Source organism: Tinamus guttatus, unplaced genomic scaffold (genome assembly GCF_059628265.1).
Source record: "Tinamus guttatus ecotype Peru unplaced genomic scaffold, ASM5962826v1 Tinamus_guttatus_pri_ptg000143l, whole genome shotgun sequence".
Taxonomy (NCBI): domain Eukaryota; kingdom Metazoa; phylum Chordata; class Aves; order Tinamiformes; family Tinamidae; genus Tinamus; species Tinamus guttatus.
Genome location: NW_028288677.1, coordinates 1,050,082 through 1,102,579, shown reverse-complemented (window position 1 = coordinate 1,102,579; position 52,498 = coordinate 1,050,082). Strand labels below are relative to the sequence as shown.

Sequence of the window (52,498 nt, the reverse complement as noted above, 5' to 3'; positions counted from 1 at the left end):
TGGTTCTTCTGGCCAACGAGGCCCTAAATATTGAGGACGCTGAAGAAGCCATTGCCAGGATCTCCTGAAAACGCTCCATCCGTCGCCGGGCTGCCCCCTTGCCGGGTATCCCTTGCAATTCCAAGGATGGAGGTCCCCTGTGGGTGGGGATAGCTCAGTTCCAAGCACGGAGGTCCCCCTAGTCTTGAGAATGGAGATCCCCCAAAAGCCAAGGATGGAGATCCTCTGAGGATGGGGATTGCTCGATCCCAAGGATGGAGATCTGCCCCCAATCCTGAGGATGGAGATCATCCAAGCTCTGAGGATGGAGATCCCCAAAACCCAAGGGGATTTTTTGTTTAGGGGGTGCCCCTAAACACAGGGGGGAAGATCTCCAGAGGATGGAGATCCCTCCAGGATGCAGCCATCCTAATCCTGAAGAAGGACCTCTCCCCCATCCCAACGATGGAGATCCTTCAACCCCAAGGCAGCAGATTCCCCCAAAGAGGTAGATGCCCCATCTTGAGGATGGACATTCCCTAAACTTAAGGACAGAGATCCCAAATCCAAGGTCGGGGTACCACAAAACCCAACACCAAGACCCCTAAAACACCAAGGATGGAGCTCCACAGGCCTTGTGTAGGGCAAAACAAGGAGGAATCCAAAGTCGGAGACACCTCCCGCAAAACCCCAAGGACAAAGACGCCCCCAACCCTCAGCATGGAGACCCCCAAGCCCCCATCCTACACGAGGACATCCGCAAAGCTCCGTGGAAGCAGCACGAGCGGGCGCCGAGAAACCTCAGCGGCCTTCAGGTGGAACGGCTGGAAACGGAGGGGAGCGCGCGGGGCCATCTGGAACAAATTCATTTTACGGCATGTTTCATATCACCGGCAGGTACTTTGAAGCAGTAAGTAGCAGCGGGGCGGCACGTCCCCCTGGGTGGCCCTTGCGGTTCGGCGCTTTCAGCCGGGGCCGCCCCGACGTGACGAAGGGGCTGGCGACCCGGAGCTGACGTTTTCCAAACACGGCTCCGGCCCTCGGGGGAAAAATCCCCAAATAAATCACAAACCGAGAAGGCCCGGGAGAAAAAAAGCAAGAAAACCCCCAAATCCCAAGGCTTTAAGCGCTGTCAAGCCCCGTTAACAGCCCCCTCACAAATCGGGAACGACTCCGATAAATTATCCGGCTTAACAGCCGCGAGGAAAAGCCTTTCGGAGGAGCCGTTTGTTGTGCGGAGAAGGAATTAGTGGGGAATTTCCAATCTTTCCGGCAGCTCAACGGAGACACCCTGCCCAAGGCCACGTGTTGCCTCCGTGCAGGGAGTTGTAGCCATCGTCTCCTGGTCTCTCTTTGGTGGAAAATCCTTTTATTTGGTATTTTGAAAGGGATCACCCCGATCCAGGCGGGACTGAGAGCGACGCACCGCAAGGAGCAGCCTCTTTTCCTGCCGCAATGAGAAGCAACGAGCCAGGCTGCAAAAACACAGCCCGAAATTTAACCCAACCATCGGGTTGATTTACGGGTTGTTTTGCTTCCAGCAGAAGAGTTAAAAGCTTCAAAATGTTTAAAAAAAAACCCCATTGTGCCCAAAACCGGCCGCTTTCTGACAAGGCCGAGGCCCTGCCCCGGGTCGCTGGCGGGGAGCGCGGAGCATCCGTCCCAAATCCCAGGCCTCGGCCGCCGCTCGGGGCGAAACGGCGAGAAAAGAGACACGAAAGTAGGACGCCGAGCGCCGCTAAAACCCAAAACTCAGCTTGATGCTCGCTAATTACCCGGTAATCGTCTTTCTGTGCTGCCGGCGCGCTCGGAAACGCGGCTCCCACTAAGCGAGGCGGCATCAATATTAATGTCCCGGTTGCCGCACCAGAGCAGGGCCCAGCGAGAGGCAAACGGCAGCCGAGCAAAGAGAAGGGCTGCAAAAATACCTATTTCCAAGCCTGGGAGATGGGGAAATCATTCCGCTAAAATCCTGGGGTCCGGCAAGATGATATTTCTCACAGAAAAGGGGGTGTATTTAAAGGATTTATTTTAAAAAAACTAAAAATCTCTTGATGTTCTGGTAAGTTTTTGAAGAATATTTGCCCCAGGTGGTGCTGGAGGCCTTGGCCATGGATGGGTTTGTTGGCGCCGACTTGTGCCCCGTTGAGTTTGATATTGAGGAAAAAATGGTGGAAGGCACCAAGTTCAGATTTAACAGCGTAACACAACGGAAACTAAATGTTTGGATGGTCCTGGCTCATTCTGAACCTCAGAAACCCTTGTGAGACCATGACATTGTGGTCAGAAAGGACATGGACATGGGTCTATTTGGCCATCTATATAATAATGTCCATCAGTAACATGCTGACCCCTCAGAGGAGACCAAGTCTATCTGGACTCACATCGATGAGTCAACTGGAATGACCAAACCCCACTATAAAACAGGTTCATATATTAAAAGAAATCCCCAAAAGTGCCTATTTTAACTTAGTTGGACCATTTCAGCTGCAAACACCGCCTTGCAATCCTAGCATTGGCCATCGATTCTCTTCAAACAGGAGAAGGTCTTTCCAAGAAGATGTTGAAGACCCAGTGGAAAGGGTAATTTTTCAAAACTTTACTTCTCCTCTTGCTTAAATAGAAGCTGTGAAGAGCAGCGCAAGGGCTACGACCTCAAGGTCTAACCATCTACAAGAAGAACTGGAGGCCAAGAATGAGCCTTTCTTAGAAGACACCGAGGAGGCCGCTCGAGAGATATTGATTTGTACCACTGGAGGACCAAAAACATCTGAAAAACAGGTGTTTTTTCTGCATTTCTTTGGTGGGATGATGGCAGGAGAGCCATGAGGACCTTGAGAAGAAACAAAACCATCTTCCACGGGGTGACCGGCAACCACCTTCACCTTCTCAACGCTGATTTGGGGCATTCAGAAAGGCTGTTTCTGCAACCCAACACCAGACGGATCCTGGAGGAGGCCCTTCCAGGACATTTCGCCATCAAATGGGCCAACAAGGGACAACCTGGAGGCAACTGGGGCTTCATGCGACCCAAATGGCTGGAGACAGCTTGTCCGTCCATGGCCGGTGCTCATCTCAGGTTTATTTACCTCAAAACGGAGGTGAAGGCAGGGAGTTTCTCAACCCAAAACTGCTCCTCATGTGGGAAAAGAGGGAGGTAGATGCCTCCATTGCAGGCAAAACCAGTTCTTTGAGGGAAACCCAAGCGAATTTGAGGAGCAATCCCCAAGGATCCCGCCAAATCCCGGTGCTCACCTGTCACATTTGCTATTTTTGAGGGGGCAAAAAGGCAAAAGGGGGAGATAAAGCCATCGAATAACGATTTTTAGGGGAGAAAGGAGGATGTAATTGAATTTTAGAGGGGGAAATCCGGCCACCTCTGAGCACCTCCACAGCGTTGCCAGCACTGAAACGCTCTTCCCTGCAAAGCAAGAGCTTAGAGCGGAAAAAAAACGCCAAGTTTTGCAATGACTCCGCGAAATTTAATTTCTGCTCCATCCAGCCGCTTAGCTTCGTGCCATCCAAACGCTATTTTAAGTTGAAATGTCAATTTGGAGCTAACATTTAAAAAATGTCAAAACATTTCACTTGTGCAGACGGAGCGAATTTCTTTTTTCGTGGCTTTTTTTTGGGGGGGCCTCCGTGTGGCCAAACGGAAATTGCTTTGGATTTTACTTTTTTTTTTTTTACGCCGCGGGGGAAAGAAAAAAAAAAAAGAAAGAAAAATCAATATTTTGACATCTCGCAAGGAAAACAAAAGTTAAAATATAGTGTTTTCCTTGAGGATGCAAAGCAGATTTTGTGACAAGCTGCAAGAGCTGAACCAAATGCTTGAGACCGCGTTGGAGAGGAGGGAAGAAGAAAACGGGTGATCACAGTATCACATTCCGGATAAATCCTTTCCCGGTTATTTCCTGCAGAAATGGGAAGCGGGATGTGCAGCCCGGCAGCACTGGTGGGATATTTGGGCATCCCCAGGGCACGGGAAAATGCCCCTCCGGAGCTGATGTGCTGTGGGGTGATTTGTTTTTATTTTTTTTTTCTTTAATGGGAAGACTCGGAGCTGGAAAATCCAATAAAAACCTTGGAAAAAACAACCTCGCGTCTCCTACGGCGAAGGCGGTTTGGCTTGACGCCGCATCCCGGCGCCTCTCCAAGGCTCCCAATGGGTTTCCAAAGGGAGATTTGCAGCTCAGCTTTCGGGAACCCCAAATTCCCCTCTTTTTTTGGGAAGGAAATTTTACATTTCTTTTTCCCGCTCCGTCTCGAGGTGCGTCTCTGGCGTTTCCGCAAGCACATTGGGAATAACGCAATTATCTCGGCTCGCCACATTTTCCCCGCCTTGGCTGAGGTTTAATTAAAGCCAAGGCGGAAAAAAAAAATAATAAAAAACCCCCAAACCCACAGAGGAGAAGCCAGATTTCACGTAGCGCCCCGACGCCGATAAAACAAAATATAAGGGAGGAAAATAAAACCTTTATCGGCCGCTTTTTAATCCGCCGCAAGAACCAGCTCGGTTGAATATTGCTCCTTTAGCGCCCTGCCTTTAAAGAAATGCATATAAATATATATATATATAGGGGTGTTTGAGCATGTGTGCACACGTAGGTGAGCATATATATATATATAAATGCGTATATATATGGGGCACATGTGCACTGTAGGTACCTACGCAGCACGTATATATAATTTTTATAAGTGCGGGCGCCTAATCCCCTGTAATCTCTTTGAATTACACCTAAAATACAGTCGCTCGCGGGTGACCTTTCGTGCCGGTTTCTATGCCAACGGCGTCAGGAAAAAAACATCCCGGGAAAAGGGTATTTAACGGCGTTTCGGTCAACGTTGGGAATCGCGCCGGATCGGCGCGAGTTGGATCCCGGGAAAAATGAAGGTGTTTTCCAGAGCTGGATTAAGCAGGGTGGGTGTTAGCACAGTCGGCACGGGTGTCACGCTGTCCTTGGTGTCCCACAGGCGGATTCTGCTCCCGAATTCCCACCGCGATGGGAAAATCCCACTGGAAAAGCTGCCGACTTGGCGAGCGTCGGGGAAAAGCAAGGCTGGCCCAGAGCCAAATCCCGAAAATTCCCGATTTCCTACCCGTGAGGGTTTGCACCGCCGGGCTGCGCTGGGATTTAGGGAATGCCAAGTTGCAACAGCTCTTCCGCAGGCAGATGGCGAGCACGGAAAACTAATCGGAAAAAGTATTTTATAGCAAAAAATAATAATGATAAAACATTTGCAGAATTTTAAAAATTGGTGTTAAATAGCCAAGCTCGGAAAGATTGGGGAAAAAATGGATAAAAAACAACACGTTTGCAAAGCAAACTTGTAAGCAGAGCCCGACGCAGCCGCTTTGCTCCGATGAAGGAAGCGGGAAACGCATCCCGTTTTCCCCAGCTGGAGGTTTGCGAGACGGATTTCCCCCTTGCAAAAAAAATGTACCCCCAAAATCTCAGTATTTTGGGGTTTTTTCCTTGATTTTTCTTTTTTTTTAAGGAATCTCTAACTGGAGAAGTTGGAAAATTTCCCTCTGAGCGACCCCGACCCCTTCCCATGTGCCGGGAGCGGAGCCGGTTGGTATTTTCCAACGGCTCAATCTTGTCCCGCGCGCAGGCCCAGGAGGATAAAAATACCCGTTTCCATGGGAACGCAAACTCCGGAGTTTTCCAAGATTGGAATTAACCTTGCGCTAATTCCCGTCCTCAAATCTCAGGGTTTTGGGCTCATTTGGGAGGTTTTGGGGGGGATTCCCAGGAAAGGAGGCACCTCGGAGGGCCGGTCGTCCTATTGCAAATGTGGACTTGGGAACCGGTCCAGGTTGCATTTTATTTGTCCTGATACCACTTAAGAAATTAAATTAAATTAAATTGTATTAAATTAAAATTAATTTAGTTTTTTTTAAAAAATGGAAGTTTAAGTGCTTTGTTTTTACAAAAACAGGCCAAGTCCAACGGTGACGATGGGTTGCGGTGGCTCCCCGCTGCGCTCTCTTGATCCCCCCGACTCCAAATACCCCCAAATCACCTTTTTTTCCCCCAAAATCAGCAGGGAGGGCTAGCACAGAGGCAAAAAAACATCATGTCCAGCTAAAAACACAATCCAGAGCCATCGGAAAGCAGCTAATTCCGCTTTTCTATGGGGGAAAGGGAAAAAAAGAGAGGTAATTTCTCTTTAATGGTGATTAGCAAGAAGAAATTGAACTTTCAGAGTAGGTGGGTTAAAAATAACGGGAAAAAAGCGAGTTCTGGAGGAAACTGTGGAGGTTTTGGGGTCGTTTGGGGAAATTTCGGGTCCCCTCCGGGCAGGAAAGTGCCAAGGGATGATCCCAAATCCAAGGGGATGTTGGAGAGGGGCAGTGCGGGTGGGACGCAGACGAGGACACCCGTTGGCATCAAAGCAGGGGTGTCAATTTGGGGAGAGTCATGGGTAGGGGTCAACGTGGAAACGTGGCACGAGTCAATGGCAAATGATGGGGAGCAGGTGACACCAAAGCATGGACACCGGGTGACATCAAAGCCATGGACACCAGGTGACACCAAAGCATGGCCACAAGTCAACGTCAAGCCATGGACACCAGGTAACACCAAGCCATGGACACCAGGTGACACCAAAGCATGGACACCAGGTGACACCAAAGCATGGCCAAACCAAGGAGACCAGGTGACACCAAAGCATGGCCACAAGTCAATGCCAAGCCATGGACACCAGGTAACACCAAAACATGGACACCAGATGACACCAAAGCATGGCCAAACCAAGGAGACCAGGTGACACCAAAGCATGGTCACAAGCCCAGGTCAAGCCATGGACACCAGGTGACACCAAAGCATGGCCACAAGTCAACGCCAAGGCATGGACGCCAGGAGACACAAAACCATGGACACCAGGTGACACCAAAGCATGGACACCAGGTGACACCAAAGCCAAGGCCAAACCAAGGAGACCAGGTAACACCAAACCATGGCCAAAACAAGGAGAGCAGGTAGCACCAAAGCATGGGCATAAGTCAATGTCAAGCCATGGACACCAGGTGACACCAAGCCATGGACACCAGGTGGCACGAAACCATGGACACAAGTCAACACCAAGCCATGGACAGCCAGTGACACCAAACCAAGGCCAAACTGAGGAGATCAGGTAACACCACAGCATGGACACAAGCCCAGGTCAAGCCATGGACACCAGGTAACATCAAAGCCAAGGCCAAACTATGGACACCAAGTGACACCACAGCACGGACACAAGCCCAGGCCAAGCCATGGACACCAGGTCACACCAAAGCATGGACACAACCTACCAGCAAACCTCGGACACCAGACGATGGACATTGGCTGAAACCAAACCATGGACACTAGCGAAGACAACCCAAAGATTTGGGCCGCGGCAGGGAATGTGTCCCAGAGGAAGAGCCAACCGGCACTCCCGCTTTCCGGCACACCGAGAATCCTTATTCCTGCATCCCATGCTTATTTAAGGATAAGAAGATCTCAAACAGGGTTGGGAAGCGCTCAGGGCTTTTGGCCACCATCCAACTCTTCCTGTTCCACCCGAACGCGGCTCCGTCTGGCCTTTTCCCGGATCGATCCGATGCGATGTTGCAAGAAGGGTTGGATTTTAAGAGTGTTTCGGAGAAAACCTTTGTGCTCCGAGCACCTCCACGTGCCTCGCAATGGGAAAATCCTACTTTTTTTCCTCGCAAAATCTCCTTACGGTGCATCACATTCCCATTTTTTTGCTGTTGCAATCCAACCCGCGGCTCCAGGCAAGGAGACCAGGGACCTCTTTTCCTCCCTAACAGCCTCCCAGTGCTCCCGCGTTTCCCGGCGTTCCCGACGGCGCCCGGCTGGAGCCCACAGGGATCATCAAGCCTGACCTTGTGGAAATCCCGTTAAATCCCACTGCGGATTCAACCGTTTCTCCTCTCCCGGCCTCCCGCTTTCGGCCTCCGCTCCGGCCCTTCGGCACAACAGGATGGATTTTCCCAGCGGAAATTCAGCCCTCCTCAATATTCCCCCCAAACAGCACACGGAAAACGCACACTTCGCAAGACGCCACTGAAAGCAACTGCCCTAAAAAACATACTTTTTCACCCAAAAGCACCACGGCTTTACGGAAAAGCACCCAAAACCGCAGCGGCGAGACCCAAAACCGCCCCGCGATCCACACCGGGCCGCGTGTTGCAAATCCCCGGAAAAGTTACTCCCTGCAAAATAAAAGAAGCCGCTTAAATGCCTTTTTTGGCTTTTTTTTTTCCTTCTTTTGGCTTTTTTTTGCCTTTTTTCCCTTTTCCAAGCCGGCCCCGCGGAGCCGCCGCGGCGAATACATTAGCCTTTAATGAAGTGAAACCCTCATCTCGCCGGAGCCACCTCATTTAGCGCGATTGTTTCGGAGCCATTACGGCGAGACAATTACAAGGAAGCGGCGAGAGTAATTGGAAATGCTGGCGGGAGCCGGGCGAAATGATAATAAATAAAAATATTCGCCCTAATAAGCTTTGCAGGGGGGGTTGAGGGGCAGGGGGAAAATCAACATAATTAGAAGCGAACGGCGGCGAGGAAAAACAGGCAGCGGGGTGGCGAGCGCGCGGGAGGGAGGGAAAAAGGGGGTGGAAAAACGGGAAGGCGACTCGGAGAGCCGCTCCGGATCCTTCGCTCCGGGAAGGGCGATGGAAGTGCAGGGAGGGTTTGCGGTTTTGGTGGGTTTTTTGGCCCAAAATGAGGACGCGGAGCCGGGTTTTTGCGGGAAGAGGCTCCGAGGACGCGCTCCGCTCCCCCCGGCTGCGCTCCGGCTCCGCTGCGCCGAGTTATTGAATATCCTGCGAGGCGGCGGGCACCGAACGGGGATTTGGGGAATTTTTTTTTAAGGAAAAACCACGTCGGATCGGGCTCATTGATTTTGTTCCCCCCTCCTTGCTACGAAATGAGCAGCGCAAAATGCCAAATGCAGCAAGCGGAGAGGCAGGTATAGGAATATAAGGCACCTATAGGCACCTGGATGCATGCAGATGTACGTATAGACACACAGGTATATGCACAAATGCTGCAAGCAGAGAGGCAGGTATAGCTGTATAGGGCACCTATAGGCGCCCGGATCCATGCAGATGTACATATAGACACACTGGTGCATGCACATATGTACAAATGCAGCAAGCACAGAGGCAGGTATAGCTGTATAGGGCACCTATAGGCATCCAGGTGCATGTAGATGTACATATAGACACACCGGTGCATGCACATATGTACAAATGCAGCAAGCAGAGAGGCAGGTATAGGTGTATAGGGCACCTATAGGCGCCCAGAGGCCTGCAGATGTACGTATAGACGCACAGGTGCAGGCACATATGCACAAATGCTGCAAGCAGACAAGCAGGTATAGGTGTATAGGGCGCCTATAGGCGCCCAGGGGCCTGCAGATGTACATATAGATGCACCTATTGGCACCCAGGGGCCTGCAGATGTACATATAGATGCACAGGTGCATGCACATATGTACAAATGCTGCAAGGAGAGAGGCAGCTATAGGTGTATAGGGCACCTATAGGCGCCCAGGTGCATGTAGATGTACATATAGACACACCGGTGCATGCACATATGTACAAATGCAGCAAGCAGAGAGGCAGGTATAGGTGTATAGGGCACCTATAGGCACCCAGAGGCCTGCAGATGTACGTATAGACACACAGGTGCAGGCACATATGCACAAATGCTGCAAGCAGACAAGCAGGTATAGGTGTATAGGGTGCCTATAGGCGCCCAGGGGCCTGCAGATGTACATATAGATGCACCTATTGGCACCCAGGGGCCTGCAGATGTACATATAGATGCACAGGTGCATGCACATATGTACAAATGCTGCAAGGAGAGAGGCAGCTATAGGTGTATAGGGCACCTATAGGCGCCCAGGTGCATGTAGATGTACATATAGACACACCGGCGCATGCACATATGTACAAATGCAGCAAGCAGAGAGGCAGGTATAGGTGTATAGGGCACCTATAGGCGCCCAGAGGCCTGCAGATGTACGTATAGATGCACAGGTGCATGCACATATGCACAAATGCTGCAAGCAGACAAGCAGGTATAGGTGTATAGGGCACCTATAGGCACCCGGATGCATGCAGATGTACATATAGACACACAGGTGCAGGCACATATGCACAAATGCAGCAAGCAGAGAGGCAGGTATAGGTGTATAGGGCACCTATAGGCGCCCAGGGGCCTGCAGATGTACGTATAGATGCACATATAGGTGCACGGAGCACATATGCACAGCCCCATGCACAGGGGGCCGTATGGGTGCACAAGGGCATGCCCAGCTGCACATATAGCTGCACATACACACGGCCATATAGGTGCCAAAAACGCTGCCAAAAAGCCCCGGGGAGCCTGGACTGCCCCCGGGCCACTCGCAGAGAGCAAATTGCAAACCCGACACCGCGGTAATTTCATTTAATTTCTTTATTTTTCTTAATATAAAGAAAATAAAGCCTGGCATCTCCCGGCATTTTATTATGCCAGGCCCCTGGCTCGTGTCTTTTTTTCCACGATGGCTTTTTTTTCCATTTCCATTTTTTTCCATTTTGGCTTTTTTTTCCCCCCGGTTTCTCTTCTTCTGTTACTTTCACTTTTTTGCCTTTACTTTTTCCTTCCCTTTTGCTTTTTTCCCAATTTTCCTTTCCTTTTCCTTTTCCATCTGCATCTGCTTTTCCTCCTGTTTTGCTTTTTTTTTCCTCCTTCGATTTTTTTCTTTTGCTTCTTTTCCAACCTTTTTCTTTTTCTTTTTTTTTTTAACTTCTCTCCCGCTTTTACTTTTTTTTTTTTTTACTTCTTTTTTCTTTTTTTTTTTTTTGCATTTTTGCATTTTCGCTTTCTTTCACTTTTGCTTTTTTGGCTTTTTTCCACTTTCTTTTTTTCTGCTTTTCCTTTCACTTTTTTTCGCTTTCACTTCTTTCCCCTTCCACTTCTTTTTGCTTCCACTTTTCCTTTTCTTTTGCTTTTCTTTTATTTTTGCTTTTTTTTTCCCTTTTGCTTTTCTTCCACTTTCATGTCTGTTTATTTTGCTTTTTTTTTTGCCTTCCCTTTTCCTCCTTTCGCTTTTTCCCCCATTTTTGCTTTTCTTTTTCTTTTCCTTTTTTCTCACTTTTGCTTTTCTCTGTTTTTCCTTTTTTTGCCTTTTTTATCATTTTCACTTTTTTCCCGCTTTTGCCTTTTCTTCATTTTCGCTTTTTTTCTGCACTTTTGCTTTGCCAGAGGGATCCCTGCCTGCCACAGGAGAAGGGAAGAAACACAGGGAAAAAAAGGAAGCGGAAGGAGGAAGGAGCCGCCGTTCCCATCGGAAGGTGCCGTAGACGTATCCGGACTTTCCGGATCGACGCGAGAGGTTGCATGGAGATTTCTTTCCGGATCTTCCCATCGGAACCATGTCCTACCAAGGAGAAGGGCAACGCGTGAGAAAGTAAATGCACGAGAAGCGAATAAAAGTTGCAAAACTGAAATTAACTTATTTCCTTCTTACTTACATGGTTTTGGAAGTTGTCAGTATGGAGCGGCCGCTTTGGAAAATCCCACGCTGTTGTTCTGGCCGACGTTTAGTTGGGAAAAGCCGGAAACGGGATGCGGCAAAGGAGCCAGAGGGGCAGCTCCGATCGGAGCCGACGCCGAGCGGCCGCTTCCCTTTGCTCTCCGGGTTGGAAGCGAACAGCTTCCCGCGAGCTCGGAGGCAGCAGGAATCCCATGGGATGCACTTTGGAAGTGGCTGTGCCGAGGAAAGGCTAAATCCGCTGCCAGGAGGGAAGACGCGACCATCCTACCCGCGGGCTCATCCGAATCCCTCCGGCAGTGCCGCGACGGCAGCCGATTTCCCGGGAACGGCGGCTCCGAAAGGGGGAATTTCCGACGCCCTCCGGCCAGGGCCAGATCCAGGAGGAATAACAAATTCCCAGCTTGACTTTAAAACCCAAAACACGGGTGAGAAAGAGGAGAGAAAAGACCCTCCGGGGTTACTTACGGTTCGGATCCGTCCGGCAGCTCCGCGTGGATGTGAAGGAAGTCTCAGGATGCGACACCAGGAGGTACCTGCCAGCACAAAAGAAATCACTTAAATAAAGGAGCAAATATATATATAAAATATATAAAGATTTATATTAAGATTTTAATATTTCTTAAGATATTAAGATTTATATTACTATTTTTATTAAGATTTATATCCTTCTATAAAAGATAAGCGGCAGCTCGCGTCGAAGGAGGGCTCGGAAAGAGCGATATCCGGAGGGCATGAAAGCTGCCAGGTTTTGCTCCTTGCACCCGGTTTTAAGGAGCTTTTAGCGGAATTAGAAATTCCTGGAAAACTCCCACTTTATTTTTCTAATTGAGATTTAAAGAGCCGGGGACGGAATGCCGGGGAGAGGGGGGAAATCCTGATGGAATTCGGCATCCTGGCCGGGTCGTTCCTCCGTATCCCGAAGGGAAAACTGGGATTGTTTGTCCTTCCTCCGTGGGGAATGCGGGAGGCGCCGGAGCCAGAGAAAAACATCTAACCCGGAGTTTCTCTTTTAGGGAATTAAGCGGATCGGGAAGGGGGAGATCAGCTGTCGAGGCGGGATGTGAACCAGCTGTCGGGATGGAGTTTCCCGGGAAAGGCGGAGGGACGTCCCGGCTCCGCTCGGCTTCTCCCCCATCGCCACCTGGACCCGCCAACGACCTCCGCTGGGGACCTTGGGCACCTCCTTTGGGGACCTTGGGGACCTCCTAAAGGATTTGGGGGCCTCCTGGAGGATTTTGAGGTCTCCTAGGAGCGTTGGGGACCTTCTAAGGCCTTCAGGGACCTCCTCGAAGCTTCGAGACCCTCCTAGGAACTCTGAGGGCCTCCCAGGAGTTTCGGGGGCCTCCTAGAGGATTTCAAGGGCTCCAAAGAGCTTTGAGGGCCTCCTAGGAACTTGGGGGGTCTCCTAGAGGTTTGGGGCACCTCCTAGGGCCTTCAATGGCCTCCCAGGAGCTCCTTCTGAAGCCCCACAAGGAGCTTTCCTCATTTTGGAGGCTCGGCTTGGCGCTAATTTTGGGGGTCCTGCGAGGCTCTCGGCTCCTTTTTGACACCCTCTTAAGGTCCTTGCCCACTTCTGGGACCCTCTTAAGGTCTCTGCTCACCCTGGGAGCCTTCCTAGGATCTCTGAGCACTTTTGGTGACCCTTTAGGTCACTTTTGTGCTCTGCTAATGCTGATTTTTGGGCCCGTGCTAGGATCTCGGCTCATTTTTGGTGCTCCTCTAAGGTCTTCGCTCATCTTGGGTGCCCAAGTAACACAGATTTGGGGGTTCCCGCTAGGATCTTCATTCATTTTGGGTGACCTCCTTGGGTCTTAGCTCATTTTTGGTGCTCCTCTAGGGTCTTCGCTCATCTTGGGTGCCCAAGTAACACAGATTTGGGGGTTCCCGCTAGGATCTTCATTCATTTTGGGTGACCTCCTTGGGTCTTAGCTCATTTTTGGTGCTCCTCTAGGGTCTTCGCTCATCTCGGGTGTCCAACTAACGCAGATTTGGGGGTTCCCGCTAAGATCTTCATTCATTTTTGGTGACCTCCTTGGGTTTTAGCTCATTTTTGGTGCTCCTCTAGGTTCTTCGCTCATTTTGGGTGTCCAACTAATGCAGATTTGGGGGTTCTCACTAGAATCTTTCCCCATTTTGGGTGACCCCCTTGGGTTTTAGCTCATTTTCGGTGCTCCTCTAGGGTCTTTGCTCCTTTTGGATGCCCTCCTGAGATCTTTGCTCAGTTTTGGAGGCCCTTCCAGCGGGAATTCGGGGATCCCTGCAAGGATCCGTGTTCCTTGGGCAGCCCGGAACGCAAGCGGCGCCGAATCCGCCTCGTACTTGGTTAATTGGACAAACCTAATGGGGGAAGGCACCGGCAAAAAAGGGTAATGGCCATCAGGCCGGCAATAAAGCAAAATTAACGGGCCGTGGGCAGAAATCATGTCCGCTTAATCCCAGCTTGGAAACCCTTAATAGAATAAGGCAATACGGACGGGGCTTCGCGCTTCCGACGCCGTTAATCACCCGCAAAACGGGCAGAATGGGAGAAATAACGGCGGGTTCGGGGCGGGTTTTTGACCCCCTTCCTCCATTCCCACCTTGGGAATGCGAAGGCAAAGCCAAGGGGATTTGGGATGCGACGGGAGCTGTAGGAAGCGCTCGGCCTCTGGATAGCGCCGGGAATACGTGGGTTTTCACCCCAAACACCAGCTCGCGGCCATTCCCAAAGAGGAAGGGGCCGGATTCCCGCCCGGGCGAGGAGAAGCCGGCATCCGTCGGGCCCAGGGACACAGGGATTTGTCCCGTTCCTCCGGCTCGCGCCGTTGGGACCATCCAGGGCTATTTTGAGCGCAGGCCGCGCCGGGGTAGCGTTTCACGACCCGCTCCGCGGTTTCGGGTGGCATCGGCCCGCGCTGCCCCCTAAAATAAAACGCCGGGAGAATAAGGATATTTTCCACGGGTTCCAGAAGGGAGTTTTCGCTTGGGAAATGCAGGCGCGCTGCCGATTTCGGAGCGTTTTCCCGATTTCGGAGCGTTTTCTTCGGGGATTTTGGCCAGCAACTGGGTTTTCCCGAGGTTTTTTCGCGGTGCGTCGCCGAGCGGAGCGGGATGGAGCCCAAAACTTGGAAATCGACGGATCCGAGCCCCAAATTTGGGAAAATCCTCGTTCAAAGGCAGCTTTCGCAGCTCCGACGTCCAGCGAGCAGCCTCACGGGCCGGGAAAAGCCCTTGGGAAAAGGATTCCTGACCTGACATCCCTGTTAATCGGCCTCGTCGTCTCGAAGCGCTCCGGCACACGGAGGCGATCCCGCAGGTCGGATTATTCCAGCGCGGCGTTCCTAAATCCTTAAGCTCGCGGGCCGGCTAAGACCCCTTTTATCTTTAAAATAAAATAAAACCATTAAAAAAGGAGCCACTGGAGAGTGGGACCACGCGGAAAACTCCCCCGTGCGAGGATTTTGCGTCGCCGCGGATGCGAACGGGCTGGAAATTCCCATTCCGAGTAAAAATTGGGAACGCTGGAGCGCCGGACGGGCAGCAGGAGCGGATCCGAAGGCTCCTTTTCCCGAAGGACGCGGGCGTTTCGCCAGGGGGTTTTCCATAGCATCCCGGCGCGAGGAAGACGGTCGGGAGGGGGATTTTCCGGAATGTTTTTCCCGCGGGAGGAGCGACCGGCCGGAGAGGCCCCAAAAAAGCAGGGATTTATAACCGGCGCTCGCATCCCCGGCCCCGGCGCTTAATTAAATTAGCACAAAGCCGGGTCTGTTGAGCCGGGCCGGCAAACAGGAAACAAAGGGTCGGATTCGGGCCGGCTCCATGAAGGGTGCTGTGTGCGCCGGGCTGGAGCGCGGCCAGGAGCCGGGAAAAGCCCCTTTGGAATGGGCATGGGATCCGGGGCTCCCGTTCGGAGCGTTTTGTGGGTTCTCCTCCCCGGGACTCGGCCGAGGGGTGTTTTTCTTCCCAGAGTATCCAGCGGGATTTTTGCAGCCGTTTGGAGAAACTGGGGCTTAAATGGGCCTCCTTGGGAAGAAACCCTAACGCTTTATAAATATATATATAAATATATATATAAATATATATACGCAGCTTGTAATTTTTGCTCAAGGAACCGCTCCGCAAAGCGCCCGGCGCGGTTCGGAAGCCGTTTTTCCTGCGGAGATGATGGGGAGGGATGAAAAGATCCCCCTTAAATCCCACTGGAAAAGGGGAAGGAGGGAGATGCCTACCTTGAGATAACCTTGGCCCTTCTCCCGGGCTCCATCCGAGCGGATTCGCAGCGGGAAAAGGGAGAGGAGAGGGGGAAAAGCTTCGCCCCGCGGAGCCGGGTTTGCAAGCGCCGCTAGAAGTTTTAATTATTAGCTCATTAAGCGAGCGGCAATTATCAGATTAACCTTTCCGCGGAATCGCTCCTCGGAGCCGCGGGATCACCCGGAGCCACGAGACGGGCGCCGCGGCCTCCCCGTCCCAGCGTTTCCCGCTCGGATCGGAGGTCGGAGCCGGCCTTTCCCTCGCCGATTTATTGCTCGGGAGGGCTAAAAACATCTAATCCACTCGGGAATAAATCAGCTTGGAATTGCTTCCCTAAACCTGGCCTTAGGAGAGCAAAGTAGTACCTAAAAGCAACATTTTAAAGGATTTTTCCCAAGCCCTGAAGTGCCTCCTCCAAGGAGGGCGAGGGATAACGCGCGGGATAAGACGGAGATAAAACCCCCGGAATGGGATGGGGCTTTCCGAAGGGATTAAAGGGAAGGTTTGGCCAAGTCGCACCCGACGCACGGGGCCGGAGCCGGGTTCGGAGCCGTCGGCATCGCGCAGGTGAAGCCCCAAATCCATCCATTCCGTTATCGTTTTCCGCTTCGTTTTAGGCGGCTTTTCCGGCCGGCTGCAAAACGCGGTTCAATTCGGAGCCGGGAACAACTTGGGAAAGCTGGAAGCGCCGCTGCTTCCATCGGAACGGGATCCCGTTGCCCAAAACGGAGGCGATTCGACCGGTTTCCTTCATCCACTGCAAAAAGCCTCTCCTTTTTCCAGAGCATCTCGGGCCCGCGGCGCCTACCTGGAGCGCGGGGAGAAGTCGGGATATTCCTCAACACGGAGCAAATCCCGCCGGAGCGACGCTGCCGAAGGGGGGATTTGAGGAGGAGGGATCCGGAGCGGCTCCCGATCCCGCCGGCACCGGCAGCCGCTCTCCTCCTCCCCGGCAGAAGCGGCAAAGCGGGAACAGGCACTAAAAAAACATGGATATAATCAGCGAGCCGGAGCCAAGGCCAAATTCTCCTCTTATTTACACAGCTGCAAAGCGCCGCCCGAGCCGGACTCGCTCCAGATTTACAGCCGCGGGGTCGGTCCCCAAGGAGGGCGAGGGGGGGGTTATCCAGCTTCGCCGCCGGTTTTCCGAGCTGGGATCGCCCGGAGCCGGCGCCGGATCGGAGCGCGGGCTCCCCTTCCCGCCGTCCCCTTCGTTGTGGTGGTTGGAGATGGATTTTTAAGGACGCCGTGAGAGGGTTTTGTTTTTGTTCCTAATTTGTTGTATCCTAACGGGATTCCCATCCCGATCCTCCGTAGGGGGGAAACCTGCTCCGTGCGTGAAGCTCCCTCAGGAATGGGAGCGGAGAGAGGCGCAAAACGGCGCAAATTCCTCGGAACATCACGGGCAACCAAAGAGTTGGGGCTGCTCCGGTTTTCCAAGGAGGATAAGACGGCATAAATCCTAAAATCCAGCTGTTCTATCCCAAAAACCTCCCAGCGGTCCTTTCTCCTCTCCTCCTGAGGGACCTGATCCAAAGGGGATCAGGATTTTGCAGGGACAAAACGTCACGCCGCAACCTTCCTATCCAAGACGGCATCCGTTGGGCTTCCCGGAGACTTCCCAGTTCAGGGATTAATCCAAAGGGCGGTTTTCCCAAGGCGTCTCTCAGGAGCAGCCTTTTTACCAGCAAATCCTCGGCAGCGGCGATGGAAATAGAGGAAAATTGGCAGCGGGGCCATTAGCTTCCCGGGGTGGCCGACGGAGAGGCGAGGATTAACCGGAGCGTCGGGATCATCCGCAGAGCGGCTCCGGAAGCGGGAAGAGCCGGTTGGCTTTGCCGCAGGATTTGTCCAGGGAAAAGGAGCTCGGGCGTCCGAGCGGCGTCTCCCATCCCATTCCCGGATTGCGGAGCCGCATGGAGAGCGGGAGAGAAAAGCGGGATCGCGGCGAGGATTCCGCACGGAGCCGCTGCGTGTCCCTCCGAGGGAAAAGGAGCGGATCCGGCGTCTCCGCGGAGCGGAAAAGGAGCGGATCCGGCGTCTTACCTCCCTGCAACACGGGCCGGGTCCGGATCCGCGTTCGGAATTAGCCTCGCCGGGAATCGGCCTCCGTCTCAATTAACTTTTGCCCCCTAATGAAGGAATCTCAGCACGGGGAGTTAAACACACGGCGAGAAGAGGAGAAACCCCGGAGCAAACGGAGCCAAAAAAACGGCCCCGCAACGGCCAGGCCGGGCCCTTCCGCCTCTTCCCACCGCAATTTTTCAAGGAAAGACCCAAAAAGCCCCGTTCCGCCCTCATTCCTACCTTCCCCCCCGTATCCCTTCTCGCTCCGGCCCGGCAGACAGCTGCCCCCGCGTTCCAGCCAAAAATAATACGGGCCCGGAGCCGCTCGCAGGAGCCTTAATCTAATCTCCGCGGCTTCGGTTTGCAAATAGCCGGCTCCGCGCGGAGGGTTTCCCGTTACACGGAGGGTTTTTTTGGCCGGCGCCAAAAATAAAGGTCCTTCGGAGGAGCTCGGCGGGAAAAGGGGGGGAAAAAGCGGCTCCCGAAAACAAAGAGGCACCGGGAAAGGGGCCGAGCGGGTCCTGGGTTAAGGAATGGCGGGTTTCTGCGGATCGGCGCCCTGAAAAAGAGCGTTTTCGGCGCCGGTTTTGGCAGCCCCGAGGGCAAAGGTGAAGGCGGCAACGCGGTGCCGGGAAGACGCATCCCGATGGAGGGAGCTCGGCGCGGGGCGGACGGCTCCGGATGATGGTTGGAGCGGGCAGAGGGCATCGGAGGGGCCGGAGGGCGTTGCAACGGGCAGGAGGGCGTTGCAACGGGCAGGAGAGGGTTGCAACGGGCAGGAGAGGGTTGCAAGATGCCAGAGAGGATGCAATGGGCAGCAGGGCATTGCAACGTGTGATAGAAGGTTGCGAGGAGCAGGAAAGGGTTGCCATGGGCAGGAGGGCATTGCAAGATGCCAGAGAGGATTGCAACGGGCAGCAGGGCATTGCAACGGGCAGCAGGGCATTGCAAGATGCCAGAGAGGATTGCAACGGGCAGGAGAGGGTTGCAACGGGCAGGAGAGGATGCAATGGGCAGGAGGGCATTGCAAGATGCCAGAGAGGATTGCAACGGGCAGCAGGGCATTGCAACGGGCAGGAGAGGGTTGCAATGGGCAGCCGGGCATTGCAATGGGCAGGAGGGCATTGCAAGATGCCAGAGAAGATTGCAATGGGTAGCAAGGCATTTCAACGGGCAGGAGAAGGTTGCAACGGGCAGGAGAGGGTTGCAAGATGCCAGAGAAGATTGCAACGGGCAGCAGGGCGTTGCAACGGGCAGGAGAGGGTTGCAATGGGCAGGAGGGCATTGCAAGATGCCAGAGAGGATTGCAACGGGCAGCAGGGCATTGCAACGGGCAGGAGAGGGTTGCAACAAGCAGCAGGGCATTGCAACGGGCAGCAGGGCATTGCAAGATGCCAGAGAGGATTGCAACGGGCAGCAGGGCATTGCAACGGGCAGGAGAAGGTTGCAACGGGCAGGAGAGGGTTGCAAGATGCCAGAGGGCATTGCAACGGGCAGCAGGGCACTGCAAGATGCCAGAGAGGATTGCAACGGGCAGCAGGGCATTGCAACGGGCAGGAGAGGGTTGCAATGGGCAGGAGAGGGTTGCAACGGGCAGTTGAGGGTTGCAACGGGCAGGAGGGCCACGAGGTGCTGGGAAGGGCTGCGAGGGCTCCGCGGGCACCACGAGGGCTCGCGGGCGGCCGGGGGGTGTCGCGACGGGCTGCAAAGGGTCGCGACGGGCCCGGAAGGCACCGCGACCTGCGAGGAGGGGCCCCACGGGCAGGAGGGCACTGAGAACGGCAAGAGGGCGTTGAGAACGAGAGCAGGGCACTGCAAACGGCAGGAGGGCACTGCAAACGGCAGGAGGGCACTGCAAACGGCAGGAGGGCATTGCAAACGGCGCAGAGCTCCGCTAACGGCGGCAGGGCGCCGCAGACGGCAAGAGGGCACCGCAAACGGCGGCGGGGCACTGCAAACGGCCGCCGGGCATTGCAAACGGCAGGAGGGCACCGCAAACGGCGGCCGGGCATTGCAAACGGCAGGAGGGCACCGCAAAAGGCAGGAGGGCACCGCAAACGGCAGGAGGGCACCGCAAACGGCAGGAGGGCACCGCAAACGGCAGGAGGGCACCGCAAACGCCGGCCGGGCACCGCACCGGGCTGCACCCGCGGCCCCCGGTGGACACCGGCACGCGGGCACCGCAAGCGGCTGCAGGGGGGCGCCGCGGCGGGACACGGCGCCCGTTAACGGCAAGTTACTTCCCGCCGCGGCGACACGGAGGGGACGGAACCGGGTCGGGGTTGGGGGGGGGGGGGACCCGCCGCCGCCGCCGCACGTGCCCCGGCGGCCCCGGCCGCTTTGTCCGCGCCGCGGCTCCGCCCGCGCCCGCGCCGCCGCCCCGAGCGCCGGCCCCTACCTGCCGCCAGCGCCGGCCGCCGCCGCCGGGAACGCCGCGAACGCCGGGAACGCCGGGAACGTCGCCAACGCCGCCAACGCCGCCGCCAACGCCGCGCGCGCCCCGGCCCCGCCGCCGCCGCCGCCAACGGTGACGCCGCCCCCGCCCCCCGCCCCGCGCCCCCGCCCCCCGCCGCGCGCCCCGCCCCCCCCCCCCGCGCCGCCGCCGCTGCCGCCGCGCGCCCCCTGCCGGCCCCAACGGCCCCAACGGCCGCAACGGCCGCAACGGCCCCGAGCGCCGCCGGGGCCTCCAGTGCCCCCAACTGTCCCCGGGTTCCCCCAGTGCCCCCAACTGTCCCCAGGTCCCCTCAGTGCCCCCAAATGTCCCTCACTCCCCTCAGTGTCCTCAAGTGCCACCGGGTCCCCGCAGTGTCCCCAACTGTCCCCGGGTCCCTTCAGTGCCCCCGAGCGCCACCGGGGCCCCACAGTGCCCCCAACTGTCCCCGGGTCCCCACAGTGCCCCCAGCTGTCCCGGGTCCCCTCAGTGTCCCCAAATGTCCCTCACTCCCCTCAGTGTCCCCAAGTGCCACCGGCTCCCCGCAGTGTCCCCAACTGTTCCCCGGTCCCCTCAGTGCCGCCAAGTGACACCGGGTCCCCTCAGTGTCCCCAGGTGCCACCAGGGCCCCACAGTGCCCGCAACTGTCCCCAGGTGCCGTCAGGGCCCTCAACTGTCCCCGAGTCCCCTCAGTGTCCCCAAATGTCCCTCACTTCCCTCAGTGTCCCCAAGTGCCATGGGGTCCCCTCTGTGCCCCCAACTGTCCCCGGGTCCCCACAGTGTCCCCAAGTGACACTGGGTCCGCTCAGTGTCCCCAAGCACCACTCACTCCCCTCAGTGCCCCCAAGTGACACTGGGTTGCCCCAGTGTCCCCAAGCGCCACTCTATCCCCTCAGTGTCCCCAGGTGCCATTATGTCCCCTCAGGGTCCCCAGGAGCCCCTGGGTCCCCTCAGTGCTCCCAAGTGCCACCAGGTCCCCTCAGTGCCTGCAAGTGACACTGGGTCCCCTCACCGTCCCCAAGTGCCACCAGGTCCCCTCATTGTCCCCAAGTGCCACCGGGTCCCCTCAGTGCCTGCAAGCGACACTGGGTTCCCTCAGCGTCCCCAGATGACACCGGGTCCCCTCAGTGTCCCCAAGCACCGCTCAAACCCCACAGTGTTTCTGGGAGCCCCCGGGGACCCTCAGTGCCCCAAGTGACACTGGGTCCCCTCAGGGTCCCCAGGAGCCCCCGGGTCCCCTCCGTGCCCCCAACTGTCCCTGGGTCCCCTCAGTGCCCCCAAGTGACACCAAGTCCCCTCAGTGTCCCCAAGTGACACTAGGTCCCATCAGTGTCCCCGGTCATCACTGAGCCCCCACAGTGCCCCCAAGTGTCCCTCAGTCCCCTCAGTGCCCTCAAGTGACACTAGGTCCCCTCACTGTCCCCACGTGCCACTCACTCCCCTCAGTGTCCCCAAGTGCCACCGGGTCCCCTCAGTGCCCCCCATTTCCTCCCCAGACCCCCCTGAGGCGCCATTTTCCCTCATTACCTATAAGGGGGGCCTATAGGGTCCCCTATAGGGTCACGCCTGCATTGGGAAGGGCAAAACCAAGCACTTTTCCCCTCTTTTCCTGGGATAAAAACCTGGATGCCACAAGGCATCACCATAAATCCCAGGAATTTCGCTCCCTTTCGTCGCGTCACCGTCACCAACCCCATCCCGAGCGACTTCCAGTGAGATTCCGAGTCCATTTTAGGCCTTTAACAGCAGCCAGGATATTGTTAGATATATCAATAATTGATACAGATTTTCCATATTAATAACGGATCCATATTAATAATACGAATTACGAATACGGATTTAAAATATATATTAATTATACGCATTATGATACAAGGGGATGATTAACAAGGGGAAAAGCCAAAGGCCTGAATAAATAAACACTAATATTAACCGGCAAGCGGAGGGGGGAGAAACCGGGAAGATGGTCACAACTCCTTAACGATGCAAATTGGGAAGCAGCCACCGGAGCCGGCGCGTTCCTGCCCTTCGGAAGCGGCAGGATTCGGCTGCCGCTTGTTTTATTTAGCAGCCGATAAACCCTGAATTTTGAGCCGGTTTCCGTGCCGGGGCGGGCGTCGTTTTGGACGGCAGCTGGAATTATAACTGCGGAATTGGCCTGGATTCGGGTTTTTCCCTTTTTTTATTATTATTATCCATCGGCAATTAAAAAAACACCCGCTTGGCGCAGCCTACGGTCCCCAAAAAGCAGGTGACATCCATCCTGGCATCATCCATACGCAACCAGACGAGTCCCTGGACGCCCTTCCCGCCAAAGCCCACGGGATGCGAAAATCCGACGCTTAATTCCCGGTGCCGTTTAATTCCCGGATGCGAAAGGCGGGCGGAAAAAGCGGATTTTAGCGGCCATGAATTTCCAAGGAAGCTCCCGGGAGCTGCACGGCCGCAGCCGATCCAACAGGGCAGGAAATTAAATTAGAAAAGCGACGGCATCGATTTTGAGCTGCCGCCCGGGCAGGGGAGGGAAAAACGGAGGGAAAAAAAAAAATAATCCATGTTTGTTAAACGCAACAAGGTGCTGCAAAACAGCGGAGGATAAAATTGTAATTAAAACTACAAGGCGGCTTGGCACCTGGTTGGAAATCCTTGGGATGCAGCAGGAGCTGGTTTTAACCCCCTAGGGAAGCCGGGATGGCTCCGGATAACGAAGCCGCCTCTTTTCCGCCTCTTCCCATGGCCACGGAGCCAAAGGGAGCTCGGCTCCGGTCACCGGCCCTTCCCAAGAAGCGGCCATTATCCATGGCTAAATTGCGCTGGAATTGCTATGGATTAACATATTACGGGCGCATTAAAGTCTAACGAGCGGCCGGTGATTAATGCCATTAGGGGGAATACCGAAAGAACTAATGATGATTAGCCACTTAATTTTAAGTGGCGAGAGCTTCGTTATGGATCGCTCCTCCGCTTGCCGACCGCGCTCCGAGACGGAGCGGGAACGCAGAGCTGGACCACAAAACGCTTCTGCACGGATTTATTTCACTTTTGCCGGATTTATTTCACCGTTCGGCCCCGTTCTATCCCTTTCCCTCTGATTCATCCGCTTGGTCCTTTATTTTTTCCTATAATCCAGTGTTTTACGATGCCGGGATGAGGCTCAGGCTGGGCCTGAGCTCGGAAAACAGTCGGCACAAAGCGCTCCGAATCCTGGTGGGAATAAAGACAGTCAATACGAGCTCAAATCCTCTTGTGATACATCCCAAAGGCCACGTTTTCCCAGGAAAATTGCCCCCCAAGCACCCCCAGAGACTATGAGTGGATGTTTTTGGTGCATTTTCCCCCAAAAAGGGCTTCTTCTCCCATTTTTCCTCATCTGCGGTGGGATTTGTTCCATGCGAAGTCCCACATCCTCCTTCCCTGCTATTACCATCGATTTCCGCCACGAGCCAGAGCAAGATCATAGGAAAGGGCTTCCCGACCTTCCGATTTTATTGGAAACCTCCTCTCCTTCCTTCTCCAGGGCCCGGGAATCCGGAGGAGGCCGGCGGCACCTCTTCCGTCGCGGGGATTTAAATATCCCGTGTTTGGGGCCGCCACCGGCCCCGTTCCAGGGGTATTTTTAGTGCGTAACCGGATCCCTCGGTGCCTTCGCTCCGCGTTTTTCCAAGCTCCCGGCGGCTTCCCGCACCTGTCCCGGGTTGTATTTAGCTCCATGGATCCGACGGGAGCGCGGTCCGAGCGCCCGGGGCACCCCAATTTTGCCCCCCCAGTTGCTTTATAACAACTTTTAATATTAATTCTTCTTCTCTCTCTTCCTCCAGGTCATTCTGCACCATGCCGGCGCCGCGAACTGCTTGGGGCATGGATCCCAATGGGAGCAAGCGGAATTCCCTCTCCGATCCTTCCCAAGGAGCATCGTCTACTTCTGCACCCTGCTTTCCCATTTGTTATTCTCCCGTTTCCCAATGATAAAATCCCTGGAAATCGCCCGCACGCAGCTCCCGGATTTCCGGCAGGCCTGGAAAACAGCAATTTAAGGCCATTCCCGGCTTACGCTCCATGAAATTAGTCCCGGTGAGCCGCAAATTTCCTGCTAATAACAAGATTCGGCAATTCCCCTTGGAGCGGGGCAACGCGGACCCGGTAACACCCGCAACGGCGCGCGGGGAATTTCCACATCGGCGCCGTTATCCCGTTCGGAACGGCGGGAGAGGGGCCGGGATGAGCGCGCCACGAGCACGTGCGGCGCGGGAAACAACCCCAGGCTCCGCCCCCCCGCCTTCCCCGCGGCCAATGGGGAGCGGCGGGCGGGCCGGCGGGCGGCGCTGATTGGCTCCGCCGCTTCCGGCGCGGCGCGGTTGCTAGGGGGAAGCGGCGCGCGCGCGCATGGCCGCCGGGCCCGGCGTGGCGGCGCTCGCGCTGCTCTGGGCCCTGGCGCTGCTGCTCTGCCTGGCGCTGGCCCGCGCGCCCGGCCCGGCCCGGTGAGCGGCACCGGTACCGACGGGGCGGGCCGGGACGCGGCGCCGGTGCTGAGGCCGCCTCTGCCCGCAGGCTGGCGGCGCCGCTGGTGCCGCTGGGCGCCGCGCTGCTCAGCGCCGCGCTGCTGCTGTTCCCGCGCGAGGGCGAGCGGCCCGCGCCGCCCGGGGACGCGCAGGTGACGCGGGGAGGGACCCGGGGACACCCGGGGGCGGGCGGGAGGTCCCTGAGGGTAAAGGGGGCGGGGGGGACCACGGGGAGGTCCCTAAGGGTAAAGGTGGGGGGGACACGTTACCTCAGGGAGGTCCCAATGGGCCTGGGTTGTGGGGGGGGGGGGCGTTACCTTAAGGGCCCCGGGGGGGTGGGGGGTGACAAGTTGTCTTGGGGGGTCCCTAAAGGTCACAGGGGGGGGACATGTTACCTCAGGGAGGTCCCCGTGGTCACGGGGGGGACCCCGTTACCTCAGGGAGGTCCCTGTGGTCACGGGGGGGACCTGTTACCTCAGGGAGGTCCCCGTGGTCACAGGGGGGACCCGTTACCCCAGGGAGGTCCCCATGGTCACGGGGGGGGGACCCGTTACCTCAGGGAGGTCCCCATGGTCACAGGGGGGGACCTGTTACCTCAGGGAGGTCCCCGTGGTCAGAGGGGGGACCCCGTTACCCCAGGAAGGTCCCCGTGGTCAGGGGGGGGACCCCGTTACCTCAGGGAGGTCCCTGTGGTCACGGGGGGGACCCCGTTACCCCAGGAAGGTCCCCGTGGTCACAGGGGGGACCCTGTTACCCCAGGGAGGCCCCAATGGTCCCAGGGGGGACCCCGTTACCCCAGGGAGGTCCCCATGGTCACGGTGGGGACCCGTTACCCCAGGGAGGTCCCCATGGTCACAGGGGGGGACCCGTTACCTCAGGAAGGTCCCCATGGTCACGGTGGGGACCTGTTACCCCAGGAAGGTCCCCATGGTCACGGGGGGGGACCCCGTTACCCCAGGGAGGTCCCCGTGGTCACAGGGGGGACCTGTTACCCCAGGGAGGTCCCCGTGGTCACGGAGGGGACCCGTTACCTCAGGGAGGTCCCCATGGTCACGGGGGGGGACCCGTTACCCCAAAGGGGTCCCCGTGGTCACGGGGGGGGACCCGTTACCCCAGGAAGGTCCCCATGGTCACAGGGGGCACCCGTTACCCCAGGAAGGCCCCAGTGGTGCCCAAGGATGTCCCCAACAGCCGCCCCGAGGCCCAAGTGACGGCCCCGGCCCCTCCAGGACGTCCCCAGGCGCCCCCAGGGCCCCGGCTCTGCCCTCGGGGACATCCTGCAGCCACCGGGGGGCGCCCGGCGCCCGATCCATGAGCATTCCCGGCGGGATTCGCCTCCCATCCCGCGGCGCCCGTGTGTCCCCCTTTCCCCGCAGATCATCGACACCTTCTTCATCGGCCGCTACGTCCTCCTCGCCGTCCTCGGCCTCCTCTTCCTCGGCAGCCTCTTCCTCATCCTGGTTTACCACGTCGCCGAGCCCGTGTACGCCAAGCCGCTCCGTCCGGGATAACGGCAGCATTCCCCCGGGAATATCCGCCGGGAATCTTTTCCCGAGGGATTTGTGGCCCTTTCCAGGAGCCGGAGGGGGACAAGGCAGCGCATTGGAGATGGGGTAAATATCTAGGAATTCCGGTGCCTCTCCCGGGAATAGAAGCCCGGGATGCGAAGGATTTCCAGGATGGGATTGCAGTGGCTCCAGGTGGCGGCCAGCTGCGGAGCACCACGCTGGATGGGATTGTTTTAACTAAAAACAGCAAAAAAAAATCCGGGAGATGCCAAAGATCTTTAAAAAAAGGGAATTAAAGGTATTAAATTGGGGTTGGTTTTGGTTAATGTTCTCTCTAGCCCCTTCTGAGCTCTTTAATAATTCCCAGCAACTGAAGGGATTTTCTTTTCCCCCCGTTTGGCAGCGGGCTAAGTCCTTGGGAAGAGGAAATCCAATAAACCAGGAGGGCGAACGGGAGCCTCGGCTAAATCCGAATTCTTCCGTGTCCCTTTTCCCACCAAGGCAGGAGGCAAGAGCTCCGCGCGCCGCAAAAGGGTCTCCTTAACCTCCCTCTTTCCTGGATGCAGGAGAAAGGAAATCCAGCGCCTTCCTTGTGCTCTGCTGGATTTCATGAGCCCGGCGGATCCGCACGGATTGGTTTGTTATCCCTCCTTTTTCATGTAAGCTTAAGGCTAATAAAACTCTCCGAGAAACCCCTGGCTCAGCCTCGATTTATTCTCCGGTCGCGGCATCTTTTGGAGCTCAATATTGATTTTTCCTGCTTTTTTCCCCCTATTTCTTCCCCCTCTTTTAGAGCTTTGGCCCAAAACGTCCACCTCTTCCGAGCCCTCTCCCACAAATCCCAAACCCCGCGGCTGGGACGTCAAGGCTGGATCAACTGCAGCTCCCAGGCTTAAAAAGCTGCAGGAAAAAACAGCATTTTTCCAGAGGAAAAAGAAACGTGAGTAGCCTTCAAAAACTAAACACTTCCCTCTGTGCAAGGGGGCTTTCCAGGCAGGGCATTTTCCGCCATGGAAAAATGAGCATGGCAAGGAATAACGGTGTCAAGGAATCGGAATGAAGCAATTCCACTTTCCAACCGGCCCCGGACGGCGGCTTTTTCGTTGTTAATTCAAGGAAAAAGCGGCAAGTTGAGCGGTTTGGGGTTAAATCCGCAACCTTTAGTCGCCGCCAAAGACGGATGAGGGGTCGGATGCATCCCGGCGTCGCTCCGGCAGCGAAATCCCATGGGGAATTAAGCACTAATTGGCAGAAAAGGCACCAAATCCCCCTCCCCGAATTGGCCCCTCTCCGAAACACCTGCAAACCCAGCGAGGAAGCAGCAACTCGACCCCTTTAATTAGCTGCCTTTAATTAGCCTGCCGGGAGAAGCAGCCATGGAAAGGGCCTCCGAAGCTGGGGAATTGCCCCAGACACACCTGGTTTTTCTTGGAAAACGGGGCAAAAAAAACCATCTCCCAAATCCCCCTCAGGAAAGTGCTAAACAAGGATTTTTTCCTGTTTTTTTTACGGAATAAAATCAGGCAAAAGTCCTGGGAGGCTTTTCCCTGCTTCCCCATCTGACCTGGGAAATGGCAGCGATGTCAGGGATCGTTTTTTGGCGCTCGGAGCCCCTTTTTTTGGGAGCCCTGTTGGAAAAGCGGCGCCGGAGCCGGCGGCCGAGTCGCTTCTCGGCCCTTGCCAAAAGTGTGAGTCATTCCCGGCCCGGAAAAACTGATACGTTAAAAGCCGGGGCGGGAGGTGGAAAGGAAAACGAAAAGAGAGAAGGAAAATGGGATTTGCTCATGCAAGGAGCTCCCGCCGGCATCAAATCTCCCAGGATTTTGGCTTTAAAACTGTGTTTTGGGCCCCCCGTCTTCCTCTAAAAGAGGAAGAATCCCCCCTCCTGCGGCAAAATGTTGGGATTTGCACCATTGCCGGAGCCCGGGCCGTTGGGTTTGCTCCAACAGCATTTTCTTCCCTTAGGAAAGGGGGGGAAAATGGGCATTTTGGCTGTTTTTCGGCTCATTTGCTTCCCGGCTTGGGCTCCTCGGAGGCGCCGGCAAGCCGAGCCGTAAAAACAGCCCTTGGCACCGGCGGGGAATCCTCGGACCGCTGGAAAAATAACCCGGGAAGGCACCCCCCGCCGGCCGCACATCTGGCCGCACATCTGGCCCGGCCGGGAGGGCGCGCGGGAGCTCGCGGCGCCCTTAATTAGCGGGCGCCAAACGAAGGAGCGGCGGGAGCCGAGCGCCTTTTTTTTTAATATTAAATAAAAAGAGGTCGGTGGCTGGGAAGGAGCCCGGAAAAAGGGGCTCCCCGCCGCTCCCGCCGCCGCCGTCGTCCTTCCCGATCCCGACGGGATGGGGTCGTGTCCGCCGCCCGCTCCGAGGGGCGGAAGGTGAGCGCTCCCGGCGCCGGGAATGTCACAGCTCGGAGAACCTGCGGGCAGAGGAGCGCGCGGATGAGCCGGCCCCGCGCGCTCCGAGGATGCCGCCGCCGGGATAGCGGGATACGGCCGGGAACGGGAGCCGCTGGCTTCCCAACTCGGAAGAAACGATGAATCCCTGTGGCCCGGAGCGTCTTCCCACACCGAGCCAGAGCCGCCACCAGCAGCCCCTCCACCGGCAGCCGGAAAAAGAGGAGCCCAGGGCCCCACTTACCGTCCCGGAAAACCCGGAAAACGGCTCTTTTTACCTGCAAACACAATCGAGATGTAACAGACCGAGCTTTGGTGGGAGGGGGGGATCCCGGAGCTCAGCGCTCCGGGTGGGAATCCCATCCGGATTGACGTGCTCGGTGCAATTGGAAGCGGTGCCGATTGGGAGCTGGGTGAGTTGTGAGGAGCGTCGATTGAGCGAGGCTCGGTGGGAATCAATCAACGGATTGGGAAAAACGTGTGGTTTTTGCCATTCCTTTCCCCATAACATGTGCTTTTTGCCATTCCCTTCCCAAAAACACATGTGTTTTGCCTCACTCCCTTCCCCAAAACGTGTGTTTCCTCACTCCCTTCCCTAACACATGGGTTTCCTCACTCCCTTCCCAAAAACACGTGGTTTTGCCTCACTCCCTTCCCCAAAACACGTGTTTTGCCTCACTCCCTTCCCAAAAACACGTGTTTTCTCACTCCCTTCCCTAAAACACGTGTGTTTTCTCACTCCCTTCCCTAAAACACGTGTGTTTTCTCACTCCCTTCCCTAAAACACGTGTGTTTTCTCACTCTCTTCCCTAAGACACATGTGATTCCTCACTCCCTTCCCAAAAACCTGTGTCTTTCCTCACTCCCTTCCCAAAAACACGTGTTTCCTCACTCCCTTCCCTAAAACCCGTGTCTTTCCTCACTCCCTTCCCTAAAACACGTGCGTTTCCTCACTCCCTTCCCAAAAAAACGTGTTTTCTCACTCCCTTCCCCAAAACACACATTTTGCCTCACTCCCTCCCCCAAACCCCATGTTTTTCCCTCATCCCGTCCCCTTCCCCTCCGATTTCTGGCTGCGGGAAGCTCGCGCGCCTCAATCTCTCTCCGGGCCCCGGAATCACGGAGGCGCCGGAGGCCGCGGGGCCGCGCGCCCCGGCCGTACTCACGGCCTGGCTACGGGCCGGCCAGCGCCGCCTCGGTGAGCTGCACGCTGGAGCTACGGGAGAGCCATGTCCACCTCGGCCTTCCTGCCATGTCCACCTCATCCTTCCTGCCATATCCACCTCGGCCTTCCTGCCATGTCCCACCTCATCCTTCCCGCCATGTCCACCTCGGCCTTCCCGCTATGTCCACCCCAACCTTCCCGCCATGTCCACCTCGTCCTTCCCGCCATGTCCACCTCATCCTGCCATGTCCACCTCGGCCTTCCCGCCACGTCCACCTCATCCTTCCCGCCACATCCCGCCTCATCCTTCCCGCCATTTCCACCTCATCCTTCCCGCCGTGTCCACCTTGGCCTTCCCGCCATGTCCACCTCAACCTTCCCGCCGTGTCCACCTCATCCTTCCCGCCATGTCCACCTCATCCTTCCCGCCATGTCCACCTCGGCCTTCCCGCCACGTCCACCTCGGCCTTCCCGCTATGTCCACCGCGGCCTTCCCGCTATGTCCACCTCATCCTTCCCGCTGTGTCCACCTCATCCTTCCCGCCATGTCCACCTCATCCTTCCCGCCATGTCCACCTCGGCCTTCCCACCATGTCCACCTCGGCCTTCCCGCTATGTCCACCTCATCCTTCCCGCTGTGTCCACCTCATCCTTCCCGCCATGTCCCGCCTCGGCCTTCCCGCTATGTCCACCCCAACCTTCCCACCGTGCCCGCCTCGGCCTTCCCGCCATGTCCCACCTTGGCCTTCTCGCCGTGTCCACCTCAACCTTCCCGCCGTGTCCACCTCAACCTTCCCGCCATGTCCGCCTCGGCCTTCCCGCCATGTCCGCCTCAACCTTCCCGCCGTGTCCACCCCAACCTTCCCGCCACGTCCCGCCTCGGCCTTCCCGCCATGTCCACCTCAACCTTCCCGCCGTGTCCACCCCAACCTTCCCGCCATGTCCACCTCGGCCTTCCCGCCATGCCCTGGCGCCTACCCACTACGTCCACCTCGGTCTTCCACTACGTCCACCTCATCCTTCCCACCATGTCCACCTTGGCCTTCCCGCCACGTCCACCTCAACCTTCCCACTACGTCCACCTCGTCCTTCCCGCCACGTCCACCTCGGCCTTCCCGCCACGTCCACCTTGGCCTTCCCGCCACATCCACCTCAACCTTCCTGCCATGTCCACCTCGTCCTTCCCGCCACGTCCACCTCAACCTTCCTGCCATGTCCACCTCAACCTTTCCGCCATGTCCACCTCAACCTTCCTGCCATGTCCACCTCAGCCTTCCCGCCACGTCCACCTCAACCTTCCCACCACGTCCACCTCGTCCTTCCCGCCGTGTCCCGGCGCCTACCCGCGCTTCCTCGCCATGGATCCGCACCATCCGCGGGTCTCCTTGAGCACCACGCGCGAGAGGAGCTGCGAGGGGGCGAGGAGCGGGTTGGGAGCGCTTCCCTCGGGAACGGCGCCGTCCCGCTTCCCGCCCCGGACCCACCAGGCACGCCAGGATGTCGGCCGTGATGAGCATGTAGAAGACGTTGTTCCATCCCGTGGGCGAGATGAGGCCGGCCAGCAAGGGCCCCAACGCGGCGCCTACGCGGGGACGATGCGCGTGAGGAGGTGCCGGGAGAGCCGGCGCGACGCTCCGGAGCCGGACGCACCTATGGAGCCCGTGCCGTCGATGATGGCCGTGACGGTGGAGAGGGCCTTGGCGTTGCCTTGGAGGCTCTCGTGCGTTCCCTGGAAGGGAGGGAGAGCGGCGTCGGGAAGCGGCCGCGCTGCGCTCCGGGGTTTCCCGCTCCGGGATTCCCTACCAAGTCGGCCGAGACGGCCGTGGTGATGAGGGCGTAGGGTCCGTTGACCAGCCCGCCGCACACGATGAGCATGGCTGCCGGGACGGGGACAACGCGGCGGCGTCACCTCGGCCGCTCCGGCACGGGAAGCGAGCCGGGGCGGAGAGGGGAAAGCCGGGAATGGGATGGGGAGATGCCGTGGGGAAGGCGGGATGTCCTCACCTATGGACGTGCCGATGCCGTTCTGGCCGATGTGGTTGTAGAGGAAGAGCTGGAAGGGAGACGCGGATGGAGGATGCGGATGGAGGAGGGAGAGGGATGCGGATGGAGGAAGAGGGACACAGAGGTTCAAGAAAAAAGATGTGGATGAAGAAAGAGGGATGTGATGGCAGAGACAGGGATGGAGGAAAAGGAGATGTGGGTAGAGGGACATGGATGGAGGAGGAGAGGGAGGTGGATGGAGGAACAAGGATGGAGGAGGAGAGGGAGGTGGATGGAGGAGCAAGGATGGAGGAGGAGAGGGAGATGGATGGAGGAACAAGGATGGAGGAGGAGAGGGAGATGGATGGAGGAACAAGGATGGAGGAGGAGAGGGAGGTGGATGGAGGAGGAGAGGGAGATGGATGGAGGAACAAGGATGGAGGAGGAGAGGGAGGTGGATAGAGGAGCAAGGATGGAGGAGGAGAGGGAGGTGGATAGAGGAGCAAGGATGGAGGAGGAGAGGGAGATGGATGGAGGAACAAGGATGGAGGAGGAGAGAGAGATGGATGGAGGAACAAGGATGGAGGAGGAGAGGGAGGTGGATGGAGGAGGAGAGGGAGATGGATGGAGGAACAAGGATGGAGGAGGAGAGGGAGGTGGATGGAGGAACAAGGATGGAGGAGGAGAGGGAGGTGGATGGAGGAGCAAGGATGGAGGAGGAGAGGGAGGTGGATGGAGGAAAAAGGATGGAGGAGGAGAGGGAGGTGGATGGAGGAGCAAGGATGGAGGAGGAGAGGGAGGTGGATGGAGGAAAAAGGATGGAGGAGGAGAGGGAGGTGGATGGAGGAGCAAGGATGGAGGAGGAGAGGGAGATGGGTGGAGGAACAAGGATGGAGGAGGAGAGGGAGGTGGATGGAGGAACAAGGATGGAGGAGGAGAGGGACATGGATGGAGGAACAAGGATGGAGGAGGAGAGGGAGGTGGATGGAGGAGCAAGGATGGAGGAGGAGAGGGAGATGGGTGGAGGAACAAGGATGGAGGAGGAGAGGGAGATGGAGGAAGAGGAACAAGGATGGTGGAAGAGGGCCACAGCTCTTCCCCCATCCCGGAATGGGTTCGTTTGGGTTCATTTTAGAGGGAAGAGGGAGCGAGCGGAGCGCGCGAGCCAACGGGGCCAACCCACCATGGGAGCGGCGAGGACCAGCATGACGCAGCACGTGGTGGCCCGGCCGCCCGTGTAGTCGGAGACGAGGCCGGCGACGATGCCGCCTGCGGAGACGCCCTTCCCTGAGCTCCGTATTCCCATCCCGCCAAAACCAAAAACCCTCCGGAGACGGGAGCGAAGAGCGACCGACCCAAGATGCCGCCGACGTCGAAGAGCGTCGACAGGTCGCCCGCCTCCTTGGCGCCGAAATGAGCTGCGGGGGCGGCCGGGGTTGAGCGGACGCCGCGCGGTGCCACCCGCGGCGTCACCTCCCCGTCCCCCGACGCACCCACGTTGACGATGTAGAGGGGCAGCCAGTAGAGGAAGGTGTAGGACACCAGCTTGGCGAAGAGGAGGCACAGCGAGAACTCCACAACGCCCTGCGGGGGACGGCGGGTCAGGGGGGGACCCCCGGCCTCGGCGGGGGCTCCGGCGGCGCCGGCGGCGCCACTCACGGGGATGCGGAGCGCCCCGAGGAAGCTGATGGCCTCGGCGCCGTCCTTGGAGCGCTCCAGGCTGGTGCCGCTCGAGGCGCGCGGAGGCCCGTCCTCCGCCTCGGCCTCCTTCTCCTCCGACTCCGTCTAAAACGAGAGGATCCATCCCGCACTCCCAGCCTCTCCGGGTGACCGTCCTCCATGAATAAACCTCCCGGAGGCGTCGTGGCAAGGCGGTTTTCCCCCAATCCGGGTGTTTTTCCGGCTTCGGAGGCCACTTACGCGGTGCAGAGGGGGGCTGCAGCCAACGTCCTCGGGATCTGCGAGGAGAGGCCGCTCCGTGAGGGCTCTGCCGACTTCCCCACGTCCCCTCCTTCCCGAGGGAAGGTCGGGAACGGCCGTATCCCGCCCCGGGAGCCACTCACGCTCCACGAGGAAGAAGAAGCAGACGATGCCCACGGAGGCGATGACGATTCCAGGCACCACGAATGAGAGGCCCCAGGCCGAGGAGACCCACACGCCGGCGAGGAGGGAGCCCACGATGTTCCCCACGGACGTGTGGGAATTCCAGACGCCCATGATGAGCCCTCTCCTGCGGGAAGGGCCCGGCTGAGCGCTCCGGGCGCCGCGGGCGCATCCCGAGGCCGGGGGCGGACGCACTTGCCCTTCCCGAACCAATTCCCCACGCACGCCACCACGGCCGGCCAGCCCGTCGTCTGCACCAAACCGTTGCAGATCTGCCGGAAAAACAGCAGGAAAAGGTTATTCCCGAGCCGCATCCGGCATCGGAGAGGCCGAGCGCTTCCGTTTGGCCCCAAAACACTCGGATTTGGGGGGGATTTTCCTCCCAAATCCAAAGCGGGACGGTCCCTGCGTCCCGAATTCCCGCAGGCGGGAAGGGCGCCGGCCTTCCCGGCTGTTGCCAAACGGAGCCGCGACGCTCCGGCTCAACCGGGTCGGAGCAATTAGGGCCGCGCGGCCGTTTCGACGCCCACGCGCCGACCTAGTTGAGCGCTGCCAACTCATCACACGAGTGAATCCGTCCGATCCCTTCCGCACTAAACGATCTCCTTTTTTTTTTTTTTTTCCCAGCGGAAAAATGCTGGATTTGGGAGGAGGAGGAGCTGAGGGGGGGCATCCCACCTGCATGACGATGTAGTACCAGAGCACATGGATATTCCAGAAGTATCCGAGGCCGAAGAGCGCCGTGAAGAGGCCGCTGAGCAGCATCCCGCTGGAGAGGTAGTAGCGCAGGGGCAGCCGCTCGCCGAAGATCCCGCTGCCGGGAAAAGGGGCCGGAATAGAGGGAAAGGGATAGGGAAAGGGATAGGGGAGGTGGAAATACAGGGGAGGAATGGGGGGAAGAGGGAATAGGGGGAGAGAATTGGGGGGAAATGGGAGGATGGGGAAGGAATTGAGGGGGAAATAGGGAAAAAGGGAAATAGAGGGGAAGAAAACGGGAGGATAGAGGGGGAAATGGGGAAGAAATAGAGGGGAAAATAGGGAAGAGGGGAAATAGAGGGAAGAAAATGGGAGGATAGAGGGGGAAATAGGGAAGAAATAGAGGGGAAAATAGGGAAGAGGGGAAATAGAGGGAAGAAAATGGGAGGATAGAGGAGGAAATAGGGAAGAAATAGAGGGGAAAATAGGGAAATAGAGGGAAGAAAATGGGAGAATAGAGGGGGAAATAAGGAAAACAGAGGGAAGAAAAATGAGAGAAATAGGGGAAGAAAGAGAGAAGGGGAAGAGAATGAGAGGAAATAGAGGGAATAAGAGAGAAAGAGATAGAGGGAAATAAGAGGAAGAAATGGAGGGAATACAGTGGGGAGGAACAAGGGGAGAAATAGAGGGAAATAAGGAAGAAACAGGAGAAATAGAGGAGAGAAATAGGGGGAGAAATAGAGGGGGAATAGGGAGAAATAGAGGGGGGAATAGGGAGAAAGAGGGGGAAATAGGGAGAAATAGTGGGGGGAAATGGGGGAAATAGGGAAGAATATGGGAGGAATGGGGTGAAATAGAGGGCAAAATAAAGGGAAAGAAGAGAGGGAAAATGGAGGGAAATAGAAGGATGTAGAGGGAAAAGGAGGAAAAATTGGGGGAAGGTGGGAATAGAGGAGGGGAAGAGAAGGAAATGGGGGCAAGAAAAGGAAATGGGGGCAAGAAAAGGAAATGGGGGGAAGGGAGGGAAATAGAGGGAAAAATAGAAGGAAATGGGGGCAAGAAAAGGAAATGGGGGAAAGGAAGGGAAATGGGGGGAAGAGAGGGAAATAGAGGGAAAAGCAGAAGGAAATGGAGGGAGCGGGAGCGGTTTTCCCGGCCGCACCTGATGAACATTCCCACGGCGTAGGCCACCAGGAAGGCGTTATCCAGGGCACCGAACAGCTCCTTGTAGTTGTCCCCGTCTGCCGGGAGCCGGAGCGGGAGAGGGCGACGTTCCGGTGCCGCCGGTGCCCTTCGGCCCCCGGAGCGGCCACCGGAATAATAAAAAAAAAGCCGCTCGCGGCGGGGGGTGTTTGGGATCGTTTTAATTCCTGGAATGGGTTTTAATTAACGATTTTGATGAATTTTTAGGAGGGGGGACGTACCGAAGGGCGCCCAGCTGCAGTCGCCGGTGCCGTTGGAGCCGTTGGAGCAGTTGAGGTGCAGCTGGCTCTGCCGGCGCAAGGACGCGGGATGTGCCCCGGATCGGGGACACCCCCCGGATCGGGGATACCCCCCGGGATCGGGGACACCCCCAGGATCGGGGACACCCCCAGGATCGGGGACGTCCCCCCCCTGTCACCCCGCTGTCCCCGTGTCCCCCGGCACCTTGACGATGCTGATGGGCTTGCGCGAGAGGTGGTAGCTGGCGTAGCACAGGAAGGTGAGCAGCAGCGTCAGGCCCCGGTAGCTGCGGAAAACCGGGATCATCCCTAGGGATTATCCCGACCCGTCGCCCCCCCCCCCTTTTTTTTTCCCATTTTTTTCCCCCAAAATGTTTGTTTTTTCCCCCAGATAAGGAAGAAGTCAATCACAGCGGGTCGGGTGTATCCCGAGGGAAGGGATGAGGTTGCGTCAAGGAGGGGACGGAAAGACGGACGGCGGGACGGAAAGAGGAAGCTCTTGGGCAACAGCGTCGCGTGAGGACGCACTTAAAAATATATATATATATAAATGTATATATATAAATATCGTTAAAAGGACAGAACAAACAGGCCGGGTTTGTCATCTGGCAGAACAGGATGCCCCGAGCGGTGGCCCCGGGGCCTGGCCGGGTGCCAGTGTCCTCGGTGCCACCTCGTGCCAAGTGGCCGGTGTCCCCCCCGCTGTCCCCGCTGCGGTGCTGGTGGCCCCGGGCGCTGGTGCCAGAGCTGGGGGGTCTCCGGTGTCCCCAGAGCCCGTGACCCTCCGGTTGCTGCCCCCGCAGTGTCCCCAACCCCTGCATCCCCCGGTCACATGTTGGTGGCCCCTGTTGTCCCCAGTGGCGCTGGTGTCACTCCCCTTTCCCCCGCCCTGCTCCAGTGTCCCCAGTGCTGGCGCCACTGCCGGTGTCCCCAGCTTGGAGCCGGTGTCCCCTGTCCCAGCACCCCGGGTGGCCCCAGGCTGGTGTCCCCCGTCCCAGGCTCCCGGTCCCCATCCCGGTGTCCTCAGGGTCCCCCCACCCTGTCTCGATGTCCCCAGGGTCCCCAGGATCCTGGTGTTCCCCTGTCCCAGGGCCCTGGTGTCCCCAGGGTCCCCCCGCCCCGTCCCGGTGTCCCCAGGGTCCCGGTGCCCCCAGGGTCCCCCCGCCCCGTCCCGGTGTCCCCGTCCCGGTGTCCCCAGGATCCCGGTGTCCCCTGGGCTGGTGTCCCCCAGGGTCCCGGTGTCCCCAGGATCCCGGTGCCCCCAGGGTCCCGATGTTCCCTGTCCCGGTGTCCCCAGGGTCCCGGTGTCCCCAGGATCCTGGTGTCCCCGTCCTGGTGTCCCCAGGGTCCCGGTGTCCCCAGGGTCCCGGTGTCCCCAGGGTCCCCCCCGCCTGTCCCGGTGTCCCCAGGGTCTCGGTGCCCCTGGGCCGGTGTCCCCAGGATCCTGGTGTCCCCCGGGTCCCGGTGTCCCCAGGGTCCCGGTGTCCCCAGGGTCCCCCCCGCCTATCCCAGTGTCCCCGTCCCGGTGTCCCCAGGGTCCCGATGTTCCCCGTCCCGGTGTCCCCAGGGTCCCGGTGTCGCCGCTCACCGGCTGTCGCGGGGCAGAGCGCGGAGCAGGCGGATGCCGGGGGCGAGCGCGGCCCTCATGGCGACAGCGGGGACCGCGGGGGACCCGGCGCGACGGGACCGGACGGGACGGGACCGGACGGGACGGGACGGGGCGGCCCCGCCGCGCCTTAAATCCCCGGCGGCCCCGCCCAGGCCCCGCCCCCTGCCCCTATAGCCACCCCTATAGAGCCCCCCCCGAGCCAGGGGCTCTATAGAGCCTATAGCCCCATATAGAGCCTATAGCCCCCCATAGGGCCCTCACCACCCCAGAGCCAGGGCCTCTATAGAGCCTATACCCCCCTATAGAGACCTCACCCCCAAGAGCCAGGGCCCCTAGAGTGCCTATAGCCCCATATAGAGACCTCATCCCCCCGAGCCAGGGCCCCTATAGAGCCTATAGCCCCATATAGAGCCCTCACCGCCGCGAGACAGGGCCCCTATAGAGCCTATAGCCCCATATAGAGCCCTCACGGCCCTGAGCCAGGGCCCCTATAGAGCCTATAGCCCCATATAGAGCCCTCACCACCCCCCAGAGCCAGGGCCCCTATAGAGCCTATAGCCCCATATAGAGCCCTCCCCCTCCCCCCCCCAGAACAAGGGTCCCCAAAGAGCCTATAGCCCCCTATAGAGACCTCACCCCCCCCCCCCGAGACAGGGCCCCTATAGAGCCTATAGCCCCATATAGAGACCTCACCCCACCCCCCATGAGCCAGGGCTCCTATAGAGCCCTCATTCCCCCACCTCCCACCCTTAGAGCCAGAGCCCCTATAGCCCCCTATGGAACCCCCATCCCCACCCCCCCTGCCCAAGCCAGGGCCCCTATAGCCTCCCATAGAACCCTCATTCTACGCCCCGGCCCCCTATAGAGCCTATGGCCCCCTATAGCACCCTCATCCCCCCCCTCAGAACCAGAGCCCCTATAGCCCCTGGCTCCTATAGGGCCCCCCTCCAACGAGGCAGCCCCTTCCCCTATAGGAACTTATAGGGTGCAGCCCCCCACCCCCCTTATAGAACTGAGGCTGGAGCTCATAAAAGCACCACTAATAATAATAATAATTTATTAATTTATTCTTATTACTCCTCCCCCCATTCCCAAGACAGGTTAATTTAAAAATATTCATTTTAATTATTAATGTTTTAATTATGAATATTCAGAAATCTAAGCAGGCTGCTACTGAGAAGGGCCCCTGGCAGCTTTTCCAGCCAGGAATTTTGGGATGTGAATTTTCCCTTCGGGCCAAGAGGAAGGGAGGCAGCATCCAGGCGCTTTCACCTCCAGCTTCCCTTGGATGGGGCAAATCCCGGGAAAAAAAGGGGATCCCAAAAACCAGCCCTCCCCTTCCCCCCCCAGAGCCTTTTCCTTGTGGGATGGGGGAGAAAAAACAGGGATAAAGGAGGGAGGAAAAAGGGAGGGGCAGAACAGGGAGAAACGAGGGCAGCGGGTGAATTCCAGCCCCGGCTGTTCCGGGTCGCGGCATTTCCTCAAGCACCAGCAACAATCCAAGAGGATCCGCGGGCCGTGGAGGCCTCCGGCCTCCATCCCCGCGGCGCTCCGGGCGCTTCCGGCGCCGGGTTAATATTGGAGAGGCCGCGGAGGGAGGCCGAGACGACCGCGGCGCCTCCGGCTGCGACCTCTGCCCGCGGCGCCCGCGCCGGCCCCGGCCCTATCGCGCGGGGACTTGCGACTTTATCCGGAGCCCGCGGAGCGTGACCCGGCGCTCCGGGCGGGAAGCGAGGGCAGGAGGAGCGGGGAAGCTCCGAGGAGGAGCGAAAATACCCGGATTCGGGTATCCAAGGGCTCCCGCGTGCTTCCCGGCGGGAGAATCCCGCTGCGCGGCGCCCCGGGAAGCCGCGAGCCGAGACGGATCAACACTCACGGCAGCCCCCTTGTTTCTCCTTGTTCTGCTTTATTCCTCATCCCGAGGGCATCGCGTCCGAGGGCATCGCGTCCGAGGGCATCGCGTCCGAGGGCATCGCGTCCGAGGGATCCTCTCCGGCACGGAAAGCCGCCGTTCCGGCGGGCGTCAGCGGCGCAGCGGGAGCCGGGGCTCGGCCGGGGCGCAGGAGGCGACGACGGAGCGCAGGGCTCGGCCGTAGGCTGCGAGGGCACGCGCGGCGCTGAGCGAGGCCGGGCCTCCCGGAGGCCGCGCGGAGCCTCCCGGAGGCCGCTCCTAACCTCCGCGGTCGCGGTAGAAGACGCAGTTGTTGGCGCAGGCGGCCGGGCGGCATTCCCAGAAGTCGGCGCCGCAGGAGCAGAGCGGCGGCAGGGAGACGGCGCCGCGGCGGAGCCGCTCCCGCGCCTGCGCGCGCAGGGCCGCCGCGTACCGGGCGCGCTCCTCGCTCCGCCGCCGCTCCTCCCGCGTCTCGCGGAGCCGCCGCTCGTCCAGCTCCAGCCGCGCCAGGATCTCGCAGGCCCTTTCCGGATCCTGCTCCGGAGCCTCCTCCCGCAGCCTCCGCTCCTCGGCGCGCCGCTCGCTCTCCTTGGCGCTCTTGATCCTGCGGGAACAAACGGTTGAGTTTTCCCAACAGCTTCACGCGCTCGATCCATCCGGAACGCTCATCCCGATGGGAGAAGAGCTCCCAATCTCCCCACGCGCTCTGGCCTTCAAGCCAAGAGGCCACCTCGGAGGCCCCACCACCTTTTTGGGGCCAAAAGAGGCGTTTTCAGCCAATTGCTCGTTCCTCCTCGCACCAGACGAGGTGGAAAGTCCCCTCTGGTGTCTCGATGGCACCTTGGGGACATCCAGCCCCTTCGGGACCTCCTTAATGCAGCAGGTGACCCAAGTCACCCGAAGGAGAGCGGTTATTTTTACACTTCAACTTTGGAACAAATTCTAGGGAATCTTTATGGCGCTGTAGAGCTTTACAGCCATGAGGGTGAAGGGCCAGAGATAAGACGGATTTAACACCGGGAACGCCGAGTCGGGAACGCGGCCGGGACCCGAGGGTGCTGGGACAGCTCCGTACGCTTCCAGCTGCATTTTGGGGGCCCCAACGTGAGATTTTGGGGGCCCCAACGTGAGATTTTGGGGGCCCCAACGTGAGATTTTGGGGGCCCAGCTCCTCATGGAGCTGCACCGGGATCCCAAAGCAAGGGAGAACCTCAAGGAGCTCCCTCCCGGCTTAGCCGAGGAGATCCCACCTCTCGGCAGGAATCAAAGGGAGGAAACGCCCTAAATGTCTATTTTTAAGTCGGGAAAATTGTTATTTTTAAAGCATGAGGAGGAAGAGCGTGTCCCATCACATGACATTTGCGCATGGAGCCGCTTTAAGGCCTCCTTGGTTCCTCAGCCGCAAAAGGGAACTGGGAACCGGCGGCAGCGCACGAGGCTTTTCCAGCCTTAAATAATTAAGGAAAAGAAATAAGAAGGTGCCCGGAGAGAGCCCGGCGTGCGCTCACTTGGCGACTCTCTTCTGCCGCTCCTTGTGCCGCTGCTGCTCCCGCACTTGCTCCCGTTCCAGGTCCATGAAAAGGCGCCGGAATCGCAGGAATTCCCGTTGGCGCTAGCGGAGGGAATAAGAGGGTTGAGGCTCGCGGTCCCGGATGGAGCAAGGGTTGGACACGGGCGGATTCGGGGCGAGTTGGGCAGCTCAAGGCTTGAGGTGCTACATGGTTAGGGCCATTCCCGGGATTTATCCGGGTCAGGGGAATGTCCCGGAGCTCCTTGGGGAGCTGGAGATCCCACGGGAATGACGCTGTGCCAGGGGACAAACCTGCTTCTTCCTTTCCTCCTCGTCCACTCCAGCCCAGAGCTCGAGGGACACTCGGGAGCCGGGCGACTTCGGATCCTTCCCGGAGCCGCCGCCAAGCTGGAAGACAACACGGGCAAGTCCTCCCAAATTCCCACCTTTTTCCCCCCATTTCCAAGCTCTCCAGCTGGGACTAACCCCCCCAAATCCCAGCTCGGACATCCGAGTCTCACCTTTTCCAGCTCAATCCTGCAGCAGAAGTCGCCTTCCCGCTCGGCGCTCGCTTGCTCCTGCAGTTCGGCCGGAAGGTCGTGACAGCCAAACAGGAGAAATTCCTCCTCTTCCTCCTCCTCTTCCTCCTCTCCGGAGCCCAGGAGCGTCCCAGATGACGCCGGTTTCTGGAAGCAAAGAGGACGAGATGGGGATCTTGGGGATCCAAGGGGAAGAGCAGAAGCCGCTGCCCTTGTCCTGTCTACTGTGGATAGGGAGAAACACGGATTCCTTGGGGGCAAAAATGACACAGGTGACCATTAAAGACCCCCTTTTTACCCATTTTTTTTTAGCAGATCTCCATTAAAAAAAACCCTTTTTATCCATTTTTTAGCAGATGAACATTAAAGACCCCTTTTCCCCCATTTTTCAGCTGTTTCAGTCTTATAGTACCAACAGAGACTCATGCAGCTCATCAAGATATTCCCTCCTGGACTAAATTGCCCAGGGAAGCTCCTAAATTGTCACAAAAGGCAGGTTTTAAGGGAAAAAAAGAGGGTAGATTAACATTTTTTATGGGGCATAAGTACAATTTGGAGGTGAAAAATAGAGTTTTGGGGAGAGGGAAATATGGGGTGGCCCAAAGTCCTTCCAGCCCCGTTTCTCACACCCAAAATGTCTCATCACGGGGCTCGGTATCGTCACCTAATCTTGGAAACGGGGAAATCAGGCTTGGAAAAGGGATTTATCTTATCTTGGTAGATAAGAGCACGGGGAGATGGTGCCGCTCGCTTGGCCGCTTTCCTCCAACGGTAGCACCGGGACGGAGCCCTCGGGAAGCGCCGGTTATGGAGCGGGGGCACCAAAACCACGTTGGTTTTTCCACCCGGAATTCCAGGTCGGAGCTTCCCGGACACTCACGTCTCTCCAGGGGCCTCCGGGCGCCTCCGACGCTCCGGATACCGTCTTGCAGGCCGCCAGCCTGCGCCGAACCTCCCTCACCGCCTTGCTGAGCTGCGGGGAGAAGCAACGGGGGGACAAAACGAGCCGCAAAACGGGCTTCGGCAAACACAAAATTATCCAAAAGCCTCAGTTTCACCCCAATCCGCCTTTCCGGAGGCTTCCAGAGCCGCACGGAACGGGAGCCGCGGGGAAGTGGCACCACCTAGTGCCCCACCGCAGCATAGGGGTGGCCGCAAATTATTGATGTTTTTAGCCAAAATATACCATAAAATAAGCCTGTTTCTCCCGCGGGCGCTCACCTCGGCCGCGCGCTGCTGGAAGGGCTCCGGGGGAGCGCGGGGGCTGCGGATGGCCCCGGCGCGGGGGCTGCGGGCAGCGGCCGCCGAATAACGCAGGGCCGCGCCGCTCTCCTTCTCCACCTGCACGGGCCAAACCCGGGTTAAACCCGCGCCAAACGCAGCGCTGGAGGGGGGGGTGGTTCATCCCGGGCTTCCCCCGCTCACCGCTTCCCGGGAGCTCCGGAGCTGCTGGGCCCCGCGGAGCCGGGCGCGCTGCCGCACGCGCCGCCGCACGTCGCCCTGGAAGCGCCGCAGACCCGCGGCCCGCTCCCGTGCGCGCGCCCGCAGCGCCGCCTCCACCTGCAGCGCCGAGGCCTGCGCCGGGGACCCGTTATTTCCGCGCCCTGACCCCGTTTTGGGGCCGTTTTTGGGGATTTGGGGCTCCGGTACTCACGAAGGCCTGCGGCGGCCCCGGGGCGCTCTCCACCCAGGCGCCCACGGGCGCCACGCGCTGGCCCCGCTCGCCCAGCGCCCGCCAGGCGCCCCGGGAAGGGGGAGCCCCCGCTTTGGGCGCGGGGCGCCCGCGCTCCGAGGCGGCGGCGGGGCCCATGGCGGCCGCTGTGGACGGGAACGAGGTGAGACCCGGCGGCCGCCCCGAACCCCGACCGCCCTCCGGGCCCTCCCGCTGCCCCCTAACCCGCCCCCGGGGCCCCCCCAACCCGCCCCGGCGGCCCCGCCGCTCCCCCCTCGCCTCAGCGCCCGGTAACGGCCGCTCCCCCCCGCCAACGGTCGCTTTGAATCCGCGCGCCACTTCCGCCCCGCCGGCCACGCCCCCTCCGCGCCAGGCCACGCCCCCTTCGCCCGCCTCCCCGCCGGGCGGCTGGCCACGCCCCCCGAGCCCCGACCACGCCCCCGCCCCGTGTGGCCACGCCCCCGCCTCCTGCCGCTCCCCCGCCCCTCCTGGCTCCTCCCGGGGCCGCGGGTTCGCGTCCCGTCTCCGCGCGGTTGAGGGGGGCGCCCTATATCGGCCCCATAGGGCCCCCGAGCACCCCCATATGAAACCCCTATAGCGCCCCCCATAGCACCCCCTTACCCCCTATACCTCCCCCATAGCATCTCCCCCTCCAACGCCTCCCCGCACCCCCCTCTCCCAAATCCAATATCCTATGGAATCCCGTAACCCTATGGAACTCCATCATGGGAAGGGGCGGGCGGAAGAGACCTCACTCGGGTGACGAGTTTCACCGGTCTCAGCCTGCAGCAGCGGCGGGGAGGAAAAGAGGAGGCTCCAAACGCTTTAAATACATATAAAATATATTGATAACTCCCCTTAAAAATGATAATAAGGAAGAAATAAAAGCGCGGAAGCGGGTTAAAAAAATGGAGGGGGGGGAAAAACAAGGAAAGGGGAAAAAAGGGGGGGAGAAAAAAGGGAAAGGAAAGGGGAAAAGGGAAAGGAAAGGGGGGGAAGGAAAGGGGAAAGGAAAGGGGAAAGGAAAGGGGAAAGGAAAGGGAAAAGGGGAAAGAGAAGGGAAAAGGGGAAAGAGAAGGGGAAAGGGGAAAGAGAAGGGGAAAAGGGAAAGAGAAGGGGAAAAGGGAAAAAGAAGGGAAAAAGGGAAAGAAAAGGAAAAAATGGGAAGAAAAGGGGAAAAAAAAGAAAGGAAAGGGGAGAAAAAAAAAGAAACAAAAGGAAAAAGGGAAAACAACCCAAGTTGGCAGCGCGTGGGCGGCGCGGCGGGACGTGGCCGCGGCGGCGCCCAGCGAGGCCGCGATGCCCCCGGCGCCCGGCGCCCGGCGCCTGCTGCCCCTCTGCATCCTGGCCCTGCACGCAGGTAGGGCCCCCCCGGGCCCCCCGGCCGGGAAGGATCCAACGGGAGGGAGGGAAAAACCCGGCCCGGCCCTGGAAAAAAAAAAACGGGGAAAACGACGGGCGTTCGCGGCGGAGCGCCAAGGAACCCCCCTGTGGGGAAGGGTCCCCTTGAAAGGGGGGGACACGGCGCTTTTCGGGGGGGTTTTGCACCCAAATTGCAGCCCCGGCTCCGAATCCCCCCCTCTAATTCCACCACCCCCCCCCCCGGGCGATTTTTCCCTGCTAATCAAACGGGAGCTCCGTCTTATCCCGATAAATAAGGGGGAAATATCCGCTCGGATACCGGCCCTTGAGGAAACCGGGCAAAAAAAAAAAAAAAGAGGGGGTGGCATTTGGGGGAGCGTTTTGCGCCTAAATGCACCCGTTTATCCCAAGGATTTGCAGGATCCGGATGAGTTTTGGGGATGCGGGGAGAGTTTTGGTGCTTGTGAATAACGTCCCGCTCCGACCCGTCCGCCTCGAGGGTTTGATGCCTCCGTGGGGGTTTTGGGTCAAAATCGGGCCGAAGTGGTTAAAAGCGGAGGGTTGAGCGGAGCGGGGGGGCTGGCAGAGTGTTTTGGGCTCGGCCGCGCACCGTTATCTTTGGGAATTCATGCGCGAACGGCGAACGGCTTTGGAAGGAGGAAAGTTGCAGCGGGCGAGGGGGTGAAATGCAAAAAGGGCCCCCAAAAAAGGAAAATTGCAAAGGATTTGCAAAAATAAAAAAAAATAAAAGAGAGGATTTGCAAAAAGAAAAAAAAAAGGAAAAAAGGAGGATTTGCAAAAAGAAGGTTTGCAATAAAAAGGATGTGTCAAGATAGACTTGCAAAAATAGGATTTGCAAAAAAAAAGAGGAATTGGAAAAATGGGGTTTGCAATAAAAAGGATTTGCAAAAAGGGATTTGCAAACAGGAAAAAAAAAAGATTTGTGAGAATAGGGTTTGCACAAAGGATTTGCAACAGAAAAAGGCTTTGCAAAAATAGGGTTTGCAAAAAAGGATTTGCAAAAAGAAAGGATTTGAAAAAAAAAAGAATTGCAAAAATAGGGTTTGCAAAAAGGATTTGGAAAAATAGGGTTTGGGGGGGAAAAAAGGATTTGCAAAATGGATTTGTAAAAGAAAAAGGATTTGCAAAGGGATTTGCAAGAATAGGCTTTGCAAAAATAGGCTTTGAAAAGAAAGTGATGTGCAAAAACAGAATTGCAAAAAAAAATGCAAAAGAAAAGCATTGCAAAAAAAAAAGGAATTGCACAAAAAGGTGGGGAAAAAAAAGCAATTGCAAGAGAATTTGCAATGGACACAAAAGCTGCAAGGGGGCCAGAATGGGGTGGCACAAAGCAGCGGGCACAGCACCCACGGGCACCCGCTTTGCAAAGCGCCTCGGGGCTTGGGGCCAAGCCCCAAAGGTGCCTCTTTTCTTGCAAAAAAATCCTGTCCTTTTTGCACAGTGCTGAGGAAAAAAAAAAAAGCGTCCTTAAAACGGGCCCTTTTCTCTCTGTTTTATTTTATTCCGGGCAGCCTGCAGGGAAGGAGGACGGACTCTGCATACCAATAGGTCCCATGACTTTGGGGCTTGTTTCAAGCCTTTGCTTGCAGCTCCGGGCACGGCCGGGCACCCGGCGTCAATCCGGGGCTTGTTGGCTTCCCGCTAAAGGGCATCCTGGCTTGGGAGCTCGCGGGGTTTTGGGCACAGAAAGGATGTTTTGGGGACAGAAGGGACGTAAACTGCTGGAATGGTTTTGCATGCATGCCGTGTTGCATGCATTTCTGCAAGCGACCAGTGGTGCGAGCGGTTCTGCATGCACACGAGCTGTGAGAATTTCTGCATGCATTTTTGCATTTTTTACATGCATTTTTGCATTTTTTGCATGCACCTAGCAATGCAAAGCCTTGTGCATGCCTTTCTGCATGTGGGCCGTGTTCTGAGCATCTCTGTATGCATACAATGGTGCACGCTTTGCAAGCTTTGCAACAAGCGCAGCGTGCTGCCATCATTGCAACAAGTGCGCCAAGCTGCAATCATTGCAACAAGTGCGCCATGCTGTAAGCATTGCAACAAGTGCAGCCCGTTGCAAGCATTGCAAGAAACATACCATGCTGCAAGCATTGCAGCAAGTGCACCATAGTGCAAGCATTGCAGCAAGCGTGCCGTGCTGCAATCATTGCAACAAGCTCACCATGGTGCAAGCACTGCAATAAGCGCACCATGATGCAATCAGTGCAACAAGCGCACCCCGTTGCAAGCCTTGCAGCAAGCTCGCCCTGCTGCAATCTTTGCAACAAGCGCACCATGATGCAAGCATTGCAACAAGCCCACCATGCTGCAAGCATTGCAGCAAGCGCACCGTGCTGTAATCGTTGCAGCAAACGCACCATGCTGCAATCTTTGCAACAACCCCACCATGCTGCAAGCATTGCAACAAGCCCACCCTGCTGCAATCTTTGCAAAAAGCACACCATGCTGCAATCATTGCAACAAGCGCACTGTGCTGCAAGCATTGCAACAAGCCCACCATGCTGCAATCTTTGCAACAAGCGCACCATGATGCAAGCATTGCAACAAGCCCACCATGCTGCAATCTTTGCAACAAGCACACCATGATGCAAGCATTGCAACAAGTGCACTGTGCTGCAAGCATTGCAACAAGCCCACCATGCTGCAAGCATTGCAGCAAGCCACCATGCTGCAATCTTTGCAACAAGCGCACCATGCTGCAATCATTGCAACAAGCGCACCCCGTTGCAATCTTTGCAACAAGCGCACTGTGCTGCAATCTTTGCAACAAGCCCACCATGCTGCAAGCATTGCAACAAGCCCACCGTGCTGCAATCTTTGCAACAAGCGCACCATGATGCAAGCATTGCAACCAGCGCACCATGCTGCAATCATTGCAGCAAGTGCACCCCGTTGCAATCTTTGCAACAAGCGCACCATGCTGCAAGCATTGCAGCAAGCTCGCTGTGCTGCAATTGTTGCAATAAGCGCACTCCATTGCAAGCATTGCAACAAGCACACCATGCTGCAATCATTGCAACAAGCCCACCCTGCTGCAATCTTTGCAACAAGCGCACCATGCTGCAATCATTGCAACAAGCGCACCGTGCTGCAATCATTGCAACAATCGCACTGTGCTGCAATCATTGCAACAAGCCCACCATGCTGCAATCACCGCAGCAATCGCGCAGCACCGCGCGCGTCCCGGGGGCCGGAGGGGGGACCCGCGTGGCCGTCGTCGCCGCGGCCCCCCCGGACGCGCCGCTCTCGCCGGCAGGGCTGGCGGCCGCCGTGAACATCAGCAGCCCCGCGGCGCTGGTGCGCGGCACGGCGGGGAAGGCGGCGCTGCTCTCGGTGCGCTACAGCAGCGCCAGCGCCGACAAGCCCGTGGTGAAGTGGCAGCTCAAGCGGGACAAGGCGGTGACGGTGGCGCAGTCCATCGGCACCGAGATCATCGGGAACCTGCGGCCCGGCTACCGCGACCGCATCCGCATCCTGGAGAACGGGTCGCTGCTCATCAGCCCGCTGCAGCTCGCCGACGAGGGCACCTACGAGGTGGAGGTGTCCATCACGGATGACACGTTCACCGGGGAGAAGACCATCAACCTCACGGTGGACAGTGAGCGCGGGATGCGATGGGGGAGCTGGGATGGGGCTGGAGAGAGGGATGCAGCAGGGAGGGTCAGGATAGGGTTGGAAGGAGGTGTTGGGATGTGATGGGGAGAGCTGGGATGGGGTTGGAGAGAGGCAGCGGGATGCAATGAGGAGGGTCAGGATAGGGTTGGAAGGAGGCATTGGGAAGAGCTGGGATGGGATTGGAGAGAGGGATGCAACGAGGAGGGTCAGGATAGGGTTGGAAGGAGGTGTTGGGATGCGATGGGAAGAGCTGGGATGGGGTTGGAGAGAGGGATGCAATGGGAAGAGCTGGGATAGATTTGGAGAGAGGGATGCAACGAGGAGGGTCAGGATAGGGTTGGAAAGAGGCGTTGGGATGCGATGGGAAGAGCTGGGATGGGGTTGGAGAGAGGGATGCAATGGGAAGAGCTGGGATAGATTTGGAGAGAGGGATGCAACGAGGAGGGTCAGGATAGGGTTGGAAAGAGGCGTTGGGATGCGATGGGAAGAGCTGGGATGGGGTTGGAGAGAGGGATGCAATGGGAAGAGCTGGGATAGAGTTGGAGAGAGGGATGCAACGAGGAGGGTCAGGATAGGGTTGGAAAGAGGCGTTGGGATGCGATGGGAAGAGCTGGGATGGGGTTGGAGAGAGGGATGCAATGGGAAGAGCTGGGATAGATTTGGAGAGAGGGATGCAACGAGGAGGGTCAGGATAGGGTTGGAAAGAGGCGTTGGGATGTGATGGGAAGAGCTGGGATGGGGTTGGAGAGAGGGATGCAATGGGAAGAGCTGGGATAGAGTTGGAGAGAGGGATGCAACGAGGAGGGTCAGGATAGGGTTGGAAAGAGGCGTTGGGATGTGATGGGAAGAGATGGGATTGGGTTGGAGAGATAGATACAATGAGGAGGGTCAGGAGAGGGTTGGAAGGAGGTGTTGGGATGTGATGGGAAGAGCTGGGATGGGGTTGGAGAGAGGGATGCAGCAGGGAGGGTCAGGATAGGGTTGGAAAGAGGTGTTGGGATGCAATGGGAAGAGCTGGGATGGGGCTGCAAGGAAGTGTCAGGAGGGCTGGGATGGGATGGTGAGGAGGCATTGGGATGCAATGGGAAGAGTTAGGATGGAGCCGCAAGGAAGTGTCAGGAGGCAGCAGGGAGGGTTGGGGTGGGATTGGGAGGAGGCATTGGGATGTGATGGGAAGAGTTGGGATGGGGCTGCAAGGAAGTGTCAGGAGGCAGGGGGCAGGGTTAGGATGGGATTGGGAGGAGGCATTGGGATGCAATGGGAAGAGTTGGGATGGGGCTGCAAGGAAGTGTCAGGAGGGTTGGGATGGGATGGGGAGGCGGCGTCGGGACGCGATGGGAACAGCAGGGCCGCCCCCGCGGGGCGCCGCGCCGCCTGCCCGCAGTCCCCGTGTCGAAGCCGCACGTGGCCGTGGCCTCGTCGACGGTGCTGGAGCTGAGCGAGTTCGTGACGCTCAACTGCTCGCACGCCAACGGCACCAAGGCGCGCTACACGTGGCTCAAGGACGGGCGCCCGCTGGGCAACGACTCGCGCCTGCTGCTCTCGCCCGACCGCAAGGCGCTCACCATCACGCGCGTGCTCATGGCCGACGACGACGTCTACAGCTGCCTCGTGGAGAACCCCATCAGCCAGGGCCGCAGCGGGCCGCTCAAGCTCACCGTGTACCGTAAGCGCCGCGTCCCCGTGTCCCCGCGTGTCCCCACACGTCCCCGCGTGTCCCCATAGCGCTCCTGTCCCCATGGCCGCTTCTCACCCAGGTCGCAGCTCGCTCTACGTCATCCTCTCCACCGGGGGCATCTTCCTGCTGGTGACGCTGGTGACCGTGTGCGCCTGCTGGAAGCCCTCCAAGAAGTATGGGGCGAGGTGGGACTTGGGGGGCTGGGGGCGGTGGGCGCGTGGGGAGCTCACGGGATGTCCCCGGCCGTGGGCAGGGGCAAGCGGGGAGCGGAGGCGCCCGGCGGCGGCGGCGACTTCGCTGAGCAGGATGAGGAGCAGCTCAAGCATGAGGGTGAGCCCAGAGCGTCCCCATAGCGTCCCCATAGTGTCCCTATAGCATCCCCGTAGTGTCCCCATAGCAACCCCATAGCGTCCCCATAGCATCCCCATAGCGTCCCCATAGCATCCCCAGAGCGTCCCCAGAGCATCCCCATAGTGTCCCCATAGCATTCCCATAGCATCCCCACAGCTCCCCCATAGTGCCCCCATAGTGTCCCTGTAATTTCCCCATAGCATCTTCATAGTGTCCCCATAGGGTCCCCATAAGATCCCCATAGCTCCCCCATAGTGTCCCCGTAGTGCCCTCACAGTGCCCCCGTAGGATCCCTACAGACCCCAGCACCCCAAATCATCTCCCATAGCACCCATAGCACCCGGCAGCTTCCCCATAGCACCTCACAGCAGCCCTAGAGCACCCCATCACACCCTATAGCACCCCATAGGCTCCACACAGCACCCCAAATCCTTCCCATAGCCACCCCATAGCACCCCAAACCATCTCCCATAGCACCTGGCAGCTTCCCAATAGCACCTCACAGCAGCCCTAGAGCACCTCGTCACACCCTGTAGCACCCCATAGTCTCCCCATAGCACCCCCAATCCTCCCCATAGCCACCCCATAGCCCGCAGCACCCCAAACCATCTCCCATAGCACCCTACAGCCTCCCCATAGCACCTCACAACAGCCCTAGAGCACCCTAGAGCACCCCATCACACCCTAGAGCACCCCACAGTCTCCCCGCAGCACCCCAAATCCTCCCCACAGCACCCCAAACCATCTCCCATAGCACTCATAGCACCCGGCAGCTTCCCCATAGCACCTCACAGCAGCCCTAGAGCACCCCGTCACACCCTATAGCACCCCATAGTCCCCCCATAGCACCCCCAATCCTCCCCATAGCCACCCCATAGCCCCCAGCACCCCAAACCATCTCCCAAAACACCCATAGCACCTCACAGCAGCCCTAGAGCACCCCATCACACACTATAGCACCCCATAGTCCCCCCATAACACCCCCAATCCTCCCCATAGCCACCCCATAGCCCCCAGCACCCCAAACCATCTCCCATAGCACCCATAGCACCTCACAGCAGCCCTAGAGCACCCCATCGCACACTATAGCACCCCGCAGTCTCCCAAATCCTCCCCATAGCCACCCAAACCATCTCCCATAGCACCCTGCAGCCTCCCCATAGCACCTCACAGCAGCCCTAGAGCACCCTAGAGCACCCCATCACACCCTAGAGCACCCCACAGTCTCCCCGCAGCCCCCCACATCCCCCCCACAGCGCCTCACAGCACCCATATCACCCCATAGCGCCCCATCGCACCCCCATAGCGCCCCCCCAGCCTCCCGCAGCCTCCGCTCACCTCCCCGCAGCCGAGACGCTGGCGCGTGCCGAGCCCGACCGCAAGAACCCCGTGGCCCTCTACATCCTCAAGGACAAGGTGAGGCCCGAGGGGCAGCGCCGGCAGCCCCACATTGCCCCGACCCATAACCAACCACCCCCTGGATCCGCAGGACCCCCCGGAGGCCGAGGCCGAGGCCGACGCGCGCGAGGCCGGCGGGTACCCGGCGTCGGGGCGCTCCCCCGGCGCTGCGGGGCGCTCGGCGCGGCGCTACCACCGCTCGCCGTGCGCGGGCCGGGCGCCCCGCACGCCGCCCGGCTCCCCGGCGCGCGCCCGCGCCGCCCCGCGCACGCCGCGGACTGCGGGCGCCCACGGCCTCCGCGAGCACGAGGAGGCCGCGGGCGTCGCGGAGATGAGCGCGTGAGCGCGCCCCGACGCACTAACCCGCTACGGAGCCCCCTCCGCGTGCGAGCCCCGAGCGACGGGAGGGTGGGATTCCCTGTGGGCACCGAGCGCGGCGGGGAGGGCAGCGCGGGCACGGGGTGTGCAGAGAGCGTGGTGGGAGTGGAGAGAGTGTGGAGAGTGCGGAGAGTGTGGAGTGTGTGGAGAGAGCGTGGAGAGAGTGGAGAGTGTGGAGAGAGTGTGGAGAGAGTGTGGAGAGTGTGGAGAGAGTGTGGAGAGAGTGTGGAGAGAGTGTGGAGAGAGTGTGGAGTGTGTGGAGTGTGTGGAGAGAGCGTGGAGAGTGTGGAGAGAGTGTGGAGAGAGTGTGGAGAGAGCGTGGAGAGAGCGTGGAGAGAGTGTGGAGAGTGTGGAGTGTGTGGAGAGAGTGTGGAGAGAGCGTGGAGGGAGTGTGGAGTGTGTGGAGAGTGTGGAGAGAGT

At 58.3% G+C, this 52,498-nt stretch overlaps 4 protein-coding genes across 4 annotated transcripts; 2 read left to right on the top strand and 2 right to left on the bottom strand.

Moving 5' to 3' along the window:
- Positions 1 to 24,307: 24,307 nt before the first annotated feature.
- TMEM218 (transmembrane protein 218) lies at positions 24,308 to 26,267 on the top strand. The gene is made up of 4 exons (XM_088522056.1): positions 24,308 to 24,391; positions 24,614 to 24,729; positions 24,800 to 24,902; positions 26,127 to 26,267. Exons 1-4 carry the CDS (start codon positions 24,308 to 24,310, stop codon positions 26,259 to 26,261), a joined length of 438 nt encoding a protein of 145 aa, XP_088378182.1. The 3' UTR covers positions 26,262 to 26,267.
- A 4,893-nt stretch (positions 26,268 to 31,160) lies between these two features.
- Positions 31,161 to 37,757, bottom strand: SLC37A2 (solute carrier family 37 member 2). Its single transcript, XM_088522019.1, has 17 exons — positions 37,634 to 37,757; positions 36,251 to 36,332; positions 36,028 to 36,094; positions 35,766 to 35,844; positions 34,586 to 34,721; positions 34,103 to 34,179; positions 33,868 to 34,034; positions 33,725 to 33,762; positions 33,464 to 33,589; positions 33,298 to 33,388; positions 33,160 to 33,222; positions 32,988 to 33,073; positions 31,826 to 31,874; positions 31,625 to 31,698; positions 31,472 to 31,550; positions 31,306 to 31,403; positions 31,161 to 31,229 (listed from the first exon to the last, which is right to left on the bottom strand). Exons 1-17 carry the CDS (start codon positions 37,690 to 37,692, stop codon positions 31,161 to 31,163), a joined length of 1,440 nt encoding a protein of 479 aa, XP_088378145.1. The 5' UTR covers positions 37,693 to 37,757.
- Positions 37,758 to 39,677: 1,920 nt separating this feature from the next.
- CCDC15 (coiled-coil domain containing 15) lies at positions 39,678 to 43,404 on the bottom strand. The gene is made up of 9 exons (XM_088522055.1): positions 43,249 to 43,404; positions 43,020 to 43,169; positions 42,816 to 42,935; positions 42,475 to 42,567; positions 41,577 to 41,741; positions 41,368 to 41,463; positions 41,054 to 41,157; positions 39,830 to 40,149; positions 39,678 to 39,751 (listed from the first exon to the last, which is right to left on the bottom strand). The coding sequence occupies exons 1-9, from the start codon at positions 43,402 to 43,404 to the stop codon at positions 39,678 to 39,680; spliced, it is 1,278 nt and encodes a 425-aa protein (XP_088378181.1).
- Positions 43,405 to 44,554: 1,150 nt separating this feature from the next.
- On the top strand, positions 44,555 to 52,043 carry HEPACAM (hepatic and glial cell adhesion molecule). Its single transcript, XM_088522018.1, has 7 exons — positions 44,555 to 44,626; positions 47,915 to 48,256; positions 49,658 to 49,939; positions 50,031 to 50,124; positions 50,205 to 50,281; positions 51,651 to 51,718; positions 51,792 to 52,043. Exons 1-7 carry the CDS (start codon positions 44,566 to 44,568, stop codon positions 52,041 to 52,043), a joined length of 1,176 nt encoding a protein of 391 aa, XP_088378144.1. The 5' UTR covers positions 44,555 to 44,565.
- Positions 52,044 to 52,498: the final 455 nt, after the last annotated feature.

Excerpts from the sequence above, each read along its gene's own strand:
- TMEM218 (XM_088522056.1), top strand. The coding sequence starts at position 24,308 with ATGAAATTAGTCCCGGTGAGCCGCAAATTTCCTGCTAATAACAAGATT. Across the intron at positions 24,392-24,613 it reads AGCGGGGCAACGCGGACCCG|GGGGAAGCGGCGCGCGCGCG; the intron begins GTAACACCCGCA and ends CGCGGTTGCTAG. Across the intron at positions 24,730-24,799 it reads CGCGCGCCCGGCCCGGCCCG|GCTGGCGGCGCCGCTGGTGC; the intron begins GTGAGCGGCACC and ends CTCTGCCCGCAG.
- SLC37A2 (XM_088522019.1), bottom strand. The coding sequence starts at position 37,692 with ATGAGGGCCGCGCTCGCCCCCGGCATCCGCCTGCTCCGCGCTCTGCCC. Across the intron at positions 33,074-33,159 it reads CGACGTCGGCGGCATCTTGG|GCGGCATCGTCGCCGGCCTC; the intron begins GTCGGTCGCTCT and ends GCGTCTCCGCAG. Across the intron at positions 31,699-31,825 it reads CGGCATCGGCACGTCCATAG|CCATGCTCATCGTGTGCGGC; the intron begins GTGAGGACATCC and ends CCGTCCCGGCAG.
- CCDC15 (XM_088522055.1), bottom strand. The coding sequence starts at position 43,404 with ATGGGCCCCGCCGCCGCCTCGGAGCGCGGGCGCCCCGCGCCCAAAGCG. Across the intron at positions 43,170-43,248 it reads CGGGGCCGCCGCAGGCCTTC|GCCTCGGCGCTGCAGGTGGA; the intron begins GTGAGTACCGGA and ends TCCCCGGCGCAG. Across the intron at positions 42,568-42,815 it reads TCCAGCAGCGCGCGGCCGAG|CTCAGCAAGGCGGTGAGGGA; the intron begins GTGAGCGCCCGC and ends TTCTCCCCGCAG.
- HEPACAM (XM_088522018.1), top strand. The coding sequence starts at position 44,566 with ATGCCCCCGGCGCCCGGCGCCCGGCGCCTGCTGCCCCTCTGCATCCTG. Across the intron at positions 49,940-50,030 it reads GCTCAAGCTCACCGTGTACC|GTCGCAGCTCGCTCTACGTC; the intron begins GTAAGCGCCGCG and ends CTTCTCACCCAG. Across the intron at positions 50,125-50,204 it reads TGCTGGAAGCCCTCCAAGAA|GGGCAAGCGGGGAGCGGAGG; the intron begins GTATGGGGCGAG and ends GGCCGTGGGCAG.